This window comes from Coptis chinensis, chromosome 8 (assembly GCF_015680905.1).
Source record: "Coptis chinensis isolate HL-2020 chromosome 8, ASM1568090v1, whole genome shotgun sequence".
Lineage (NCBI taxonomy): Eukaryota > Viridiplantae > Streptophyta > Magnoliopsida > Ranunculales > Ranunculaceae > Coptis > Coptis chinensis.
This window is the reverse complement of record NC_141463.1, coordinates 83,441,695-83,513,166: the sequence shown is the minus strand read 5'-3', so window position 1 is coordinate 83,513,166 and position 71,472 is coordinate 83,441,695. Positions and strand designations below refer to the sequence as shown.

General features: G+C 36.0%; 3 protein-coding genes, 5 long non-coding RNA genes and 1 pseudogene across 32 annotated transcripts in view; 8 read left to right on the top strand and 1 right to left on the bottom strand.

Moving 5' to 3' along the window:
- The first annotated feature begins 13,420 nt into the window (after positions 1-13,420).
- On the top strand, positions 13,421-20,632 carry LOC147483602 (vesicle transport v-SNARE 11-like). Of its 6 annotated transcripts, none has more exons than XR_015205171.1 (11): positions 13,421-13,812; positions 13,911-14,088; positions 14,605-14,775; positions 14,852-14,938; positions 16,270-16,339; positions 16,426-16,550; positions 16,625-16,746; positions 16,936-17,086; positions 17,169-17,301; positions 17,393-17,574; positions 20,304-20,632. XR_015205171.1 is itself a non-coding variant. In XM_086578187.1 (5 exons), exons 2-4 carry the CDS (start codon positions 13,920-13,922, stop codon positions 14,897-14,899), a joined length of 399 nt encoding a protein of 132 aa, XP_086434313.1. In that variant the 5' UTR covers positions 13,652-13,812; positions 13,911-13,919; the 3' UTR covers positions 14,900-14,941; positions 16,238-16,330. The 6 variants fall into 6 exon arrangements, 1 of the variants encoding a protein (XP_086434313.1); XR_015205168.1 differs by having other exon boundaries at positions 13,652-13,812; positions 13,911-14,099; positions 16,287-16,339; XR_015205169.1 differs by having other exon boundaries at positions 13,652-13,812; positions 13,911-14,099; positions 17,440-17,574.
- Positions 16,301-19,202, top strand: LOC147483603 (ETO1-like protein 1; annotated as a pseudogene).
- Positions 20,633-27,542: 6,910 nt separating the features above from the next.
- On the bottom strand, positions 27,543-28,172 carry LOC147483601 (uncharacterized). The gene is made up of 2 exons (XR_015204602.1): positions 28,035-28,172; positions 27,543-27,934 (listed from the first exon to the last, which is right to left on the bottom strand). It is a non-coding gene; the product is annotated as an uncharacterized LOC147483601 (long non-coding RNA).
- Positions 28,173-33,329: 5,157 nt separating this feature from the next.
- LOC147483600 (ribosome biogenesis protein NOP53-like) lies at positions 33,330-40,359 on the top strand. The gene is made up of 12 exons (XM_086578060.1): positions 33,330-33,610; positions 33,708-33,871; positions 33,947-33,986; positions 34,096-34,124; positions 34,402-34,482; positions 34,588-34,698; positions 35,469-35,548; positions 38,913-39,032; positions 39,113-39,235; positions 39,593-39,659; positions 39,762-39,841; positions 40,070-40,359. Exons 1-12 carry the CDS (start codon positions 33,439-33,441, stop codon positions 40,074-40,076), a joined length of 1,074 nt encoding a protein of 357 aa, XP_086434186.1. The 5' UTR covers positions 33,330-33,438; the 3' UTR covers positions 40,077-40,359.
- An 896-nt stretch (positions 40,360-41,255) lies between these two features.
- LOC147483599 (uncharacterized) lies at positions 41,256-42,162 on the top strand. The gene is made up of 4 exons (XR_015205070.1): positions 41,256-41,462; positions 41,559-41,603; positions 41,702-41,780; positions 42,055-42,162. It is a non-coding gene; the product is annotated as an uncharacterized LOC147483599 (long non-coding RNA).
- A 616-nt stretch (positions 42,163-42,778) lies between these two features.
- Positions 42,779-43,478, top strand: LOC147483598 (uncharacterized). Of its 2 annotated transcripts, none has more exons than XR_015205735.1 (3): positions 42,779-43,001; positions 43,082-43,208; positions 43,313-43,478. It is a non-coding gene; the product is annotated as an uncharacterized LOC147483598 (long non-coding RNA). The 2 variants fall into 2 exon arrangements; XR_015205734.1 differs by having other exon boundaries at positions 43,279-43,478.
- Positions 43,479-44,635: 1,157 nt separating this feature from the next.
- On the top strand, positions 44,636-45,476 carry LOC147483597 (uncharacterized). The gene is made up of 4 exons (XR_015206077.1): positions 44,636-44,776; positions 44,893-44,931; positions 45,054-45,137; positions 45,223-45,476. It is a non-coding gene; the product is annotated as an uncharacterized LOC147483597 (long non-coding RNA).
- Positions 45,477-49,175: 3,699 nt separating this feature from the next.
- LOC147483596 (uncharacterized) lies at positions 49,176-53,053 on the top strand. 2 transcript variants are annotated; one of them, XM_086580731.1, is made up of 3 exons: positions 49,176-49,852; positions 51,161-52,250; positions 52,595-52,732. In XM_086580731.1, the coding sequence occupies exons 1-3, from the start codon at positions 49,767-49,769 to the stop codon at positions 52,724-52,726; spliced, it is 1,308 nt and encodes a 435-aa protein (XP_086436857.1). In that variant the 5' UTR covers positions 49,176-49,766; the 3' UTR covers positions 52,727-52,732. The 2 variants fall into 2 exon arrangements, with proteins under 2 accessions (XP_086436857.1, XP_086436856.1); XM_086580730.1 differs by having other exon boundaries at positions 49,188-49,852; positions 52,518-53,053.
- A 13,273-nt stretch (positions 53,054-66,326) lies between these two features.
- Positions 66,327-71,472, top strand: part of LOC147483595 (uncharacterized) — a 6,853-nt gene continuing 1,707 nt past the window's right edge. Inside the window, exons 1-10 of one of the 18 annotated variants that reach the window (XR_015204434.1) lie at positions 66,327-66,757; positions 66,850-66,930; positions 67,681-67,699; positions 67,835-67,885; positions 68,118-68,239; positions 69,378-69,432; positions 70,135-70,254; positions 70,369-70,501; positions 70,632-70,778; positions 70,984-71,472. The exon at positions 70,984-71,472 is cut by the window's right edge and continues 1,707 nt beyond it. This is a non-coding gene — a long non-coding RNA (uncharacterized LOC147483595). Of the gene's footprint in view, positions 66,758-66,849; positions 66,931-67,680; positions 67,700-67,834; positions 67,886-68,117; positions 68,240-69,350; positions 69,433-70,134; positions 70,255-70,368; positions 70,502-70,631; positions 70,886-70,983 lie in introns of those variants that run through there. The other 17 variants (XR_015204431.1, XR_015204430.1, XR_015204436.1 and 14 more) reach the window with 17 other exon arrangements.

Genomic DNA, 71,472 nt, shown 5'->3' with positions numbered 1-71,472 from the left:
TATCAAGTTGGACGATCTTTACTAAACTATTTAAAACTAATAACTATATGCTATAATAAAACTAAAAAAAAAAATAACCTAATATGCAATGTTAAAGGAAATAAAAGAGAAAAGAAAGATGTCACCTTGTTTGGAATGTTGCCTCATACTGATTGTATTGATTGATTGATTGATGATAAACTTGATCTTGAATTGACAACCGCGATTTTTGATTGAAACAGGTGATTTGAGGAAAAAAAACAACTTTTGGTGAAAAGAAGTTTCTACTCAAGATCGACAAGAAGAAAAGAAGGCTAAAATGAAGAACTAGAAGAAAAAAATGAAGAACATCAAGAAAAGGAGGCTATTAGCTCAATAACTAGGGGTCCGTTATTAACTCCGAATTCCTAGCTCTAGCTTGCTCTAGATTATTTTTTATGAGTGAATGAGACCCATATTTATAGCTTTTTGGGATGGATTCAAATATGGTAATGAGTTTGATCCAATGGCTGAGTATTGATGAAGGAAAATCCAATGGCTTGATATCTTTTTGGTTGCACCTCCTAAATCTGGCCCTTGATTCAAGAGGTGGGATAAGGGGTGCGATCTTGGCCCTTGATCTTTGGATATTTTAGATGGATTAGGGCAAATAATCAAACCCTACACGTCCTTAATGAGCCCATAATCCAGGGTTTCCAAACTTGGCTCCAAAATGGCATATTCTCTAGAATATTCTTGATTTTAGGGATCAAATCAAATCAAACAATAAGAAAGGTTCTCTAGGTTTTTGGAGGCTTGAAAATGGGCTAGAAACCCTAATGAAAAGGTCCAACTCGAGCTGGATCCACAGCCCACGAGCACGGGTCCAAAATCCACAAAAAGGCCCATTTTGACCATATTCTCAATGCTGCAAATTCCCTTTGACCGGGTCAAAATTAGGCAAACTATTCTTCATAAAAATTGTTAATTAATCCATTAGGAAGGTCCATGAACTCTTAAAAATACCCTTGGGTCGAAATCTTACTCCAAAAAATCGTTGCACCCAATAGTGCGCACAACGGGCTGAAACGGGATAAGGCAAGATTAGGGTTTCTAAAATCCAAAAAGAACCTAGGCAAGCTTGTACTCATCTCGAAGGATTTTTCAAGGGGAAATCAAATATTAAATAATCTCATCCAAAGAAAGAGTGGAAAAAACGAGATCTGGGCTCCAAAGGGTTACAGGGGCATTTTGGTCATTTTCAGCTCAAAACTCGTAAAAGCAACGAAACTTCAGCCATAGCTAGAACATGATGAGGAGAGTCTAAAGACGCTAAAAGAAGATGAAAAGAAAGAAGTTTGATATAAAAATGAAGACTCTAGAAAGCAAATCACCTTATATGATCATATTTAATTTAAGGCAAAATCGTGAATGAATTATGCTTGGGGTGCAAAAATGGGGTGTCTATAATTTGCTCATCTTCTTTTTTAAGCTGCTCTGTACTTTTGGGTAGTGTTACACTCTTTCCTCTACTGATCGCTTCAGGTACGTGTTTTTGGTTCTTGGTTATTTGTTTGATCTAAAACACTTTGTGCGTGTAGCAACTCACTCACGAAATGGGCTGTGTTTGTAGGCTATAATCCGTTTAATTTCCTATTAGATACTTCAACTTGGCCACTAGTTTGGGGATGGTAAAAGGTAGCAAGTTTATGAGTAATAGAGTACTTTTTCATTAAAGATTCAAACGCACGATTTGTAAAATGAGTACCATTATCACTTATAATTGCACGAGGAGTACCAAACGAGAAAATATATTATATTTCAAAAAGTTAACTACAACCTTGTGATCATTCGTTTTACATGGCACCGCCTCAACCCACTTAGAAACATAATCTACCGCGACGAGGATATAAAGATAACCAAAGGAAGGTGGAAAAGGACCCATGAAGTCTATACCCCACACATCAAAAAGTTCAACAACCAAAATAGGGGAAAGAGGCATCATGTTCCTATGGGAAATATTACCCGTACGCTGACATCGATCACATCCTAAACAAAACTCATGTGCATCTCTAAAGAGAGTAGGCCAATAAAAACCACACTGCAAAACCTTAGCAGCCGTCTTCTTAGGACCAAAGTGACCACCACATGCATGGTCATGGCAAAAGGAGAGAATACTACGAAACTCACTCTCCGGAACACATCTCCTAATAATATTATCAGGGCATGATTTAAACAAGTATGGGTCATCCCAGAAAAAATACTTAACCTCAGCAAGAAACTTAGATTTATCTTGTTTTCTCCAATGAGAAGGAAACTGACCTATAACAAGATAATTAACAATATCTGCATACCAAGGCAACTGGGAGACATCAAAAAGTTGCTCATCAGGGAAGGACTCATTCAAAGGCAAAAGACTAGTAGAAGACTCTACTATAAGCCTAGACAAGTGGTGTGACCCGTTCTCTGTACCACTTTTTATCCCTAATCTCAATGTCAAACTCTTGTAATAAGAGGACCCAACGAATAAGGCAGCTTTAGCATCCTTTTTTAGAAAGAAGATACTTCAAAGCGAATGATCAATAAAACGACAACCTTAGACCCTATGAGATAAGACCTAAACTTGTCTAAAGCAAACCACTGACTAACAACTCCTTTTCGGGTTGTAGTGTAATTCATTTGGGCATCATTAAGAGTTCGACTTTCATAATAAATTACATGGGGCAATTTATCAAACCGTTGACCTAAAACAGCCCTAATAATAGCATAATCCGACGATCACACATTAACTCAAAAGGCACACTCCAATCAGGTGGTTGTATGATAGGAGCGGTAGTCAATAAATGCTTAAGCTTCTCAAAAGCTTTCAAACAATCGTCATCAAAGACAAAATCGACGTCCTTACCAAGTAAATTGCATAAAGGGACGAGAAATCTTGCTAAAGTCCTTAATGAATGCGCCTATAAAATCCAAAGCATGACCTAAAAAGACCTAATATCTTTCACAGTCTTAGGTGGTGGAAGACTAGAAATGACATCAATTTTGCCTTATCAACCTCAATGCCTTTACTAGAAACGATATGACCAAGAACAATACTGTTGAACCATAAAATGACATTTCTCCCAATTCAACACCAGATTCTTCTCCTTGCACCTAATTAATACTAATTCCAAATGGTGCAAACCCTCATCAAAAGAATCACCAAATACGGAGAAGTCATCCATAAACACCTCAAGAAACCTCTACCATGTCGGAAAAATGCTAAGCATGCATCTGGAAGGTACCGGTGCATTACATAACCCAAATGGCATACGACGGTAGGCAAAAGTTCCAAAAGGACAAGTAAAAGTAGTCTTTTCTTGATCCCGGTGTAATACATATTTGGTAATAACCGAATAACCATCGAGAAAAAATAATATCGATGATGATTTAACCGTTCGAAACATCGGGTCAATAAAAGGAAAGAGGAAAGTGATCTTTCCTAGTGGCTAGATTCAACTTACGATAGTCAATACAAAAGCGCCACCCGGTAGTCATACGGGTAGGAACTAACTTCGCCATTCACATTCTTAACTACCGTAATACCCGGACTTAGGTACACAACCGAACCCGGACTCACCCATTGACTATCGGAGATGGGATAAATGATACCGCATCTAACAACTTAAGAACCTCGGCTCTCACTACCTCTCTCATGTTAGGATTAAGCCGTCTCTGGAACTCACGGGTTGGTTTAGCATTATCCTCTAGATGAATATGATGCATACAATCAGTGGGGCTGATCCCGTTAATATCAGCAATAGTCCACCCTAGAGGCTGTTTTATGGTCTCTAAGAACCCTAATCAACTTACCCTCTTGTTCACTATCGAGATTAGACGCAATAATAACAGGCAAGGTCTCAACAGGCCCCAAAAAGACATATTTAAGAGTATCTCGTAATGGTTTCAACTCAAGCTTAGGAGGACTATCTATGGAAGAAACTGGGTTTAGACTTCGGAGGAAAGAGGTTCTACCTTGGTTTTCCACTTATTAGTATCTAAGATCGGGGTAGCATCAAGCAAAGCATTAACTTCACAAATAGAACTATCCACATCAAAATTACCACCAAAATGAGCTAAACAAGACTCAAGAGGGTCATCGGAATAACTCTCTAAGAAAGTCTTATGGACCACCGGACTCAATAAGATTAACTTCCCCAAAAAATCAGGGCTCGGGGAGTTGTTGACCCACATTAAACACGTTAAGCTCGGTAGTCATATTACCAAAAGAAAGTTTCAACACTCCATTCGGTGAGTTAATGATAGCATTAGATGTGGCCAAGAATGGGCGACTAAGATAACAGGAATGTGGTGCTTAGGGTCCCGACGCCGTATGTATCTAGAACAATAAAATCAACAGGAAATAAAACTTGTCAACCTGAATCAAAACATCCTCAATAATACCCGTGGAACTCTCACGACCTATCCGCTAATTGAAGAGTAATGGTGGTGGGTTTTAACTTACCAAGACCAAGCTGTATAAATAAACCGAGTAGGCAACAAATTAACACTAGCCCCTAAATCTAGCAATGCCTTCTCAATCATATGATCACCAATTACGCAAGAAATAGTAGGGCATCCGGGATCTCTAAACTTAAGGGGTTTGGTTTTGGATAATGGAGCTCACTTGCTCGTAAGGAAGGCTTTCTTGTGCACATTCAACTTACGTTTCTGTGTGCACAAATCCTTAAGAAACTTGGCATAAGAAGGAACTTGTTTTATGGCATCAAGTAATGGAATGTTGATTTGAACTTGTTTAAACAGCTCCATCATCTCACTCAAATTAGAACCTTTCTTAGCCTGATCTAACCGTTGGGGAAAAGGAGCTTTTGGTATATAAGAAGGTATAGGACTAGTCTGCACAGGAGTAGGAGGTTCTAAGCTCTCCTTGGAAGTATTACGACTAGTAGTCCCACTTACGTCATTCTCCTCCCTTACAATCTCTATAGGATCAGGTCCAACCTCACCATCCTTAGGTACCTCAACCCTATTATCAACCTGTTTACCACTCCTAAGAATAGTAATAGACTTGGCTTGCTCCTGGTGGTTCCCTTGGTTCAAGTTAGAACCTATTTCAAATTGTCCCCTAGGATTAGCTACTGGTTGACTAGGAAACTTACCCTTGTCCCTCTCATTCAAAGTATTAGCAATTTGACCAATTTGAACTTCCAACTTCCTAAGGGCTCGAGCATTCTCACGAGTAGCCGTTTGGTGGCTTTGCATAAACTGTTGGGTTGTTTCACGGAATTTCATGGTGGTGCCGTTGCTAATTGAGCCATAGTTTCTTCTAAAGGTGATGAGCTTAGGTGGTTGGGGTGTATATTGTTGCACGGGTTTGTATTACTAACTGGACCACCACGATGTATACCCTTGGACCAAGATAGGTTGGGGTGGTTACGCCACCCAGGGTTATGTGTGATTAGAAAACGGATTATTGCCCGGCTTTTTGGTGTGAATTAAAAGCATTAACTTGGCGATTGGCTTGAGGGCAATTATCAATCACGTGATCAAGACTATCGTGACAACAAACAACCAGGGTCTCAACATTATTAACTTGAAATGGAGATTTTGTCTCCTTTTCTACCTCAAGAGCCTCAACTCTTCTAACTAAGGCAGCTATTTTGGCATTCGAAGTCAAAATCTTTATCAACGTGAAACATAACATTCTTTGTAGTACTACTAGCCACCTTCTTAGGCTCACGACTAGTTTCCCATTGTTGGACCTTTTCAAAGAACGCGTCTTAAAAGCGACCATGCATCATCCACAGTCTTATCACAGAAATCTCCAGTACTCATGGTCTCAATCATAGCCTTAGAGCTAAAATCAAGACCCTCATAGAGAATCTGTATAAGTCTACCCTTCTCTAGGCCATGGTTAGGACACTGCAAGAGCAGGTCCTTGAACCTCTCCATACACTTCCATAATGACTCTCCATCAGCTTGGCAAAAAGATGATAAATTTTTTCTAAAAGCAGTTGCCTTATGATTAGGGAAAAAATTCTTTAAGAACACAATGCATAATCTTTCCCATGTAGTTATGGAATTAGATGGAAGGGTGTGAAACCAACTTTTCGCTTTCTCCTTAAGGGAAAAAGGGAATAACTTCAGCTTTATAGCCTCATCGCTAAACTGTTGAAGTTTCACAGTCCCACAAATATCTTCAAACTCCCTTACATGAAGATATGGATCTTCCTCGTCACCCTAAACTTAGGAAGAAGCCCAAGTAGATTGGGCTTTAACTTCGAAATTATTAGCAGCATTGGTTGGTGGAGGAACGATGCAAGAGGCGGTCGAAGTTGTCCTAGTAGGATATATGAATTCCTTAATGGACCTAGGTACTTGGACAACAATGTCATTATTATTGTCGGTCATGTCGTAAAAATTGGTGTATTACCGACAAAGGTTATAGGTATCTCTAACTCCTACGAGATTTCTAATCCTCCTATGGAGTGTCCGTTCAATTTCTGAATCAAATAGTGCTAACTCTGGATTATTGGATCGAGTCTCGATCATAAACCACTTCTAAAACCTAAGACTCTAATAAATGATGCAAACGATGCTCACACAAACAATATCAAACAAATATTTCAACCCAGATTGAATTTTTAAATATTCTTTAATATATTTGCTCCTAAACCCAAATAACACGATTCCCAGTTCTTGTGCAAAAGCACCGTCACTCGATCCACGTGTCAAAAGAGCTTTCCTAATGAGCGGGCTAAAACCTGTCCTAATGCAAGATGCCTAAGGCTGGTCAAAGGTGACTTAACCTTCCTAAATGCAAGAAACAATAAAACAAACAAAACACACGAAACAAACAAAATTCAACCCACAAAGGAAAGAGATTACCTCCGTGAGCCTTCTCGAGGGCTACTTAGCGACGCCGGGTGACGACAAGCAAGAAACTTCACAAAGTCCACAACAAAATCACGACTATCAACCTTGTAAGAAGAAATCTTTGCTTAACTATCTGCAAAAATAACTAAAATTAAACACGTAAACTACGAATTAATATAACTACGACTAAACTTAAACTACGAATCACGATAAATAAGACTTTAAAACTCAATTGTGCCACTACAATCCCGCAACGCATGCCAAAAACTTGATAGAAAATTAGTGGTCTAAATTAATAGACTAATCTAACCCTAATTAAAACGCATGGTTTAATACTATCGTTGAAAATAGTTAGCGACAAGCGAATTCGATCCCACAGGGATTGCTACTCAGGACAATTGAATACTAAAATATTACCTAACCTAATTCGAACAATATTTGTTTTATGGAAGTTTGAATTACTATTAACTAAAATTAACTAATTACTACTGAAAGCAATAAATTAAATGGATTAACTATTAACGAAGAAAACACTAAGGCATTGAATCCACCCTAGACCGTTGTAGATTATCCTAGTTTAATTAATTTTAAAGTTCTCTTTTAATCTGAGTAGCATGAGGGGAAAGGTAACCTTGCTTGCTTTCGAAGATGTGAGCGTGTAATTCTTAAACAATTCTAACAAATCGTATTAATCAATTTCAAAGAAGCAGGATATAAACCCCTAGCAAAAAATTGTCTTTTTACAAGACAACTTCACACGGTTTAAATAAACTTTAGAACAGGAAGCTTCGATATCAATGTAAACTTAATCCAACAATTGACTAGTCTAGACATGGATTAAACATGCGAGGATATAATCAATGATAGAATTTCTACGTAAATCAGATAATTCAATTAATTATTTCTCGTAAGCTTAAGTCGAGAACAATAACCCAATTAAACTTAGAAAATCCTCGCCAAATCTAGGGCTTCATCGAAGCCCTAGCTTTGAATTTAGCTAGACATGATAAGTAGAACAGTAAAACAGAAAAGAATAAACCCATTGATAAATCCAATAGAGTCTTGCGGCTGGTTTATCTTCTTACGCTTCTTCGTTCCAGCTCAAAGTCGGCCTCTGCCCCAATCAATGGCCACTTGCTGTCTTGTTTTTCAAATGGGCCTCGACTGTATTTCTGTGTTGTCCGGCCCCCTCTACTGTTTCTCTCTTGTTTATATAATGGATTGGTTATGACGGTGTTTGACTTGAATGGGATTCGAAGTCGGTATGAAGGTTCGGGTTTGGATCAGTTTTAGTCGAAGTCGGTCTTTGTTTTGTGAGAAAGATAGATGGTAGTGATCCCGTGGCAGCTAGGTACTAATGTGGGATTTAATGATTGGTTATGGGCTGATTTTGGAAGGTCGATTCGATTAAGAGATGATGTCTTTGGTTCAAATTGGAAATCCCATTTTACGTTATTGAATCGAGTTCGAGAGGAAACTAGAGCTTTGATCGGGTGGTCCGGTAAGGCTGATTTGGTGAGTGCGGTAGCGTGTTCAATTTGGTCGGCGAAATTTGAGGGATCGGTTTCTCGTTGTCGCGAATTCAGTTTGGAGAATGAAACCAAAGTTTTCGTTCGTGGAGAAGGGTGGAGAAACATAAAGGTTCGATTCGGTGCTCTCATGTGGACATGAACGGTATGGCCATTAGTTGTTAAGCGGTTCGGTCCAACCTTTTAACTCTCTATTGGGGGCTTTGGTCACTTGGGCTTAGTCAAGCGCTAGGAAATAGAGGCCCTCTCTATAGCACAATCGATTCAACTTCCAAAGACTTTTCAACTGTTTCGCGATTCATACCATTTCGCAAAAACCAAGGAAACACGATAATCAATACGAAATTATATAAAATAACTGGACTAACTCATATAAAATTGGGCGTGAATATGTAATAATTCTGCACTTATCAGCAGATTTTAACATCCAACTGCTCAAGATACAAATCTTCATTGCAACAATACTCAACAACGACCGAATAGTATTCGGTTTCACCACTGGGAGAATATCTCGTGAAGTCGCGCCTTTGCTTTCTGCTGAAAACCCTTGACTACTAGCCTCGCTTTGTATCTCGGGAACCATCATGTTCCTCTTTGACTCTAAACACCCATTTGTTCGTAGAGCCTTCTTGCCCATGGGTAGTTTGGCTAACTCCCCATGCCACAAGAGATGAGGGACTTCATCTCATCTTGCATAGCAAGCTCCCACTTGCTTGCATCACTCACCTCAATGCTTCATCATAGCATTGAGGCTCGCCACCATCGATGAAGTAGCAAGTAATTCACATAGGTGGAGGGCGGATATCTCGAACTTCGGTACATGTGGCTGGATGTCTTCCTTGGGGCCGCGAGGTGGAGATGGACTTCGGTGGTGTAGTATCCTCATTATTCTCGAGTCACTACTCTTTGTCATCCTCCTCGTGGGGCTCCCACTATACCACAACTTACATCGAAGTCTTCCAACTCAACATACGTGCAGCTCTCGTACCCGATTCCTTGGTTTGTGCTTCATCTCGGCCCTTATACATCACCTTCTCATTAAACACAACATCTCTACTACGAATGATTTTCCGATTTTGATCATCCCAGAAGCGATACCCAAAATCATCACCGCCATAGCCAATGAAGGTGCACTTTAGTGACTTAGCATCAAGCTTGCTTCTAGCTTGGTCACTAATGTGGACATAGGACACACAACCAAACACCTTCAAATGGGAAAGGTTCACATCTTTCCCGCTCCACACTTCCTCTGGAATCTTAAAATCCAAAGGCACTAATGGTCCTCTATTGATCGGGTAAGCTGGCTTTGTGCTAACACTTTTACGCCCGGAACCGGCGCTTGCATGAGCTTCGCTAGTGTAATGCGATACACCTAGCTCTCTCGTCGGTGTTCTATTCATCCGCTCTGCAACCCCATTCTGGCGAGGTGTCCCCTGGCAAAGTCTTTTCCATCTTGATGCCATTGTCGACCCAAGCTTCTTAAAAACCGAATCTTCATACTCTCCACCGTTGTCGGATCTCGGCTTCTTTACTTTCAAGCTTGTCTCATTCTCAACCATGGCCTTCCAAGTCTTGAATACTTCAAATACCGACTTGTGTCTCAAGAAATAGACCCACACCTTCCTAGTATGGTCATCAATGAAAGTCACAAAATATGACTTTCCGCCAAGTGAAGAGACATTAGGCGGCCCCCGGACATATCTGTATGAATCAACTCAAGTCTTCTTTTGCTTTTTGAGTCGACCCATTCTTCGAAAACTCACCCTTACGCTTTCCAAATACACGGTTCTCCACAGAAGTCAATTTCGGTCCGATTTGTAACTTTGGGAGTTTACGGAAGAGTGAAGGATTTTCATTCCTTTCTCACTCATGTGACCAAGTCTGCGGTGCCAAACATTCGGATCCTCTTTGCCATGTGCCCGCGCAATCGACTCACAAACCATGCGGTCATGTAGAGTACCATCTTTCTTACCATTTGCAACAATCAATGAACCTTCGAGACCTTCCAAGTATCACCGGTAAAGACTGAACAAATCCTTCACTTGCCAATTGCCCCACGAAATCAAATTCTTCCTCAAATCCGGGCGTGTCGGCGTCCTCAATAACCATGACGAGCCATTCATCTTGACATGCCGCGTCACCACCTTTGCCGACAATGTCACAAGGTTGGTCATCACCTAGAAAGACCGTTCCAAAGGTCACCCGGTGTAGTTCTCAAGGAACTCTCGATGTGAGGTAGCATGGAATGATGCGCCGGAATCAAGTACCCAAGACTCCTTCTTGTGCTCCAACGAACATATCAAAGCGTCATCTACCATCTCAACAACATTAGCTTCTTGATTCTTTTTCTTGTTCTTATTAATGTTGTTGTTGTTTCTTGGTGCCGGGCAATTGGGGCTATAGTGGCGGGCCTACCACAATTATAGCACACCACTTCACTTATGTCTCGAGGTTTGTGTTCAACGCTTTGCAATTGGGAGGCTTGAGATTTCGATCTCCCCCTCCACTTTTTCTTACTACGACTCCTGTTTGACTTTCTTCCCCTACTTTCAGTGCTCAATGCCGACCCTGAAGTTGATCCCGAAGATGACGGACAATCTGTCTCGGATTTCCTCGGTTAGTACCATACTAACAACGTGCTCAAACTTCAACTTGGTCATCATTTGAGCCACTAATAGCCGCCATAGTAGCCTTCCAACTTGGAGGTAATTGTCCAAGTATCGCCAAAGCTAGCACCTCATCACTAAATGTAATCTCAACCGACTCAATTGGTCCTTAGTTTGGTTGAATTCATTTAGGTGATCCTGAAGGAGGTTCCTCCAACATTTTCATACTAAATAGCTTGGTGATCAAATAGACTTTGTTCGGCGCCGGGTTGTTCATACATCGTAGTAAGTGTGCCTCCATGAGAGACTTCGCCGTCTTCTCGGTTTTAATATTGAAGGCTACCGACTTCGAAAGACTCAATCGGATTGTGGCCAAGGCCTTTCTATCTTGCAAATCCCATTTATCTTGCGGAATCTCCTCAGGCTTCTCACTTATCAACGTTTCCATCAAATCCTTTTGATAGAGAACATCCTCAATTTGCATCTTCCAATAGCCGAAGTTTGTGCCGTCAAACTTCTCTATCTTGTAGCTTTCTTTGTCGGTCATCATGACTTTACTGAATCAAAAAACCACGGTGGAGAACCTCTCAGAGGAATTTCCTCAAACACCACCGTAGCTCGACCTGATCCACGATGCTCGATACCACTTGTTGGGAGATTTCACTAGAAGGTCACACCTCAATCTAGCTACTTTCTATCCCAAATGATTTCAACTTGGAGATCACACCAAGAAAATCACCCACCCAAGACTTTGGTAGTTATCACAACAACCTCAACAAAGCAAAACCACTACTGTATCGTCATAATTCATAGCAACAATAATAATGGAAGTAAATATGCAAAGAGACACAAGGATTTAAGGTGGTTCGGTAAATGTTACCTACATCCACACAAGAGCCGAGTTTCCTTTATAACAAAGATTGGAGAGTTTACAAGAGATATCAAGAATCAATAAGAAGAGGCCTCACTCAAACCCTAGCTCAACAGAGCTCCCACAATACCCTAGAAATGAATCTCTCAAAGTTCTATCTCAAAACCCTAATCTATTACCTTTATATAGGTGTACATAGACAAAGGGGAGGAAAAAATGGGCTTGGCAATTTGGAGCATGGCATGGGCCTTCATAGGTGAGCTCGGCCCTCTTCATTAGATCATGGAGCGGCTATATAGGTGAGGTGGCCCTCTTCATCGAGCATGGTAGCGAGTCGCGCTATGGATGGAGCGAGCGCCCTCTTCATCGGTTTAAGTCGAGAGTGGCATACGGACACCGGAGCAAAGCTCGACGGTTCCAACTACCCAACAGGAAGCGCACGCATTACTCTTCTGACATGCATCACTCCTCGCCCGTCGACATGCATTCTTCGACACACACTTTGCATCGGGACCCAATAACCAAGCTTTCAACAACTCACCGAGATGTTAAGAGCAAACAAATCCCTCTAACCGAGTGTCTTTGTCTCCATTTTCCTTAATCTCTTAACATCAAATTCTGTTTTACTTGGAAGAAAATGTCGGTGAAGAGGGTGTACCGGCTAAAGGCATTTGCTCCGGTTCTAGGTGAGCCAATGGATATTATGACCGCTCTGCAGCCTAGTGTTGAAGAAATCAGCGGCCTACGATGGGCTTGCTTGAGGAATCCATGAAGGTGCCAAGGTAATTGAGAAACATGCACTTAGCTATGTGTAGTTCAGAGGACTGCAAACCAACCATACTATGTTAACTTAGTCGGAAGACATTTATTAGGTCACGGGGAGGAGTTAAGGTGTTGATTGACTTGATCTTTGGCGGAGCTGTTTTTAGGTCGTGGGTTTGTTGAGTCCATGTGAGTCGATAAGTTTAGGTCCGTGGTGGTGGTTCAATGTCTTTTTGGTGGTGGTGTTGGTTGTTGTTGTAATTTTTCTTTCTTGTTAGAATGTTTATGTTTTTTCCGGTTTTCTTTGTTTTTTTTTGGAGTGGACTTAAGACATTAGCTTCTGGCTAATCTTTATAAGTCTTGATTTACCTTTGCCTTGATTAATCATATAGTATCTCTTACCTATTAATGAGAGATATAAAGAGAATCTGATACAACTATGCTACTAGTTACAGTTAGATAGTGCACAGAACTACAGTATTAAGACAATTATCTAATTGCCAGTTTCACAGTGAAGATAACACATAGCTTATAACTATTGTTTTCTTCGCATATAACTTAACTGCCCACTTTTCCTTATCTCTATTAGTAGAGTATACTATAATTAACATGGACATTTAAATTGAACCAACCTTTTTTCTACCATCAAATACCCTTAATAAAATATTTAAATCAATTATTCAATGCCTTTAAGAAGGACTACTTTGTCATTTCAAAATTTAATACCTTCTATACCCTTAAGATTACATAGTGACTTAAGGATGTATGTGTAAATTCAGGTTGAAAATCAAATATACACCCTTATTCAATTGTTCGCCGCTTCCCTTCAGTAATTGCCCCAAATAAATACCTTTTATTCCGAAATTAAATTCAAGAAACCAACCGGCTATTTTCTTCTTCTCTTCTTTTTCTCTCTCCCAAATCTCCATAATTTGCTCTCCCTCAAACTGAAATCCACAAAAAAAAAAAAAAAAAAAACCTGATTGTCTCTCTACTGCCGGCTATACGCGGACAAAAACAAATTCGGTTTCAAAAGTTAATTTCTCATGCGAATTGAGTATGATTGTCTTAAGCTTTACGTGTTACGAAAGTGCATAATAAATTAACTTCTGCTTGCTGAGGATCGCCATTCTGCATTTCTGAAATTTCAGAGCAGAGGAAACAAAAGATTGCTGAAATAAAGGCTGGATTGAAAGATGCTGAGGCTTTGGTATAATACTGATGATCTTACCCTTTTTGTTTTGTTGTTAATATTTTTCTCTTTCTTCCTGTCTCGATAGATTCTAAGCTTTGTGAAATTGTTGACAGATTTGCAAAATGGACCTTGAAGCTAGGAGTTTGCAGCAAAATGTGAAGGTTATGCCACTAGCAAAGTTAAGGGAATATAAATCTGATCTAAACAATTTGAAAATTGAAGTTAAAAGGATGACATCAGCTAATTTCAATCAAGCTGCAAGAAATGACTTCCTCGAAGCCGGACTGGCTGGTAAGAAGATGGTATGTCTAGACCAACATCTCGCTCACTGATTATATTCTTATTGCTTCTATATTTGGGAATACTTACGTCCTAGACAGGAGGTCTATAAATACAAGTGTTAGCATTGATATTTTCCCAATATTATCCTGGTTTTATGAGAAGGTTGGCCTGCAGTTAGTCTTAATTTCAAAATCTTTTACTTATATTCATATCATATTTTGTGGCTTTCTGTTTCTCGGTTCTTTGCTCTTCTCATCAGTGGTTTATTAAGCTGGTTATAAGCAATTGAATAATTGGAGTAGTATGTGCTTTTTGTTAGCTTTGATGCATTTATTGTGATTCACTTCATGGAAGGCTTGGACAGAGAACTTTAGTTACCCCGATCTTGGGGAGCGTTTATCTTAGCATCTCTCTCACACCCAAAAATGAAAAAATGAATCGATTGGTAGAGATTGAGTTAACAAAGTGGGACACCTAGACTGGTTTTTTTTTTACTACTAATGATATTGTAGATGTTTTCTACAGGCGGTTGCAGCCCAGAGAGGAGATTTGGTGGTGCCTGCAGCAAAATTAAAGCAATCCAGTGAAAGAATCAAGGAGAGTAGGCAAACCATGTTGGACACTGTAGTACGTGCTGTTTCAGTCCTTCAAGATCTGCGAAGACAGCGCCAATCTCTTCTAAATACCCAGGAAGTTGTATGTATTTTCTTGCCACTTTGTTGTCCATGATCGTTGAAATTTCAGTCCCAGTTATGTGTTTTTCTTTTGGCAGAAATTGGTGGGTGTAGTGAGAAGTTCATTACTTGGAAGTCAGGCTTGAATTACAACAAGGAAGGTGAAGTTGGCTTTGAATCTAATGGTAATTTGTTTTATAACTCAAAGTTGATTCATTTTTAGTCTCATTTATTGGAAATGTTATTCTATCTTGAAAAAGAAACTTATTCATAAAAAAAACGAGGCCTTATGTTCCCGGAGGTTTACAGTGCACGCCATTCAATTCAAACTTTCACTAATTGTATGGTAGTTATAGGCTGGCTAGGTTGCAATTTGATAATATTGTTTGGTTCGGATAAATCATTTTGTTTACACATATTATAATTTCGTCTAATCAAAGCTGCGAGTCCTCCAAGAGTTCACATATGCAAATTAGGAGGTGATAATTATTCGAATGTTATTAGTTACTAGAGTTCACCATTGGTTCACATGGAAACTCAAAAACTTAGATCTTAACGTCTGTTTAAAAGCCGAAAGAACAAGACCCCTATAGTTAACATTGTCAAAATTACCTCCATCATCATCATTTAAACATTTGATATTTTCGAATTTCAGAATATTTCATATATCTAATTGCAATTTTACTCCAAATCCCTTATTACTGTAAACTTGAAATCTAATAATCTTCAATGATTGCAAAACAAGATAACTCTATAAAGGTGTTCATCATATTGGTTCTTTTATTCGAGGATTAATCCATCCATTTTACGTTAATCGAACAAGCGGTGCTACTCTGACTATTGAACTAAAATGCCCCAGAAACACATACAAATTGGTCAATGCACTATCTAAGATAATGAAGGAAACAACAACATAAGATTGAGATTTGGTATAAAAAGCCAAGCTATCTCAACCTGTAACTTCTATATGCAAGATGACAATCTTCAAGCGAATGCTAAAATGCTAACTATGATCATCGCATGCTAACTGCAACCTAAAGGATGAAGTGGGCTACTCCAAAGAGAGGAGTTTGGATGGCCTCTAATGCTCTATAAGAGGACGATCTTAAGAGAGTTAGAGCTGATGGTACTGCTGAGTTCATTCCTAACTAATCTTTAGTTTGAAGTTTTCCATGCAGTTTTCGTGTTTAGTTGTAGGATTTAAGTAACTCTAACAGTCTAAAATAGTTCAATAGGATTGATAGGTTTGTCGGTATATCTTAGATCAAATTTTAAAAGGATTATGACATGTAATCAGAATATACCTTGGAGTACTCATAAATTGGATGAACTTTAGTGACAGATTAGATGTGGACATGTTTTAAGCCCCTCTTTCTTCATATCTCTGTTTATATAAAACTAAATAAGATCTTCCTCAATCTAATTTTGTTTTTAAATTTAGTTCGTTGGCTTTAAGTTTATTTCTTTCGGACTGCATGCCGGTACCTCAATTTATAAATAATATTGTGAGTTGTAGGGATCTCTTCTCTTCAGGTAAATTGAGTCAAATGGACGAAGCAGCATCCAGCGCTGCAACTGCTAGGAAGGTTTGTTTCATTTTCGCAACTTCTGAATTTCATTACAAAGCAAATGCAAAGGAAATGACACATTTCTGTTTGCTTCAAATGCAAAGGTCAAAGCGTGGGAAGTTTATACTTCAGATAGAAGACACATATTTGGATAGATCTACAAAGGAATCTAAGAATGCTGTCCTACAACATCTTTCATGGCTTGGCCTTGATTGGGATTGGGATGAAGGTCGATTTTTTAATCAAATTTTCCTAATTTATTGTTGAGTGTGGTAGATCATCAAATTTACCCTGGCTATGCAGGTCCTGGTATTGGTGGAGATTATGGTCCATATCGACAGTTTGGTCGCAACTCTTTATACAACCATTATGCCAAGAAGCTTTTGGATTCTGGTCATGTTTATCGCTGTTTTTGTTCAAATGAGGTATTTCATCTTTCTATCTATTTCTATTTCTATCCTGCTTTATCCCCAAATCTCTCTGCTTCCGATGACCTTTCAAATAATAGACTTATTCCATATGTATCTATATAAAGCAGGTGATAGCCAATTTCTTTTCTTCCACATAAAGAAATATATATTCAATGATAGCTAAATTGGAGTGTTTGTGCCCAGATCAACATTGATCCTGAATCTTTGAAGCCCAAGTTACCAAGTAAGAAAGATCTAAAGCCTTATCCTTCCACATGCTATCTTGAATATAAAGGTCATAAGGGCACTGTCATGTCAATTTCCGTTCAAGTGTCAGGCCAATGGCTAGCCTATGGTAAGGAAAGCTATACTTTAGTTTTTCTCTTCATTTGGTTTTTCATGTCATAAATTACACATTCGTCTCCAATCTGATTAAGGTTCGAGTGATGGAACTGTTCGCGTATGGGAGGTTGAAACTGGTCGATGTGTTAGAATTTGGAAAGTTGGTGAAGCTGTCCACTATGTTGCCTGGAACCCAATATCGGAGCTAAGAATCTTGGCAGCCTCTATGTGAGTCTGTTTGCTGTTTCTACTTTTAGCTTACCAACTGTATTTGCAGCTACTTGAGGAACATCACTCTTAGCTTATCTTAACTTTTTAGGGGGCACGATGTGCTTATTCTGAACTTTGGACTTGGTAATGATGAAGAATAGGAACAGATTAAAAACTTTTACATATTGAGGCTCCTCAACCACTTGATGAATCCGGGTTGAGTGCACAGTCATGGCTTCAAGTTGAGAGAGGAAAGCTTACTAAATCCCCTATATTTCCCCCTTTTTCGATGTAAGTACTTATTTTATTATTTAGCTTGGTTTCCTTTTCATGATATTGAGTTCATTTGTATGTTCTTAGAGAATCTCTCATCAAGGTCCCTGAACCGCCTATTCTCCCATTTTATAAGCCTGTCGATTATGTAGAAGTTCTAGCTCAAATTCATGAAGAACTTGAGTCTTACCCTCACGAGAGGTCGAACCTTTACTTGCTACAGTTCCAAGTCTTTAGAGGGCTTGAAGAAGTCAAACTGTTACAGAGGAGTCTCCTTCTAGCTTGGCAGAAAGCAAGCACAATTCATGAGAAAATTGTTTTTGGGGCGTGGTTAAAGTACGAGAAGCTAGGTGAGGAGCTAATATCTGAGTAGCTTGCTTCTTGTGGTAAATGTGCTCAGGAGTTTGGGCCAATAGGCACTGCCTCATAGCTTCCCACTGGTATGGATTTTAATTCCCTGAAATATATGGGATAAATGAGAAGCGAAAGTGTCTCGAACTGTCTTCTTTCAAATTGAAGATGAGAGAATAACCTGTGACCGACATAAGATTAAGCCCTGTCAGCTGCATTTAATTCATTGCTTAATGGGGATTTTACTGAATCACTTCAAGAAGACAGATATTTCCAAAATGGCATTTCTCCATCGGGTATGAGGGCAATCAGGGATTTTAGTGAATTTAGAGTCTAAATGAAATTTGTCCTGATCTTTTTGGAATTATTGATATTTTCCAATAAATTTTGCTGTTAAAGGCTCAAAGATGCCTGTGACAGGACACTTTCATCTTTTGTTACTTCAAGAGAAGAAGTAGTGGACCTTATGGAATATGCTCTTGCAGAAAACTCCAATGCTGCTTCATGTCTGCAAGTGTTCCTTCATGATCTTCCCAATTGTTTGAGTGATGATCGGGTAGTTAGGATATTCAGAGACGCTAATAGACAACATAGAGCAATCATGGTTGGGTTTGCTTCATTCTCGTTATACTGTTTGCTAAGTGAGGTTGTGGCCCGAGATCCCTGTTCAGATATTACAGCTTACTTCTTGGAACAGTTAGTTGAATCTTCAGTCAGTGGTAGGCAGAGGCAGTTGTCTTTTCATCAGCTAGGATGCGCCCAGCTTCTGAGGAAACAATATGACGAAGCTGAATGATTATTTGAGGCTGTTGTGTCAGCAGGCCATGTTTATTCTGTTGCTAGCTTGGCTAGACTGGATTTCATCAAGGGATGGAAACAACGGTCTTGTGACAAACTCAGCTCTGTGATTTCCTCCTTTAACCCTCTTGGATGGATGTATCAGGAGAGAGCACTATACTGTGAAGGCGAGAAGAAGTGTGATAATCTTGACAAGGCAACAGAATTGGATCCAACATTTAACTACCTGTACATGTATCGGGCTGCATGCCTAATGAGGAAGCAAAGTGTTGAAGCTGCTCTGGCAGAAATAAACCGTGCTCTTGGTTTCAAGCTTGCATTGGAATGCTTGGAACTCCGGTTTTGTTTCTATCTGGCACTAGAGGACTACCGAGCTGCCTTATGCGATGTTCAGGCAATTCTTGCATTGTAAGTATAGGATGTTTGAAGGACGAGTGGCTGCTACCCAACTATGTACACTTATGCATGAATACCAAGTTGTATGTAGGCTATCATAGGGGAGACTTTGTTGGATAACAAGGTATTAAAATATTGGTTTCGAGCCAAGGAACGAACAACTGCAGCTTGAATTCGATCGAATCTGGTCAAGTTTGGGTTGTAAAAGGGTGATTGTGGAGAGTCAATGTGGAAAATGCGTGCTGAGAAACCAGTTGATATAGATGTGGCAACTAAAAAGGATGAAAAACAAGAAATAGAGATCAGTGAAATGAGAACAAGACGAAGCGATTGACCAGAAGACATTGCCACAGACAGTAGTAGTAGGAACCCAAAATAGTGTACTTATAAAGTATTAGGAAATGTTTTCGCAAATCTTGGTTTTAAAGATGTTACTTCATTTGGATTGAGGACAGATAATATTTAAAGTTCTATTGTAATTATAATTTTATTACATGTCACTTTAATTATTATTATGTTATAACTTTAAAGTTCTATTATAATTGTCATAATGTTATGTCATAATTTTACGAGTCCTGTTACATTTATAATAACCTTCAAAATGTAACTTAATAGAACTCATAAATTGTCCTGTTAACATAATTAACCTGGATAACTCAAGTGAATAAGGTTATTTTTGATGTCATAATTCCTATTGTCTTAGCTGCTTCCTGTTGTATACGGTGCATTTTGAAGATGAATTTAAATGGTTAGTTTTACTGTTATCTTGACCGTTTAGACCTCACACTTCCATCAGAATTTGAATTATATGATAGCAAATATCATATACCTCATTGCTTAGATATTACTGTTTGGCTGAGAATTCATATTTAAATTGATTGACATCTGATATAAATGGTTAGACATGTATTGCTTTTGAGTTACTCTTTTTATGAGAGCATGTAAGACATAACCATCAAAAAAAAAAAAAAAAAAGACCATGTATATTTAATGCTAATGTTTCTTCTATATACACTTATACTTTTAAATGTATTAACACTCTTGGTAGCTTATACTCTTTGTTCTGGGCACTATTATAATCTATTATAAGCTATTGTGTTATTTTGGACCTTTAATTTAGACAAAATCAGCAAAAGCAAATATTGAAATAGTAGAATACTGCAAAAAGATGATTTCTAATACAACCTTCGCATGTTTTGCAGGTTCTTTAAAGTTATGTACAAAGTTATGCAGTTGCTCTAAAGGATCGGCTACTCCTTTAGGACTGATTATCTTTTAGTTATTATATTTTCTCATTCCCTAATGATAATGGTGGGAGTAGTTACTGTATCTTTCTTATTCAAATTCAAATAAAGCAATTATTCTAGCTTAGACACAAATTTACAATAAATAATTGCATTTTTTTTTTGTCTCTCCTGTTTAATACTTTCCACTATTCAAATTCTGTAAAATTATTGTAGTTCTCACTTTGTAAACAAGTGATCATACATTCATACAATTTTATATAATTATGTTCACATACTCTTGAATATGCTATATTTGTCATCCACGTGCAGGCACATGCTTTTTGGCTAGTTAGAATAAATGTCTTCTGCTGCATCATACTGTCATTTGAGGCACAATTTAATAAAATTATGCATATAAATATCCATAAGTCATGCTGTTTTGGTACCAACCAGCATAACATATAGGATCAAGTGGCTTTAATCTACTCTCAGCATAAAGGAAATAAAGTTGCAATTACCATTGCACCAATTGCAATTACACTAAAATACGAAATCTTGAGCAAACTACAATTGCAATTACACCAAAATACGATTACATAGCAACAGAAAACATGAGCAACTAATTTCGTTTAAGAAACAACCATAAAACGATAATAATGATAAAAATCAAGAGTTTCCTACATGCTTTCCTACAAGCTAAATACTTCTTCTCCATTTCATCAAATTTTTCCTGCAACTCCACCTTGCGCCTTTTCTCAGCATCCATGGAATCTCTTAATAAATTGTTCAAATTCTTCGGTTCCACGTTCACGTCACTCAAAGCTTCATATCTTTGCTTCAATGTTTCACGTCTCATACACAAATCCTGATATTTTTGCCATGAATTCACCCTTGGATCACTCAAAGCTTCATGCATATGCTTCAGTGCTTCATGCCTCATATACAACTTCGTATATTTTCCCCCTGGATTCATCTTTTTGTCAACCCATACGAAAAACTCACAATGCCCATTTGGAAATTAATTGCATCTAGCAAACTTCCTTCTTGGATTTTTGTCTGTGAAAGAAACTTGAATGGGTGCACGCTCTCCACAAAAACAAGAATAATCCGAAGTGACTGAGCTCAAACTTATTACCTGTAATTGATTAAAACAAATAAAATTGAAAAAAGAAATACTCAAATTGAATCAAATAAAAAAGATGCAGTAAAATAAGAACGATGGTATGTAGACCAACTCCAGAGATTATCCCACCCCATAATCCCTTCGTAGAAAAACAATCAATAAACATTTAGATAAAAATTAAACTTGACTAACATTTTCTGAAGCAGAACCAATTGATACACAACATGAAAAATTAGAGTTGGAAAACACTGCAAGGGAGAGGTAGTAAACATAATTTACCAATGCAAGCAAATAGTTGGAAATATTTTACTAATTTAGGTTGTCGCATACACTTTCTAATCTAACTTTGTGTCACTTTTTTCAATCTCCAAGTGTATCAGCCATCTAACCATAAGTTGGGAACCACCATGAGAAACTCTAGACAGGATCATTCTAAACAGAGTAAGAGTTGTATAGGTGCAACTCCAAGTGTATTTAGGTTTTTGCTGTTTTTTTTTTTATGAGAACGTTTTTGCTTTATCAAGTTGTCTTAGAATAAATGTTGGGTTCTAGGCCTTTTCTTTCATCGATGTTGACTCCCCATATTTTTCCAAACTCTAACAACTCGTCAGCCTATTTAATGTTGGTGTTGATGAGAATTGAGCATGTGTCTTAAAATTTCATCAATGGCTCTCTATCCCTTTAAAAGTAGTGTTAAAGTCGATAAAGTTTAAAATTTAAAGTAGATAAAGTAGCTCTAAAAATGAAGCAGTAAAAGTAAATTTAACATCGATTTCAAATTTAAAATCTCATATTTTACTCTCTATTTTTTTAGAGAAAAAAATTTAGATAGAGAAAATAAAATATGTCGACTTTAAATTTAATTTTATCGACTTTAGCTTCTACTTTAGCCTATTTTAGAGCCTACTTTATCGACTTTAGCTCTACTTTATTGACTTTTAACACTACTTTTAAAGGGATAGAGAGCCATTGGACAAATTTCAAGAGAAAGGTTACCATAAAAGGACCTCCAGTCAAAGAATGTGTTTCATAAATTTCACATACACAAGGAAGCCCAACAGAACAACCAAATTCACCAATGTGTTGCAGATCGAAATACTCACAAACACCATTAATACATAGAATACCAAGTTTTCATGAACGAATAAAACGAATTAATTGTATTTGCAGAAATTAAACAATATATTTTGAATATAATTAATAAAAAAAAAATATTATGATTTCAGTAGGATTTATGTTAAGAGATGGAGATTTGTTTATATTTGAGAGAGCAAATCGTTGTTAGGTTGCTGAAATCGTTGTTGGGTTTGAATTCTATGTGGTGAGGGTAGCGAGAGAGAAAGTGAGAAAGAAGAAGTCGACGGGGTTTTGAGAAAATAATGTAGCTGAGAGAGAGAGAGAGTTCCAGCTCTCATTGGATTAGGTTGAGAGAGTGAGTGAGTGAGGATCGGAGAAGAAGATGGTCGTGGATTAGGTTGAGAGAGTGAGGAGAAGAAGATGGTCGTGGATTCCTAATTTGTGAAAGAAAATAACAATTATACCCCCACTTGTTTTCTATTTGGGCCAAATCATTTTAGCTGTTAGATCAGGATGAGATCTAAGGGACCAGGAGGGGTGTGAGATTAGAGTGGCAGAATAAAAGTGTCGATATAGCCAAACCGTTAAATAAAACTATATATTTAAAGTTGTAAACTATATTTTTATATTATTTATAATAATAAATACCACGAAAACCATATATTACACTAATAAATATAATTTAGTAAGGTGTTTGTTACTGTCATACCCCATATTGTGTTGGGCAGACTCCAAAAATAAAAACAATTATTACAAATGTGTCATTGGCCCCAAAAGTTGTTTTGTGTTGGGCACCTCCCAAACCAACGTGAATTTGACTTGTTGCAACCTTTTCAGCCTTTTTCTTCTATTATTTTCTCTTCCACCATCAAAAACCTTAAATCATTAAACCCTAAAGAAAACCATATTCTAACACTAACACTAAACACTAATGGAAGAGCCCAACCCCATTTTAGAACATGAAGATGAAGAAGAAAATATAATGCATCATTACCCCATTCAAGAAGAAAATATAATGCATCATTACCCCATTCAAGAATAAAATGTAGAACAAGTTTCAAGTTATCTCATTCAAGAAGAAAATGTACAACAAGTTCCAAGTGACCCCATTCAAAAAGAAAATGTAGAACAAGTTCAAAGTGAAAAAAATAGAAGAATGGATGATGATGCATTTAATAAAAATAAGGTAAATCTAAATTAAACGTAATTATACATATAGTAATTATTCATGTGTACAGTGATATATAGGACTGAAAGAGAAAATTCGAACACCCGAGGCTTAAACAACCCGGGTAGGTCGTTCGTATTGCACACCAAACGGTCTAGTCACACCGTCTGGACTGAATCCGAAATGATGTGGCCATGTCGTTTGGGATTTAGACTTAGAAAAAAAAAAAAAAAAAAAAAAATACCGGTGTGGTCCCAAACGGTGTGGCCATGTCGTTTGAGATTTGAACTTTGAAAAAATATGAAATTCTTTGAGATTTGCCATTCGGTTATGGTCCATTTTTTTGGTTTAAAAAATCATTCGGTTTTGGTTCTATATAGTCTAGGTTTTTTAGTACCCATTCCTAAATGGTTCAAAAAAGTAAAGTAGGAACCGTAACTATGATTTTTTTTGCGGTTCCGGTTAAACAGGTACCCATTGACACCTTTAATTGTATCGGTGTATGCCATGTTGTACGCCACTGTTTAAAATTTAGCCCGATATAAAAAGCCCAACCCATGGTGTAAATGGGCTCAACATAAAAAGCCCATTACACTGTTTTAAAGTTAACCCGCTATAAGAACCCCGACCCACGGTGTAAAGGGCCTGACGTAAAAAACCCACCCCATGCAGCCTTTGTTGACCAATGATCCACTACTCATGTGTTTGCACACACCCCATTTGCACTCGGATCCTCCGCCGTCACAACTTAAATCCAAGGGTGAGGAGATGGTGTGGTCGGCCCCACGTCTAAATTAGTTAGATTATTTACAAAACTATTTTTAATTTTTAATTTTTTTTACATATATAATTATATATAATTTAATTTTACTTTTTAACTAGAAATATGCCCATGTGTCAAAAAAAAAAACACTTTTATCAATAAATCAAAGATTTTCTTTACATAATCGATCCTACCGGTCATTGGTCCTGCATGAGTGTCCCGTTTTAATTGATGAAAATTTTCATGTTAATTAATGATATGAGAATGATTAGTTGTGTTTGATTTAGCTTTGTCAAGTTGCTTTTAGAAATCTCATGTTGTCTTTGATTTAGAATTTTGAGTTGTTAAGTACTCGTACTGATTCACATATAAACACTTTGATTTGTACACAACTTTTTGTCTTGATCCTATAAATCTATAATAAGCTGAGTTAATGGAATAAGTGTGCTCGCACTAGAAAACAAAAAATTGTCCATCAAATCCCATATTTGAGTGACAATACACGAGGGATATTATACATGAGCATCAAACTTGAGTCCTAATTAATGATTTTATTTTACACATCTCAACTCTATGCTACTATATATTGAATATTGACGAACAAGTCGCCCTGTAGATACTCGCACAACATCCCCCCATTCTGAGTGTGAATTGCAAATGTTCGGAACTGACCCAACTCTACACTATTAGACTAGCCATTTGGCCCGGCCTATGGCCGGACTTGCTACATAAATAGCTAATGACTCAAAAACCTAAAGTCCACTTGAATAAATAATATATGTATATTGATAGCTAATGATTCAACGCTTATATATATATATATATATATATATATATATATATATATATATACTTTGTTTGATGGGTTTATGTTTTTCTAATTTTTTTAAAGTATTATTGTCCTAAATACATCTCTATAAATACTCCAAGATGATTTGGCATGATCTGTCATGAAGATAGTACGACTAATATATTTATTTGTTTGCTAATGTAGAAAAAGTAACAACAAAAATTGTTTATTCAAGTATTAATGGTTGTATGAATACCTCCACGCCATGATACTCGTATCTTTGCCATTTATGATTTTTGGCACATAAACAGCTCATTGTCCTAATGATCCAGGAAAATGATAACATCGATAAGAACATTAGTCATTTGATACATGTTTATGATATTACCATACCCTAGGCATGCACCACCAATTCTGATAAGGTATAGGCTTTCTGTAGTCTAAACTCGAAACTGTAATTATTTATCTTTTGCAGCCTTACTGCAACTGCAGCTCACTTTATTGTTGGTGAAGATATTGGTTTGCATAGAAGATTCTGGTTTGTTGCTTGGATGTTCTGAGACATCTCTTAAACTCACCCTGGCCTTGATTTTAGGTACGATATTATATTTGCTACTCTCTTCAGATGATTGGGTTAATACTTAATATTGGTTCAGCCACTCTAGCTACTTTTTTTTTTTTTAATCTTTGGGTCTCATTTCCTTTGGCAGTTCAGCACTTCAGCTTGTAGCGAAAATGGTATCCAATTTCACGTATTAAGAAACTTGTTCATATGCCTCTTTGTTGTCTAGAGTCCAGAATTACCAACTGGTGAACTGAGGCTAATGGTTGAGAGATAGGGAGCATATTATGTCAAGTACATAATTTTTACATGATCTTTCAAAGTATAAGTATCAGTTTCCTACATCTACAGAATATCTTAAAATCAAATGAGAATATAAAACAGTATATTTTGGTTTGGAAAGTTACATACCAGTGCGACTTTGATAGGCTAATGGTTGAGAGATAGGGAGCATATTATGTCAAGTACATAATTTTTACATGATCTTTCAAAGTATAAGTATCAGTTTCCTACATCTACAGAATATCTTAAAATCAAATGAGAATATAAAACAGTATATTTTGATTTGGAAAGTTACATACCAGTGCGACTTTGATATTCCATTAGCTGTGGATGTCTTCTTCTATGCTCTTTTAGCACTTATTCTCTATGGTCTTTGTGTGTACTTGCGGACATCATAATTCTTCTATGACGCTTTAAGATTAGACCCTTCAATATATTCTCATAAGGTTAGACCCTTTAATATTTTATTTTGTTAGAATATTTATCAAGTGTGTATAATAAAAATTAAAACTTAGTACTATTATTGTTTTTCAGTGCAAGAATACATCGTCTATTGAACCGAGCAATTCTAGAGGTATATCTTTTTTCGTCATCCATAAGGTAAACCTGAACAACTCTTCCTCTCTTTGGCTAAAGCTTTAACTCCTCTTATAGCTGTTGCTTATCTCTGATGAACAGGAATCATCCACCATGCCTGTGGAATGGTGTATTTGCAGCTGATAATGATTTAGAAATTGTCTTCTTGGACAAAGACTTACTTGATCAGACAAAGAACTTTGGGGCGATAGGAGTGCATTTGCAGTGAGTTGGGAACAATGCGTGGTTCGGAGCGTGACCGATACATTGAGAGTTCTTTGGTAATCGACCCAGATGAATTACCTTGTGACGCCAGAGTGATTGCTTGTTGTGTTGCTTTGCCGATTTTGACGCTTGATTTGTTTTACGTTTAGGTTGGCTTCCAGTGCCCTTCTTACTGATGGGGTTTATGGTGTTAGTGTAAATATTATACTGGAAGCCATAGAATATAATTAGTGCAATGATCAAGTCGCAGGTGTTTGGGGGAATTATTTCTATTGCCAGCTGTGCTTGGGGTGTTACAACTCTTGGAGGTGTTAAGGGCGTTGGGGAGTCTACTACTTCGGCAGTTTGTTTACCGTAAGATATGTGACACTGAAGAGGATCTTGAGCGACAGAAAAAACAGTTTGCTTACAGCTTTTGTTGAGAGATTTTGTTTGGTATGAACTGATGAAGAGAAGATTTATAAACACTCAGATATTTAATTGTATAAGATTTGTAACTACATCTGATGTACCGGAGACACCGGGGCTTTGCATCATGATACGTATATAATAACTACATCTCGGCCAAAATTTTCTTTAATAACATAACATAATAACAAACACAAAAATATATTGATACTAATTGAACTGATACCAAATAAAGACAAAATTTGATCAAAATTTGATCGTAATAACATATCTTTATTCAAATTGAAAAGTAACATAATAGTGAATAAACTAAAATATCAGTGATGAACCGTGAACGAATGTTCTGTATAGAAGACATGAAACTTACATGGAGAACTTCAGGAAAATATGACTTCTCCATGGCCATTTCCTCCACTGCTATCTCCTACTGATCTCATAGTAATGGAGAGAAGGGACAGCTAGTTTTCTGTCCTAGTGAAAAACTTACATCCTACACCTTAACTGAACATGTTCATGCTAGTAAGGCCGGGTTCACTTATCACAATCTCCATGTTGAACATCGTTAAAAACTTCTTTCAATTATGCATGCGTCAATTCATTAGCGTACATATCCATAAATCCGGCCTAGTATGCCTACAAAAACAAATATAAAGTTAACTGGTCGGATTCAAGAATACATGAGATTGAAGTGGGACGTAGTTATGTATAATGAATTTGACATGATCTAACTCACCATTTCACAATATACCTCTGATGTGGGCATGTGACATCTAATTATTAAAAGATTGGACTCCACATCTAATGCGGTTTGAAGTTTCACTTGCTGACTTTTCTATTGAGTTGTGTCGATGATGTACCACTGGAGAACATTTATTTATTTATTTTGCTATAGAAGTGCACACCATCTAGCATGTTGAAACAGTTGAAACATGTTTATTTAGATTTATCTTGAGTCTTATTTAGTTTCATTTAACGACTCAAGTCCGTCCAAAGTCTTTGTTAGTTCATGAACAATTCTTGAGTTTATAATGGTGTCTTCTCGTTATGTGTTTATCTCAAATGTTTCCCATTATCCTTAAACTGTTGTTTTACCTTTTCTCTCTCCATGGAGCATTTGAGCTAGGCTGCACAGTATGCCCAATTGCAATTAAGTACAACAAAAAATTTGTGGATGCTTTCTGGAACAGCAGGCAGTAAGTACCTACTTTAAGGGCACCATCTCAAAATAATATGTTGTTTGTATGGTTCCACTCCTATGAACTGAATTCCCATCAAAGTTCATTTCATCACCATCTTCGTCATCAGAAATATCTTTTGTATACAATTTCATATTTCCTATAGACAAAAACCCTGAGTTCTTCTTTGGTGGGGAGTTTTGCAGAATGAAATCTTCATTCTCTATCGATCTCTTAATTGGTTGAGTTGGCTGCTCCAAGCTAAACAGAGTATGCCCTCACATAACTTCTATATAGGACAATACAAAGACGCAAAACAAAATTCAGCACCAACTTTTCTGAGATTGAACATCACCCAGCAGTCAGGTCAGTTCAAAAAGTGAAGAATGATCCAAGAACGCAAACCTGCCAAAGAAATAAAGCTTACTCTTTGGCTGACTTGATAAAGCAAAAAAACATCTTCCATTAACTTCATCTACTATATATACATCTGTTTGCAAAGCTGTTTTTGGACAACTTCTTTCATGATGCCTATAGCTTTGTAGTTTCCTAGTGGCACTTTCAATGTCGATACATGGAATATAATTGTGCTTGCTTCTTACTCTACACATTTTCCAACTATAATGAGCTTGTGTATCAAACACAGGTCCCAACTTTTTCTTCCCCACCGTGGTTTTCAACCCAGCATTCTCATCTTCCGTGTACTCTGCAGCACTCTCTTCATTTATGGGATCTACATCCAAATCTTCTTATATATCTCCATTAGTAACCCCATCATGATCATCCACTACTTCTGTATCTTCTTTTAACTCATCTTCTCCTTCGTTTTCCCTTTCCAAATCCTCGTCTACTTCTTCTTCCTGCCCCAGTTGAGTAGCATTGGAAGCTAATACCTGGGGTTGTTTTAAATTAACTCCCTCTCCTTTTGGATTCCTCACTTTTTTTCTTGTCATTCTTGTGGTTGTTAACATGTACAGCCCCTTCGCCCTTTGTCTTATCCTTCTCTCTCAAATGAGATTCTACCTTCTTTTCTTTAGGCAATTGTTTCACAACTGTCTTGCCCTTCTCTCTTTTCTCATTTGCCGCAACAGGCTCCGTAATGTCACTAAAGCTACTTCTTTGAGAATTCAAAGACAACCAAGATGGAAAAAATGTCGACAACATGAAAATTAAACAAAGACCCAAAATAGTAACTGCTAACATTTTGACACAAAGCCCATACGGACGTTTCACTTGACGACTAAACTGCGCTATTCTACTCGTTATAGCCATTTCTAATTAACTACAATAAATATAGGTGGTAAAAAGCTGATCAAACTAACCTTACAAAAGATCTATACCCAGATTTGAAAAAGGCCATCATAAGCCAAATGGGACAAAACCCATCAAGAATGAGGTACATGATTCAAGATTATTTTTCAATAAATAACAATACTTTGAAGACCCATCGTGATTTCCATCTAAACCAAATGCAGAAAAGTGGTGTAAGCTGCTACAATAACTTTATTTTAATTAGTTACTTTTTGAGAAAATATTACTTCGAAAGAATACAACCCACCTGCTCAGTTGAAAGCAGGTGTTAAACATGGTTACCCAAGCAAAAAAAAGACTTTCTTCTCGAGACCATAAGTCCATAACCTTACGTACCTTTCAAGCTGTTTGAGTTCTTTGCACTGTATTGATTGACAGAGATTGAAGTCTTCGTAGTCTATATGTGTACATATATGTGATGTTGATATACAATTTGCAATGATGTACATATATGTGGCCAGTAATAAGATACGACTTTCTAATTGATGTTTGTCGAAAAAATAAAAAAGAAGATAATAGAGAGATGGGTAAGAAAGCGATGAAGAAATTACCAAGGCTGAAGATATTGATAGGTACCCAGAGGACGAACTGTCGCAAATCCAGCAGATTGTAGCCAACTTGAGAACAATATGAGACGTCCTCCGTGCTTGTAGTAGAGTTTTTGCACTATAGGGCCTCCTATGAAGCCAACTGCAAGAAACGTGGTGTATGTCAGAAGGGTAATCCACCATTTCAAGTTTTTTGTTGCAAACACATTGGCAATCGCCTCAATTAACAGCCTCAATTTTCTCATGACTATAGTCGTTAATATGGAGTGAATGAAACAGGGCTAATGGTTTTATACATAATCACAGAACTGAGATAACAAAAAAGGTTTTGATTAAAGTGTGAAGTCCATGACTTACCTTTGCTAGCTACTGCTGTAGCTGTATTGCATGTTCCATCCATATCTCCACAAGAAAAAAATTCAACCAGGGATTGGATATCAAAGTGAAAAAGGGTTCATAATTAGGCCCTTAACAAATTAATTTGGATCTCTGATTTATTGCTGGCATTAGACAATGCATTTTTGTCTCACAATCGCCATAGTCAATAAAGATATATATATTGGCGGCAAAGAATTACAATGAACAAAGTATATTTCAAAATACGTACGGTTTTTATACAGAAAACTGAACAACAGTTTGACTGCAACAATTTTTCACTTTGGGTGGTGAATCTTGGAGAGAGTTGGAGCATGTTCCATATCCTCCTCGCCTTGGGCCTGTTTACTGTAATGGAGTTTTATATTGGTCAGCGGGACTCAAAACTGGACCGTATTTTGTTCTTTCCTTCGACCTTGAGACTGAAGAATTCCAAAAAAGGAGGGTTTTTCCTACTGGTACCACCTATGATAGAATTGTGGGGGTTAAGTATCTCGTTGTACTCGGAGAGAATGTATCTTTGGTGCGAGATCTCCCACCAGATTATCTGGAAGTGTGGACACTGATGGATGAAAAGAATAACATTTGGGTCAAGAAATATCATCTTCGTAGAACTCGGTTTCAAGTTATCTGGGCTTTGGATGAATGGGGATCTATATGGGATGAGAACAATCAAGAAGAAAGATGGCACCATCGTGAAGAGACTTTATTCGTACAACGCAGAGTCTGAGAAATACACTGCCATTAAGCTTCCCTTCATGAAGAACAGGAATGCAGAAAACATTTTACCTTCCCTAGTTCTGAATCATGTTGGAAGTCTAATAGACCCTGTTCCTCTTGTATGGTTTTTGTCATGGTTGCTTTCATTCTTAAGGTCGGACTCACAGCATCGTGTTTAAGGTTTCTTTTTGTTTAAGAATGGAGAAGGAAGAGATAAGTTTTACTACTTAGTTCTCACTTTTTCAGGATTCCTTTTTTTTTAAGAAAAGAGATAAGATTTAAGAAAGAAGTTTTTATCTATTTTAGGTTATCCCCGAACAATTGAAATCACCAAAATAGAGCGTAGAATTGATTTTTAAGGTAAAATCTGATGTGTCGTATATGAGAGAAAAAAGGGGGGCTGACGTGGGTCACTGGGAGCATTCTCAACTACTCAGTATTAATGGTCTTTGATTGCTGGACTTTTCAGAATCCTATCTAACCAGTGAACACATTTTTTTCTCTCGTGTTTCTCGTTATATAGAAATACTTACCGGACATGAATGTAAGCACCTCGTTCATAGTTCATTATTTAGTAATACATCCTCAAACTATTGTAAGCCATTTCATTCTTATTTATTCTCATCTTTATTTGCAAAAAAATAACAAATTGACTGAAATAAACGTCAAATGTAGTTTTTTTATTTTTATGATTATTGACCGTTATTGATGATGATGCATCAAGTTTCAAATAATTTAGAGCATCTTCAATCTAGACACCGGCTGAAATATCAACACCAAATATTTGAAAATTTGATAAAAATCTTGGTTCACCCATCATTCATCAACATCAGATATATATTCAAGTGAGCGGAGCGAACGATTTTGGGCCGGATGGGGTAGGTGGCCCAAAACGTTGCTTGGTTGGTTTATGTCTGTCCTCAACTTCTCTCTCATTTCTCATTTCTACGCGATAATAACACTCTCATCTCTTTCTCCTCAGTCAATCACTCCTCTATTATTCCTCCTCCACTCAATCAATCGTGATAATTCTCCCTAATGACACGTCTCTCCATAATTTCAACCAAATAAACTGAACACGGCATCGATGTGTGGAAATAAGAAATTGGAGAAGAACAAAATAATGATTGATTTTTGAATCCCATCTCAAATCTCTCTAATACCCATTGAGCTCAAAAACAGCTTACCATCTTCCACTCTTTGTAGATGAAAAAGTGTTTGGTCAAACTAAAGGTACGCTTTTTTTTTTTCCAATGTCGGTTTCTTGAGTTGGACAAATGAAGCTTCATTTGAAATGGTGTTGTTCGAATATATAATTTTGTTGTTTTTTAATCAAAGTTAATGATTGGAATAATTCGTTATTGGGCAGTTGTTGTCGTTGTGCTTTTTTGTCTCGTTGGAGTGTTGGACGCAAGTGCTGGTGACTCAGTGAGTATTCTTTAATATTTAGCTTGTGTTTGTCAATTGTAATATTGAGTTGGAGTAACATTGACCAATTAATGCACTTAGAGACGGTAGAAGGAATAAATCTTGTAGTAGACACATCTGCTAGTTGATGAGGGAATCAGCTTTGCACTCAAAGATTGATGAGATTTCGAAGTTTCGATAATGTTTAAAATTTTTAATGTTGGAATTAAGGTTTTGTGAAGGTTTATGTTGAATGATTAATTTGATTAGCAAGTTTGAGAATGTCAATTGTTTGGTGTTCGTGAGTCTCTCTCGTTTTTTCTTCCTCCTAGTACCCTTTCTCCTTCACCCAACTCTCTCTCTAGCTCCGCTCACTCCCTACTGCCACACAGTATACTAGTAATACCAAATGGGCCATAATTTTCATGATTTATTAATTTTTCTGAATATCCAAATATATATTATATGGCCACGTCATCATAATGTGTGCGAACTCACAGCCTAAAGCCCTAACACAACACAGAACTATAAGCCCCCTCCTCAAAACTCTGTTTTCGTTCACAGCAGCAGCAGCTTCGTGTTGTGTGGAATAATAATAAAAATGGGGAAGTCGTCGAAGAAGAGTTCGCGAAAGGGAAAGAAAGCATGGAGAGCAAACATAAGCACTGCTGACGTGGAAGACTACTTCGAGAAATCAACTAAAGATGCATTGACTGGTGGTTCTCTTGCTTCTGCACCCGACGACTCTCTTTTCTTCCTCGACAAATCCACTGGTATTATCTTTTTACTTTGTTTAGTGTTACATAAATTGTGGAAAGAATGAATCTTTATTATGGGCAACTTGTTTTTTATATTGTATTTTCTCGGTAGATTTATCGGTGAAGAGAAAAATCGACAAGAATAGGGACAAGATTCTCCATTGCGATAGATCGTTGCAGAAAAATCCATTTGTTGTACCTGTACCATCTTCAATCCTCAAGAAATCCAAGAAAGCACCGAAAGTGGTTGTTGAAACAACCAAAGATGTTTCTAAGGTAAGAGAGTAATTATTTACTTAGAGGAGGTTGTTGATTTATGTTCTAAAGCAGCCGTTTCTTGACATTCAACAGGATCAAGTATCTGGAATGGTTGACTTGTGGGATACTAAAGGTATCATCTTAATAACCATTTTTTCATTTTATCTTATACGTGGTCCTAGTTTTTCGCATGTTTGTTTCTCTGTGATTACAAGGTCTGAGTGAGATTCTTTTTCTTGCAGATGAAGAAAATGATGTCAAGGCCGTAAAGGTATGATGTCATCATTTTTGTCAAGTTCTAATGGTTTAGTTACTCTCTCGCTGCCACACGGTGTGTGTGTGTGTGAAGAGATCAGAAAAATTTAAACTATTTTGAAACATGTTACTCAAAGGGCAATGTGTATTTTTATTTCTCTTGGGTGGTAGTTTAGTGCTGTAGTTGTAGGGTTTCTCTATTTTTAAAATATTGAAGAGATTTTGAGAATCTGTGGAGTATTATCTATGTTGATTGAAGTTTGTTTATTTACTAATTGAGAAATTTTGTACAGAAGTCCAAGCCATCCCTTATTCCGGCAGTTGAAGTCGAACCACCTGGATGCTCATTCAACCCTTCTTTTGAAGATCATCAGGTTTTTTTTTTCTATTTATTTATGGTCATAATTAGTCTTACTGTTTCTTAAGAAGAGTTAGTTTTACTATTTCCTATTTTAAAATCCAACTCTGAGTTTATTCAGGATTCACTGGCTTCTGCTGTTGCCGAGGAAATGCAAAAAGTCTACAAAAGTGAGTTGGGCCCACTACCAGTACCTCTAACCGTTCCTGGTGAAGTTGTGGACGAAGAAAGTGTAAGTCGGGGTTGTTCCGTCTTGATGATCAATTAAAACTTTCGTAAGGTTGAGAGAGTCGAGCAAAGGCTGATCTTGTCTTTGGTACACTTGAACTGGTTATTAAAAAGGTTTTAGCAAATGCACCAAGGCTTAAGCCTTAAGGTGTGCCTTAATGCTTTTATGGTTTTTAGGCCTATTGTGTTTCAATATTCGTTCTACTTTCCCCCCCCCTGTTCTGTTCCGTTTCTTTGACGACGCAGCCCATATTGGCATCTTTAAAGATTAAAAATTCCCTACTATATTGGCATCTTTAAAGATTAAAAATTCCCTACTAGTTTATGTTTTGAGCATCAAATTACCTCATTCTATTAGAAATGGCATAATTACATCATCAAAATCCATTTTTCCGCATTCTCTTTGTTATTATTTTAATTGAGGCTTGCCTCAAGCCTCACTGAGGCAGAGCGCCTTGAGACTTTGATGTGTGTTTTTTTCCCCCAATAACTGGTTAGTAATGCTAGATTTGTCTCTTCTACTTAAAGCTTCTTAACTTAAATGTTTTTTCAGTTTGAGTAGTTGGGGTTTATTGATATTAATGTATGGTGTCCTGATATTTATCAACTGGAAAATAAAACTTGCCCGATGCCTGCATGGATTCACCTAGTCAACGTATTTGGCACTCACTAGTGGACATTAACACTAGTTTATGTGTTAGTGTTACAGTGATGTTATGTTTTTCTAGGTAGTATTTTATGCGCACAGATATTCATACGTGGCATTTCTTCCAGATGTACTTACTTGATGTGGATGACGAAAATGATGATGATTTGGATGAGAATTTGGAGAACACTGACACCGGAACTGAGAGGTTTGCTTTCTTCTTCTTTCCATTGTTTTTTGGCGTGGTCTTTGTTTAGTATTATAATATGAAAGTCCTTTGAGTTCTTGCTACTTTAATCTAAGGCATTATGAATGAATATATGATATATCCAGGGAGTACTTTTAAGGTATCTCCTTACTCTGAAGGTAATTTGAAATACCATTCTCTAAAAAGTAAATAGGGCCAATTCCCTTTAACACATGTCCTCCAACGTTTTAGGTCACAATATCCCTTCATATCTAATTAAATGACAAAGCTGACCTCATTTTACAATCTTCCTAAGTTTTGAGTGACAAAATGGCTGCCCATTTTCTCTTAAAAAGCTCTGTCAGTAACAAATGGTTGAGTAAACCTCCACCTGAAGGGGTGACCTTTGACCCTACTGGTTGATCAAAGAGGTGGTATCTTAGATTGCCTTCAAAGTATGGAGTGCTAACCAAAAGTTACTATATTGTAATTTACACATGAAAACACAAGGAACATACAAAATGAAGCTGTTATTGTAAAGAGTATACTCTTTACATAATCTAGATGAGAGTTAGATTATGAAATGGCTGCACTTCTAAGGAGAAGTTGCCTACATATCTAAAGTTAAGAAGATTGGAATCAAACCCCATTGTAGGTCATCTCCTGATGTAGGACAAGGTACTATTCCATATCAAGTGGATAGTGCAACTGTAGGGATAATGAAGACCATGTTGGCTATATATTGGAATGCTTGACTGTTATGAGCTTTGCTTTAATTCATTATTACATTTATTGCTAGCGTCTTTGGACGTCTTCTAGGTCCCTTGACAACAAGTCCTTAGTGTGTAGGACAGTAGGTCGCCTGAGTACAAGTCGTTAGTGTGTAGGTTGCATAAGTGTGTTAGGTGAGATTTGGAGATAGCATGTATTGTGTTTGGATTGGTGATTAGTATAATCTCCTTAAACAGCTCCTTTTCATTAGGTTGTTTGATTGAAAACGGCCTGACGAGAAATGGTTAATCGAGCTTGATGAAACAGGCAAACTCCTAGTTTAGTTATCAAGTTTAGACAAATTAGAGCATGTCTAGAGGAACAGATCCTTGTGTTTATGATCAGAGCATTGAATTTACCAATTCTTGTGATCATTATGGAGGTACAAACAGTTGGTGCTATGTAGGAATATTGGAGGTTTCAATCATTGTATGTTGTAGAAATGAACTTTAAAAGAGTTTCAATTCTGTTATCCATTATAGAGGTGTGAGTCAATTCATATCCCTTTATATGAACTAGATGTGAGTTTGAGAAAGAATTGGCTGCACTTCTTGGAAGGAATTGCCTACTTAACCGAGTCTGAGCAGACCAAAATCAAGTCAGGGTGTGGTTCATTGTCTTCATTTATAGAGATTCCATAGATGACTCTTGGTGCTTTGTATGGAAAGATTTTGTAACCACATGTATTGAGCCCGCCTCTTTGATGGGTTCGGTGCCCATTCCCTGAAAGACAACATGTATGGATTGGTTAACCTTTAGTCCAAAGAATAAAAAGGAAAAAGAAAAAGAGAATGAGAAAACCGAAGAGTCTGTCTCGGAAATCTCTCCATCATCACGATTTAGAAGGTTAAAGGGTTTTGAATCATAAAAGTAATGGCTGTGTGTTGTTGGCTTCAATCGATAAAGACGAAAACTACTACTCTCTCGTGTCTGATTGAAATCTTGCTTTATAATACCCCTCAGTCCTTCAATAAATTTGATTGTGTTAATTGATGGTAGTGATGGGGTTGGTGGGGTGGTAGTGAATGATAAAGGGACCTTTTGATAAAGAAAACAGAAAAGTGACTATAGAGGGAAATGAAGAACACTTGTTATTGAGCAGATAGAGGTAATTTCAGTAACGGGATTTTAATCTAGTTGCACAATATCATGAACACTGGATAATGTCATTAACAAGTTTGTCTTAACATTGTCTTTCTCTTTCCCCATTCATCTGAAAAGGATAATAAAGATGTAGTTGCAATGTTGACAAAGGTTTACAAATAAAAGTGATGAACCAAAAGAAAGAAGTAATGAACCAGCACAAAAAGGACTTGCGTAAAAGTAAAATGAGAGAAAATTAGACTATAATAGTGCACCCTATGTTGTTATTTCTCATCAGAATATGTTGTCGCTAGTATTCTTTAAGAAATAAAGGATCTTTTGAAAGGAATAGCATTAGATTATACGTAGCAGTAATGGTAGTTAAAGGCTTTTTAAAGTTGGAACCTAAGCAACAAAACTGAATTAGTTCTTCCTTTAGTTCAGGTCTTAAACGATTCAAGTTGCATAGATTAGCAACCAGCAGGAAGGTTTCAATGGTTCAAATGCACCAAGGACTACATCTGACTGGAGTCACGGAAGTTCTCAATTTCATAGTTTATCCTATGAATTGATATGTAAGAATTTACGCCTGATATTGTAAGAGCAAGTGATAAACTAGGCATATAACCTTTACAAAAGAAAATTACCCAATAACAAAAGCAACACGAAAAACTTATCTGATGATAGGATTTCAGCACGTAGTTTCGTGTCGGTACTTCTCCGTGCTGCTAAGTATCGTGTAACATGAATTGCAGAGTGTAACTGTAGGAATATTGAATACCAGGTTGGCTATATATTGGAATGCTCGACTGTTATGATCTTTGATTTAATTGATTAGAACATTTACTTTTATTTCTTTTCATCGTTTCATTTATTGCTGGTGTCTTTTTGGACATCTTGGACATACGTCTTCTAGGTCCCTTGACTATAGGTCCTTAGTGTGAAGGAGAGTAGGTCGCCTGAGTACAAGTCGTTGGTGTGTAGGTTGCATACGCATGTTAGGGGAGATTTGTGGATGATGACACATGTTGTTTGGGATTGGTAATTGGTATTATCTCCTTGCAATTGTGAAATCAATATTATTAAGCAATTTAAATTTGTATTAGAATTTTAGTTCATTACTAATGTGACCTATGGATAGTGTGGACATTGGAATCCATGATTCAAATATGTCCTAAAATCAGTTGCATAGTAACAAAATAACAGTCTAGTTAGGGTACACTGACGCCCCTCTTGGACGATGCCGGACTTGACCTTGCTTTGAACTGAACAGTTGGCCCAAGCACTTATGAACAGTTGTGATACAGCTTCGTTTTAGTACTTAGAGGACAAAAAAGGACATTTTAGCTAATTGTGTCGTGCTTTAAACACACTAGACATATCATTCCTTTTTCTGTTGCAAAAATATGGTGATGTCTGAGTTTATCCAGCTGATCATTGTGTTAAATCTTGAGAGTTTTGGTACTACTGTGGTTCCCTGTATAAGAATATATACCACATGTTGACCAAGAAAATGTGTGTCATTCTACAGGCCTTCTAAAAGAAAGAGAGTTACTCGAGTAGAGCTAAACAAGAGAATCAGACGCAAAGAAAAGCTGAAGACAGAAACAGAAGCAAAGAAGATAGAAAAACTATCTAAAGAGATTGACAGGTATAACATTGTTCGAATCTCGAAAGGTAATACTTTGTTTGAAAATTGTACTTACGTTTCTTATGGTGTTATTCTTATAGCTTACCAGATATATTAGAAGAAATAGCCAAGGATGACGAGGAGAAGCAAAAAAGACATGTCAGGCGTGCTACAACTAAGCAAGAAAGACTTAAATCCGGCCCACCTCGATTGGGGAGACAAAAGTAATTAGCATTTAACTTTTAAAATTCCCTATACTTTGGTCATCTTATAGTTTTGCTTGTATTGACTGAAAGGGAGTAGATGGTCTCACCCAAAGTGCTGTGATACAGAATTGGCTCGCCCACCATAAGGGGTGTAATTGAAGAGTCTAGTCAATATCAGAAAATTTTGTTGAGCACAGTTCTTTTCGTTTCTTTCTATTTCCAATGGAACTCGTCATACCTTTGTAATGTAGTTAGTTTTGTAATCTAAATGACTAAGAAACTAATTTACTGTTTGATGTATAGGTAGTAAGTAGTATCTCACTTCGTCATATTCCTTCAAACAATAAATTAACTGCGTCAAGTTCTCCTTTTCAGATTCGTACCTGCGCCTTCTCAGGTCCTATTATCTGAAGAAATAACTGGATCTCTCCGTAAGCTAAAGGTTTGTTCATCTTTTTCATTACCACACTTGTACATGGTCATATCAGTCATTGATTTATAGTTTATGCATAAAACCTGAAATATATCCTATTTTTTGTGTTAGGGTTGTTGCACTCTAACAAGAGATCGATTCAAGAGCCTTCAGAAACGAGGATTAATTGTTCCTGGAACAAAGCGCAAAAGGTATGTGGAGTCCTCTTTCTTCTTTTGACGATTCTTGTTAATCGTCCAGTAAATCCACTTATTAGTAGTTGACGGGCTTGTCTTTTGGTCCAGTCTTTGGGTAGTTCACCCTTGAATGATATGGAATCAGTCATTCACCCAGTAAATACACTTAGTGCACAGGTGCCCGTCTAGTTATTATGTGCATATGTACTATGTAATAACATCCTTGTTTTGGAGCTTGCACAGGAGATAGTTTGTGTATTTGCTTCTGTGACGGAGCTTGTGGACTGGGTTTGGGCAGCTGACACAGGAAGAAAGCTATACAGGTGTCACCGAAGAGCTGAAAGGCTTGATCCCCATGGCCCAGTAGATTTTGGTCGTATTTTCTCATTTAACCAGTTATCGTTATTAGGACAAGTTGCGGTTCTGTATTTATTCTGAAACTTCCCAATTAGTTTGTAGCCCTTATGAATCAATGGAGTATTGATGGAATCTACTTATCTACTGAATCATATATGACATTAATGTTCGCAGTTTGCACTTATTTTTTACAACTGGTATGCGTGAACTATGTATGAGTAGACAATTGTAGATTGGAGAAAAGGAATTGATTGGAATTGGTAAAAGGAATTGATTGGAGAAAATCTGAGTGAAAAGTGTAGAACTGTAGATGCTCCTTCATACTTGCTAAGTGCTAACAGAAATTTATTGGAGAAACTGAGTGAAAAGTCCATATCTTGCCTTGTGCTCAATTGCGAGTCTTGGGAAATATCTGTAATTTAAATTGAAGTGTTTTCACGTCCTACCAATTTGCTCTCTAGGGGAACTCTGGGTCGGTTTCCAAATCCCTCACGAAACTCAATTATCGTGCACTGTTATCTGCATGAAAACTATTTTGAAGTGGCTTTGCTTAGTGGGCGAAAAAAATTATTGACATGGTACATTGGTACTGAACTATAGTGGAACTGTATTATTTTTTCAAATATTGATAATATGGGTATTTATTATCAGAAAATTAGTTTAAGAGTCTTTTAAGAATATTTTGGACTCCTAAGATAGGCATAATATTTTTAGTTTTTATATCCAAATTTGACACATGTTTAACTATTTTTTGAAGCAATTGACAAAAATACCCTATTTAATTATTTGCAACTACTTCTACAATATGTGAAACAACGAGATTTCATCTCTTAAAAAATTCATAAATTTTAAATGTATTTAAGTTATTTTGAAACTCAACTTTTTAAAATATCTTATCTTATATATAAAGCTGATACCAGATTTCCCAATTAGTTCTCGTATTCCCGGTTTTAACACAAAGTTTTTAATGAGAAGGGTACCGGAAAGTTAGACAGCCACTTTATTTTTGCTCTTCGCTGAAAGGGTAAATTGGTAAACATGCTTCACCCTATAAACCCCTTAAATTACAACCGCGAAAAAAAACCGAACAGACATACTCTTTCATTCGCTCCTTAAATCAACGGAAACAAATAACTGCTAACCACGATTTATTTTCAACGTTTTCTCATCATCGACCCAACTCTCCTCTCCTCATCATTTGGTTTTGTTTGTTTGATTTCAGGGAAGAGTTTAGGAAGACATATAAAGAGAAGTTTCCACTAACAAATCTGTTGCTGTTGTAAGATCTACAACTTCTCTACGCTAATTTTCAAGTTTTGAAACATGAAATAAGTTTGATTCGTTTTTTTTTCTTTTTGTGTTGAAATTTGTAAAGGTTGGTAAAGCTGGTGGTTAGAAATGGAAGTCTTTGTCTGATGCTGTAAGTTATTTCATCTAAAAAACGTTGTAAGATTCAGTTGTTGTTAAAATTAGGTTGAAACTGATTATTGTATACTTTTGTGTTTGGTATATTTGAAGGAGAAGGGTCCTTATGTGGCAAAAGCAACGAAAAGGAAGACATTATACCAAGATTCTTCAGGCTTATAATGACAAACTGGTATTTTAACTTCTCTGTCAAGTGTTTTTGTTGAATGTGAAGTAAAATTTATTGATGAGTCATACTGTTTTATGGAAATCTATATTGCAATTCTTATGATAGTCAATTTGATCATGTTTTTGAATTGCTGTTACTATTCATGTACTTTTGGAGTCAAATTGATTAAATTGTTGTCAAGTGTTAGTGAGATTTGACAATGATTTGTTTCTGGTCAAGGGTTTGAGAACTGTGAACTCTTATACTGATTCATGTGTTTTTGTTGGGGGGTAATTAGGCAAATGGTGGTGATGAGGAAGATGACTGTGATAAGTCAATGATGATGATCATGAGGAAGCAAGTGGAGAGGTTAGTTTTTTCTGTGAGACCTTAAAGTAGTTTGATTTAACTTTGATTGACTGATCTGTTTATGCAATTTTTCTGTTTTGCAGGAAGGAGATAAAGAATAAAGAGTTATATATACAACTAAAGTCAGAAAGTTAGATTGGAAATATCTCTGTAGACTCGTAGTCTATTATGAAATATTAGGCGGGGTAGAAGTTTTCATTTTATTGAACAGATTTGTTTTGTTAATGGATAGTAGTTGTTTATGTTCCTAATTTTTTCAAATCATTGTATCACTGTTTTCACCGTCAATAAGTTTTGCCACACACTACCCTGTTTTTTAATTGTATGAATTTTCTGGAGCACTTATACCCTTTATTTCATTTGTCTTCGTGCCAAAAGTTTGATTGGATCGGGCGCTGAACACGTTGAACTTCGCCATAGAATCGAGAAGATTAATGAACTCGCCATAGTCTATAGTTTTGCATTCAATTTGAATTTTTTGTTTTCAGACACGCCATATATATTGTTTTGTGGTTCCTACTATCAGGGTGTTGGCCACATTTACGAAGTTTGAAGAGTTGCAGCCATTGGATGAGTTCTCTACGCCTCCTTTAAGTCCTCGTCTTGCTTGTGCAATGAAAGCCCTAAGTGATGATGCAGCCACGTGAGTTCATCATGGCTGTAATGGATAAAAGCCCCTATGAATTGTTGAAGTTTGTTCAATTTGGAAGCCTCAATCTATGAATTGTTGATTTAGTTTATAGAATTAATTGTTTAGTGTAGTTATTGGTTGTTATCTATTAGTTTGCTTAATAATATGATTGCATTTTCTTCCAGCAGGATCTCTATATCAGTATTGGTTGGCCTCTATACTGAAAAGATGGACATGCATATGAGGTAATTTCTTAGACCATGCTCACCTTAAAGTCACGTTGTTGACTGAATTGCAATTTGTTTAAGCGTTATTGTTTAACCAGGCATTCAGGTTAATCGTGAATGATCCTGACTCCATTTTAAACTCACTTACACGCGAGATTAAGGCAGTTGATCCAGATGGGAAGGAGGTAACTACAATTCGCACCGCTCATTATTTGGTAGTAGAAGGTATTCTGTTTGTGTTTAACTTATCAATTGCTCACTATACAAGTGACTAAGTTGGTACCCGCTGTGTCAGATGAGATTAAAGATGCTCTTTTAATCTACATTAGGAGGCGCATGACCCTATAGCCGCTGAAAATACAAGCAGACATTGAAATGAAATGTTTTCAGATGGATGGGGTTCTTCACATCAAGGTCATGATCTCATACTGTTGTCTTTAATTCGTTTCATTTCTTTTGCTAATATGATTTGGTTAGCTTATTTGCCCAAATTTAAGTTGTTGTAGCCGTAATCGTCCATTCTTCTCCATTTTGTTTGCCATGCGGAAAATTTGAATCTATTTGGAAATGAGGATTGTCTGTCAAGATGAAATTTGTGGCTCCCAATCGTATGCCCCTTACAACACGGACTCTTGACAAGGTATGCACTACTATTGGCCTTGATTTTTTTTATGTGAATGCCATATACTGTTTACCAGTTTCCTTTATGAGGTGTTTCATACTTTCATGTACGGTTGGACATGTAAGCAATGTATATTTTGATCAAATGAGAATTGTTACTTATAGTGTTTTTGTAATTGAAAATTTGGTATTAAGTAACTAAAAACTAATATTAGTTGTACTAATAAAAGTCATTTATATATTAGACCTCCTTAACAAATTTGATGTTATCCTTTCATTTTTTTAATTTAGTTAATTATTTGTGACTTTGTGTGTTATATGGTTGATTGGTTAAGGGTTTCAAACATTTGGCCTTGAAAGCCTGTGGGTAGTGGTTTACTAATTAATAATTTGGTTTTTCCTCATTTAGTGTTGGGGGTTCTAATTGTCCATTCTGTCCCTATCGTTAAACATATGCATTTCCAAGCGAGACCAATCCGAAAGAAGTAGCTAGCAAAGGACAAACTGTATAACATTCTCTTAAGGCAGGTACGTCTCCCATCAGTGCATGTATTATGCTAACATCACAGTTGACGATTTCTTAACTTGGGTTTTTGTTGGGTATGTGGATGTAGCTAAGAGTAACATTTCTAAATGGAAATGCTATGAAAGGATGGGCAGGATCTTTGGTTAAACCTGCATTGTTTGATGTTGTTGTTGCTGTCATTGTTGTGACTAGCTCCAGCTCCTTTTGAATTGGCTAAATTGAGTAGTGTATTTATTTGTTTGCGAGCCATGCCATACCGTTGTAGCTGACCTCTGTGCTAAGCATTTTGTGCATGTCCTTAGCCAGTCTATGTAGTTTTAAGAATTTCAGAGAAGTTGTTGTATCTTTATTGCTTTTTAACTATTATAAGAAAGCAAGTCAAAAGAAAAAAATGGTGTCTGTCACTACTTACTGAACAATGTGCAAGTGTTGGATATTCTAAATTGTTAACTCTTCTCTTGGTCATGCTTCCTTCTCTGTTTTCTTCTGTTGGACTATATTATCTGTCATAGGTTTTAGGAGATCTATTAGCCCACCTATTAGCTGGATTTACAAATCTTTGGTCAATGGCTAAAGTATAAAGTTTAATCATGTGGGCAAATAATGGAATTGCGATCAGTCATTCTTAACTTTCACTCAGTAATAGGTATTGACACATTTTACTAAGTGATTTTCAATTTATCTTCTATGTTTTTTTTGTTCATTTTTATGGATTTAAAGCAATTATTTGCTCTTTAACTTTGATCTTTTCTGTTCCATCAGTAACTTGCTGGAGAGCTATTTCACAACAAAAAATAAGTTGTAAGATACTATTTCCCTTACTGTGATTTTGGGCGTGGTGATTATTTACTATTTGTTTTTATAGATACTTAATTCTTTAAAACTAACACGGGAAATAAAATGCCCTTATTATGTTGGCACAGGAAATTTATTCATACAACTTAAATGATACCGTGCAAACTTCAGACAAGACTGTCGCATCTAAGAGAATCCGCAAACTTTACAAGGTTAGAAACTTTTGATTAGTTACACTTACATCTATTGTGATTTTTAGTTTTAATAAAAGTTTGAACAAAAAATATATGGTTATAGGACTGAAGGTTGGAGATGGACTAGAGCATGCAGCAATTAGTAGGTATAGGTTCTTTTGCCTTTATCAATCTCTGAGCAGACCTCGAAGGAGTTATCCAGTAATGAGGACCCTAGCAGAAGCCCCTACCATTATGTAATTTTTAGTTCTTTCAAACTATGGTGAATTCTGTATTATTAATGATAGTGATGTAAGATACTCATTTGGACTTTAAGTTTATGATTATATTTGGTTAATAGATATTTTTTCAGTGGCAGAACTGTTAGAGCAGTATTTGAGTTCACTTTAAATATTTTCAAATTTGTTTCGACTGTTTTTATTAGTGCCGCCAACCCAGTACCATGCTACTGCCTTGATATTGCATTGAGTTCTTGCAATATAATAGATTGGATTTTACCTTATCCTGAATAAGTAGCCACTGTATCAAATTCCTGGTACCTCACTCCCACCATAAACACAACTTGAATTCCCAACAGCCCCATTAGCATTGAGCATTGAGTTGGTTAATTTGTCACAAACACGTTCGCCCTTACTGCTGGATATTAGGTCAGTGTCTCTATCCCATTAGTTAGCAGATCGAGGCAATCATTGTATTGAGAAGAAAGCAGTATGACTTCAAATGTGGACACTTTGGGGCCTTCTCTAAAAATCTTATAAATCTTTAGTCATGCTTTGAACAAGCTAAACCAACTAATTTAGCTCTTATAAATTAGTCAGACCTAATTTATAAGAGCTCTTTGTCTTAAAAAGTTGGTTTAGCTTGAAGAACCGTTGTTGTGGCTGTCGAAGACTCCCCTATTTGGCATCACATGATACCGTATTATCACTTGCATTTGCCACCTAGCGCCACTTCAAGAGGAGTTCAGCGAGTGGGTGCAGTCATTGAAGCATGATGGGGTACGGATGCCAACCCACAAATAATTACTGGGATTTTGTTTATTAATTTGCAACTGTTAACACCTCGGGAAACATATGGCTGTGGCAGAGCGCGAGCTTAATAGGGAAGAAGTTGAGAGAATCAAGGCGAGGCTCTCGGAACTAGAGGCTTCTAGGCAGGCAAAGGGGAAAACCTTAAGGCTGTGAGATCGGTAGAGATGAACAAGAAAAACAGGGTCGAAAACATCAAGATTAATGCCTCTGAAAAGAAGCCAGTTAACACAAGTTTTAAGTGAAAAAGGATATGATCAATTCCCCAAAAGATGCCCAAAGTCAATAAATTCTTTTGTATAAAACCCTCTCACATAAGATTTCCAAAAATGGGCATTTTGTTCTTGGATCGTTAGAGTCAGGTGGAGGCAATGGGGTAGCAGGAGTAGCAGGGACAACTAATGTGCCAGTGTTGCATACTGACCTTCATCTCCAAGTTAGTGCATTTCGTCTAATTTTATTTTATTTCATTTTTGTGTTTGTTCATGTGTTTCGACGAACAACAGAGTCGGCCAATCAGGTGTACACAACGAATGACTAATACTCGAAGAAGACATCTGCGTAGTAGGTTCCAGTCTTAGTATTTCCTTCTTGCATGTGTAAGTGTGATGTAGTTTTTAAAAATTTTGCATTGCTATAAATAAACTAATTTTTTGTACTACTTTTTTTCCTAGCTTGAAAGTTTCTTCAGAATCAAATGATGGGAAATTATATCTATGCCGAAAAAGATAAAGCATGATACAGAAGACAGAATAAGCAGTTTACCTAATAACATTCTTCACAAACTTTCACCTTTGTAGATTCAAAATACTCTGTGCAAATGAGCATTTTTGGTTTGGGCTTAGTGTGCACAATGGATCACACTTTTAATGCCTCTGAACTCTTTCATTATGCACTCTGTCAAAGTACTACATGTGGAGTTGGGTGATAATATCATTTTCAGAATGGGAACCAATAACCAATGCAAGAATTGATCAAAGGATTGTGCTTAATTAACTAATGTGGTGAAACAGGATGTAATTTAGCGATGCGACTAGCATCCATAATTTCTTCTTTCTTTCGCCTCTATACAAATGATTTGAAAAAATCACCACTCCGTCATTTGAATCATTCAATCTCCATACATACGAAATGAGATCCATAATATATTGAAAGTTTTTAAATGGTAATCTTGCCACATAGACATCTTCCAGAAAGTTTTTATTTACACATTCAATTCACTCTACATATTATATCCGACTTAATAGCTCTATAAAACAATTATCAATAGAGGCCAATGTATTTTTTCTAATTGTTTCTCAATGTGATCATTTCTAAATAATAATTAAATTAAAAAAAAAAACTCGACTAGATAATTACACAACCAACAACAATATTCTTATATCTTACATATAGTATACTCATATGAATCCAACAGTATTCCTCAATCACATATAAACGCTCGACAAGATAATTACACAACCAACAGCACAAATGTTAACTTCATCAACATAATACCTATTTTTTTGGTAAATTAGTTTGTGGCACTTAAATATTGACTAAATTACAGGCACTTAAATACCTCTTCGAATATATTTATTCGCACCATGGACAGAGCAGCAAAAAGCAAATCGGACAAAAAACACAACTAGCGTATTGAAGTGTTTTTTTTCTTATTGAAGTTTTTTGTCAGACCTCGACCTGTATTAATCTAAAACGTATTACATAATATATCCATTAAAAAAAATGTAATATGTTACTATTCTAATTTACATGCGTTCATTCCTTTAATTTTCTCCACCCCAATTTCTTTACCTAGAACGTGCAACGCACGTACCCGTTTACTAGTATATTTTAAAACATATATTTAAATTATTTACTCTAGGCTTCTAGGCCTTTGGACAGTACTTTGTGGAGCAATACACCAATATCTTTTGCTGTTATGAGTGGCCTAGATTCAATACACCAGTGGAATTATCAAATAACAATATATAAGAATTGAACTACTACAACTAAAATGGCATTGACAGTTTTGCAAATTTAAAGAAAGAAACATAGAATATTCGAATAATAAATAAAAGAATAGTACATTTTGATCAATAAAATGGATATACAAAAGTAAACACTGTTCATCTTTTTCATCGGTATCAAATTCTCAAAAATTATAATCAAATAAAAAAAAGAACAAATTTTTTCCGTAACTAGGAGGAGAAGCTGGAATTGAGATAAGCACTGTCAACATCTTCAGCAGTTCTTGGGTCTCTTATTTACTTTGTGGAGCAATCCACATATTTTCTTCTAAATTCTATTAAAACCCAAAATCTACTCTTTTTGTTATGGTAGTTATCTTATCTACATGTAGTTATATTATTCAATCTTATTCTCGTAGTTATATTATTCAATCTTATTATGGTAGTTATCTTGGAAGGGTGAAAAAGAGAACAAATTATATTAAAAAACAACAAGTGGCGGCCTGGTCTCCAGTCAAAAGCTTAGATTCTAAAGATTTTCTATAAAAAAACACTTACGGGGAATAAAAACAATGCAGGGGTATTAAAACCCAAAAATATTATGGGTAGGGCTTGTTTTTTTTAAAAATGAGACTCTCTAGCCCAATTTCTTGTATTTATTGTGTACTATGTTAACTTTTTATACATATTTGATGATTTGGCAAACTGAGAACTAATTTTGCAATGGTCAAAATTTGTTTACTTCATAATTGTACAACGGTCAAATCATCAAATACGTATAAATATTTAACAACGTACATAACGAGTACTCATATTAGTATTATTTGAAATATATGGTATCCTATTTTGCAAAAAAAATAATACATTATCCATAATGTAAAATCCACTATAGTTCAGTATCCATATAATTTTTTTTCGCTTAGTGCCTTCACAATATGATAATTTGGGCGGTGGTATATACACCCCAATTTTTTGGATTGGCACCCTTTTGCCAAAAAGGTAGTAGAATAAAGGTTATTCTACCTATGTCCCAACACCCCAAGAATAAACAAAATCAACTTTTGAATTTTCGGCGCAAGATAGCACCCTGAACAACAAGAACTCACATAATTTGATTGCCACTTTGATACTTTGATGGGAAAAGTTGATGGTAGGTGACGGTAAGTAAGGGTGGAATTTGAGCCAAGTGGTTCGGGCTCAGCTCATTTAGCTTGGCTCAAACTCGTTCATTTAATCGATAAACTCAAATAGCAACACTTAAGTGTTCAATAACCGACCTACTAAGGCTAGGCTCGGACTTGTTCATATATTATATGAGTCAAGCTTGAGTTTTTTTTCAAAGCCTCACTTAATAAACAAACGAGCCGAGCTTGAGCACAGTAAAATTCGACTTGATTACCTCAAATTCCACATTTAGTTGTGAAGACCAATAAGTTACGGAGATTTGTTGCTATGATAGAACATGAAGAAGAAACAAAGTTTTGAGAAGGGTGTATTGCTGTAAAATAGAGTGATTTAGTTGTTTCTTTGTATCAAAATATCTCCACAACGATGAAGCGAAAGTCACCGGAATGAGAATGGGGAAGAAAGAGAGAAGAAGTAAGAGGGAAGAGGAAAAAAGTCATCTAATATAGTGAAGCTGAGGTTGGGTGACTTTGCAAAACATTTAGATGTTGAATAAACTTCTGTTGGTTATCCTGAAGCAATTAATGGTTCGAGTCCTCGACATGCCGATAGTTTCGAAAAGATTGATAAGGTTAGTGCTCCTACCCTTCATGTTTGTGTTTGTTTTCATCTAATTTGATCTGTACAAAACTACAAATAGTTGAAGTGGGAAAGTGTGGCTAGGTGGCCACAATAGGTGATGTTCGACATGAGGAGGAGAGGCAGCGAGAGAAGAGCTCGTTTGTCTATTTTGTTGGTAAAGGTGGGTACAATGGGGGTACTTGCAGTTGAGAATATTAGAGGGGTGCTTTTACTATGGATTTTATTAAAGGGGCGCTAATCCCATAAGTTGGGCTAAATATACCGCTGGCCTAATTTGATCTCATTCATGTCAACTTAACTTTGCAAAACTAGCAACATATAAACCACTGGATTGTTCATCCTATGTTCGTCAGTGCAATAGTGGGAATTTATATGTTTCGTCTATCAACATAATAACTTAATCTGCACAACGTTTCGTCTATCAACAATGAAATTTTTGGTGTTGTGGTTGTGTATGTGACCTCATTGTCATCCAATTCTAACACCTTTTTGATACCTGCAATGTGTAGCAGCAAAGTAAGGGATACAAAGTTTACTTTGAGTCAAATGCAACACAAAAGATGTTAGATAACACTGAATAACAAAATCAGAGTTGGTGTAAACGTACTTCTAGAATGGGTCTAAACAACAATAATCCCAATAGGGGTATTAAATCTTGTCATTTCACATTTACAGAGAATTACACACATCACAATTTTCAAAGCTGTTATATATTAAAAGCTGTACCTTCTTGCTAATTGTATTGATTTTCGAGCAGCTGTTATATACTTATATTAGTAGACATGACATAACAACTGCTTAAGCAGTTGATAATATACTTAAACAATAACAAGTTAACAGTGCCATCATTCCATCCCCCTATCTTTGAAATCTAGATTAGTTCTGCTAGGAGTCTATGCTTTGATAAGCAACCACCTTGCACGTCTAAGAGTTTACTAACATTAAAACTAAAAAACCCATAGCTGACTTTAGTTGAGATATCGAGACCAAACTTCACCGTCCCTCATGGATCTCATTGACTTTCTTGTGTACGAATTTACGATTGAAACTTCACAAATGTAACAAGAGAGACCTTTGACTAAAGCCCTATCATTATAATTGGCATCAAAAGACACCAGTCTAACACTTGAAGATCCTTGAGTTCATTCACATTAACCTTCATAACACTAGCACCCCATCCTTGTCCAAAATTTCTCAGATCCTGTAAGTAATTAAGAGTGTTGCATTATTGTCTTTTTATTGTCTTTTCAAGCGGTCAAGCCTAAAAACTCAAACTCCTACATATCTTGTGCTTCAGCCTTCACTTCAAACACAACTTCACAAGAGAAATGGAGAGAAGTCCTGAAGATTTTCTCAAACCAAAGACTTGCTGCATTTGTAGCTACTCAACAAAACTTGCACTGTTTTTCATAGTCACTTTTGTCGGTTTTTTCACTCTTTTCGATATTCAGGCTTTAAGAATCCTACCAATTTCTTCTCCCTTATCTTCCTCCACTTCGTGGTCTACCTTGCAACATTTGAAGACTTTCTTTACCAAAACTTACCATTTCAACTGCTCGAGGGAGCTCGAGGCAATGGCCTCTAAGCTCCAACATTCCGTCACGTTCCTCCCACTTAAGGACCTCAGATTCGCCCACACAGCTATGGACGGGAATACATGGTTTATGAGCTCTATATGCGACGACGCAGGTGAAGAAGGTGAAACAGAGCATCTATACTTCCCCTCAGAGGCATCAAAGGGAAGGTTGCTCTGTGTGGCTGGAAACGATTCACATTATGGAGAAAAGAATCTATATGGCTTCGCGTGGAAGGACAGTCTTCCAGCCAACTCAACCTTAATGGAGGGCCTGACATTCGTGTCTGACACATACTATGACTATACAAACCTCTGGCATGGGTTGACGGCAATGGCACCCTTTGTAAGTTGGTACAAGAGGAACGGGTGTGAAAGTCCGTCAAGATGGGTGTTGTACCACTGGGGGGAACTCCGCACTGGAATGGGATCATGGCATGAGAACCTCATGAAAGCCACCTTTGGAGAATTAAAAGTGGAAGGATTTGGAAAAAGTAATGGATCTTCTTGCTTTGAAAAGGCTGTTGTCATGAGGCACAACATAGGGAAGATGGGGAAAGAGAGAAGGCTTGAGGTGTTTGATATGTTGAGGTGTAAGGCAAGAGCATTCTGTAATGTGAGCTTTGAGAGTAGTAATGCAGAGAATAATAAAAAAGAGGACACTGCTGTAAGGCTAACGTTGCTGATGAGGAAAGGAGCAAGGTCGTTCAAGAACGAATCATTGGTGGTTAAAATATTTAGTAACGAGTGTGCAAGGGTTAAAGGATGCAAATTAACTGTTACTCAATCAGAAAATCTCAGCTTTTGCGATCAGGTTGGTACTTTCCCAGTTTCCCTTCTTGGTTTGCCATATACCAGTGTAATACGTATCAATTTGCTTTCAATACGAGCATATTGTATCGTACAATATTGATAACTATGTTGAGAACTATCACATGTCAGAAAATAGTTCATACATATTGCTGCAAACATATAATCCCAACATATAAATCCCTAACACAGAAAACAGATTGCTGGCAAACAAACAATATTTAATGATTCTACAAACACATTGCTAAACAACATTTTGGTATATATTCAGGTAAGGGCGATGAGTTTTACTGACATTGTAGCATCACCACACGGGGCCCAACTGACGAACATGCTCTTCATGGATAGGAACAGCAGTGTTATGGAGTTTTTCCCCAACGGATGGTGGGAGTATGCAGGCATAGGCAAGTATGCTCACCATTGGATGGCAGATTATTCGGGAATGAAACACCTGGGAGCATGGTGGGATCCACAAGTTGAGAAGGAATGCCCCCATCCTGAAAAAGAATCAGAATGCTTCGGTATCTACAAAAATGGTCAAGTTGGCCACAATGAAACTTTCTTCACCGAGTGGGCCAGAAATGCCATCAATCAAGTGAAGGTAATGAAGCAGGATGAGTTCTCAACCCAGCAACCAAAATCAAGTTGTGTGTGTGCACGAGTAGTTGAATGAATAATTCATATACATTCAAACAATTCCTGAAACCAAGAATGCATAAACTACAATTACGATTTCAGTTCTGTTTTTAATCTGTAAAGTATGCGTTTAAGAATGTCAGTTAATGACCTCAATATAGATTTCCCAGATCTGTCAGACTCTCACACAGACACTCCTCCCCCTCCCCTATCCTTTCACTTGTTTTCGGGTCTAGAATTCATGTCCGTAAAATTCATATGAGAAGAAAGCTGAAGGAAAATAAATACGTATGAAGCAATTCTTTGATGCATTATATATGAACACCAGTTTGGTTGTAAATGAGGTATACTAGACAAACTTTTTAAGAGCATAACACTCGAGGCTAAAATTTGTAAGACTTTACAACGAAAACTGAAACCTACTGGTCATGCAATGATCCACAGAGATCCCTAGCTTGTAAATTCTCATCTTCGAGACCCTTTGGCCAACAAGTAGACCACGAAAAAGCAAAATAGAGCAAACAGAACAACAGGCAATACATGATTTGACCCCTGCTGAATGATGCTCCAATTCAGCCTCCTCATGTTGTTCTTCACTCCTGCTTGAGCTTTAATCAGTGTCATTTGCTGTTTTCAAAAATCAGATGCAACAAAACTGTCAAAGAGTATTTATAGTTTTCAAAGGAAAAACTTTAGAAAAAAATATCTCAAAGCTATATCCTGTAAAGACACAGTTATCATATTCAACAATTAGAACAAAGGGCATCAGTAAGTCAAGAATGTTAAACCAATTTTAAGTTCCATTTGTACACTTTGTCGGAGAACAAAAAATAAAGTTTAAAGTTCAAACAGTTCAATTATTTGAACTTACGTAAATTGGCAACAGAAGATCTTTTATTTGACAATTTTCAAAGTTGTTATATACTTATAAGTTAGAAGACGGTACGGATGCTCTAATGAATTTGAAATGCTATATTCTGTTGTAAAATATATTATCATTTTATCAATCTATCATTTTATCAATCCGCTCGGTCTCAATAGTGTAAAGGTAATAATTGGGCGTATCTTAAATGTGTAGGAAATTTAGGGAGAATGATGTTGTGACTGAGTTCAAATGATCGAACTGCCTACGTATCCAATTCTCCGGAGAACTGGAATCAAGTCAGTTCGTAGTTCATATTAGGATTTGGTGATCGAATGATCGATGGCGAATGGAGAAGATGGAGAGTGGAGAAGAAACATAGAATTCTCCTTCCAAGTGTTAGAGAGTGGAGATGAAATATATAGAATTCTCTCCCCCCTTTGGTGCTCCCTTCATATCAATTGAATGATATTCACTTTTGGTGCTCCATTCATTGATGATATTTAGTATTGCATTGATAGCTATGCATGTATTCATGTTCATTTTGTAACCATTTGGTAACTTATGACTTTTGAGATGACCAATTGAAATGATCAAATAAGTTAGTCTCAAGATATGATTAATGGCGATGACACGTGTCGCAAATATATTGATGACAATATATGTCCTTCACACAGCCCCTTCTCGTTAGGTCGTGCTTTCGTAAGAACGATCTGACGAGAGAAATAATTTGACACGTGTCCAAGTGGAACAATGAGCGTGTTGGAGCTCGTGTGAGTGTAGGTCTAGGACCCTTACTGCTTAAGTAAGCGTTCTGCTCGAGTGAGTGTAGGTCAAGGGACCATTTAGCGTTTATGTAAGTGTTATGCTCCAATAGGTCAAAGGACCTTTTAGCGTTTATGGAAGTGTTCTGCTCGAGTGAGCGTAGGTCGAGGGACCCTTAGTGCTTAAGTAAGCGTTCTGTTCCCGTGAGCGTAGGTCAAGGGACCTTTTAGCACTTATGTAAGCATTCTGTTCAAGTGAGCGTAGGTCAAGGGACCATTGGTGCTTAAGTAAGCGTTCTACACTGAGTTGATTCTAGAAATATAGGTCCTCAACTAGTGAGTAGTATTAGGGCTATGTAGCCTTTGAGCTCTAGTAAGCGTTTTGCTGTAGAGAACGTTAAGTTTTAGCTCTAGAGAGCGTTTGAGTTCGAGAGTTCGAGTGAGTGTTTCTGATTTGGAGGTCGCAGCTGATAGGTAGCCTTGAATTGGCATGATATAGCTAGCCCCAGTTTTAGAGCTTGATTGACCTGTACAAAATGCGAGCTAGCATCAAAGAGTTAGTATGAACTAACAGTAGTAATTCTGGATATGCATAAAGCATTGAGCTCAAATAATAACTAAATTGAACATGATTAGATGACGATAACTAGCCCCAGCTCGTAGATGGTTTTGGCTAGCCCCCAGTTTGAATTGTAACTTAAGTTACCGATATACGCACTTGATGGCAACAATTTTCAGTCAATCAAGTTTGACTGTAATAAATTTCACAAGTCGATCATTTGCAACTGTGAAAGCGGCCTGCAATGGGTAGAGAACGGAACGACCTGTGACAGATTCAGCTACACCATAAAGCAACAGTAGATATCAAGTGTTGTGAGCTCGCAATATGTGAGGATTAAAATGATTTATGCCCTTCTTGATTGCATATAAACTTAGTGGCCACATGAATTGAGTTGGTAAAGCGGTAGCAATCACGAACTAGAATGCTCATTCCTGAACACAAAAATGGTAGACTCCCAACTAGCTAGTGTGAGTTACTTGCAATCACATTTTAGTTGGATGCCTGAACCAATGGTACGTTGGTATGCAATGGCTACTCAAAGCGTAGAGCTTGCCGATTCCATGAACAGACAGTGCCAAAGCTTGCTCCAAAGCGACTACCTCGTGCATGTTGCGACCTGGGAATTGAATCATCGATCTCATCGATGGTTCTTCTACCTGTTCTAGTGTACATTTTGCAATACAATATGTGTATAGATCGAGCTACAATAGAAATGTTAGTTCTAAAATTTGAAATGAAAATTTAAATTTCATAGTTGTATGCTTGATATCAGCTGTGCTAAAGACTTTTTGGCATTGCAGAGATTCAATAAATGAGAAGTCGGTGCTTTGAGCTTTGCATGTGTGGCTGTAGTCTCCACTTGCATATGTAAGTGACCTGTTGATTGGTTGAGCCAGAGTTTTGCAGCTATAATGCTTTTGGCGATCTATAGAATCAATTTTTCCTGTTGCAAATTTAGACAAAAGACATAGATAATAGCTAATGAATTTTCATAGAACAATTCATCAACAGATCATCCGGTTCAAGCAATCATCTCCAGTATTAGATTCGGGTTTTCGTGAAAGTAAAAAATTAATTCATTGAAGTCGACATGAGGTCGGCATGTTAATCAAGTTCATAGTAGGGTCATCTCTAGCACAAGGCACAAAGAGGACTAACATTGGCATCTTCAACTGCCTATATACATCAAAAGGTATTGGATGCAAATATGTAGATACAAATGGATATATGATATTGGCAATCATATGGAGACAAAGCCATATAAAAGATAATTGTTAATAAGAAGCTAGCATCGTGATTTCAAGATCAAAGGTAGCTAAGAAGGATTATATATTATTTTATAACCAAAAGAATAAAATGAAGATATGGAGAAAGCAGTGAGGTCGCTCAACTGCTTAAGGCCTTGAGACTTGAGGAGGTCGTTGACCTGATTACATTGGAATGCAAAGGTTCTCAACCTTGGAAGTGTATAGGTGTACTGACGTTTCATGAATTTAGAAGTGTTCCCTAGCGACTAAGGGGCCTATAAGGTATAAGGGCGAGCTATATGTATAAATTCCGTGAGCAGCGATTTCACTTAACGGTCCAAGTGCATCCAGCAGGAATCGAACCTACAATTCTATGAGCGACTAAATATGACTTTTGACTAGAAATCCATGTGATCTTTTGGTCAGGCCAATTCAATCAGAAATATGTCGTGATAATGGAAAAGCTTATCTTTTGTGTAATGATTCTATGAGCGAGCTTTTGTTTGATTGACTGATCATAATTGATTTCGTCGGAACGACCATCCCCACGCTTCATGGGCCTTATTGCACTATGATTTATTGACGTTGCAATCATATGAATTTTGGTAAATTTTCGCTTCGATGACACGCTTCTTGAGCTTGGAAATTCAAATTTTTAGAAAGATTGATAAAGTAGAGTAGATGAATTCTAAGAAATTCGATCCACAGACGGCACCAATGTAAAAGTAATAATTTGGTGTATCATATATGTGTAGGAAATTTAGGGAGAATGATGTTGTCACTGAGTTCAAATGATCGAACTGCCTACGTATCCAGTTCTCCAGAGAAATGGAATCAAGTCAGTTCGTAGTTCATATTAAGATTTGGTGATCGAATGATCAATAGCGAATGGAGAAGATGGAGAGTGGAGAAGAAGCATAGAATTCTCCTCCCCTGTGTTAGAGAGTGGAGAGGAAATATATAGAATTCTCTCCCCCCTTTGGTGCTCCCTTCATATCAATTGAATGAGATCCACTTTTGGTGCTCCATTCATTGATGATATTTAGTATTGCATTGATAGCTATGCATGTATTCATGTTCATTTTGTAACAATTTGGTAACTCATGACTCTTGAGATGACTAATTGAAATGATCTAATAAGTTAGTCTCAAGATATGATTAATGGCGATGACACGTGACAAATATATTGATGACAATATATGTCCCTCAAATAGTATCATTTTTAATATAAATAGATATTTAATTATCCTCACCGCACAAAATTTAGATGTCTCTATGATGCAAATTGAACTATATGCAAACATTATCTTCTCACTTCAGCTCTTGTGCATGTGGTGTAGCCAATATGAGTAACAAGAAGGAATACATTAGTATGTGTAATATGGGAGGCTCCCGATTCAAGATGTTGATATCTATATCATAGATATCTTCTTGATTAGTACTCACCTGTAGATTTTATACTCAGATTGACCTACATGATAACCGCAAATAAACATGTATACGCTCCGAGTAGCATAGTGAGAATTGTGTTGATTGCTTTTGGTCTTGCAAATAATCACAAAGAGAAAAGGCATCCAAATAGAAATAAGAGGGAGTGACTCTCAAGGACAAAAATGCCGAAAAAGTAACTCTCAAGGACACCTTTTTATTTTTGTAACTCACAAGGACCGGGCAGATGAAAGGTCAAGTATACCCTTGACGCGAAATAAAAAACGGATCGGGTAGATGAAATGTCAAGTATACCCCTGACACAAAATAATTAACGTCTCGGCCAAGACGAAACAACCCGGTGTATTTAGGATGAACATTGAATGTTCATAGTCCTTAGGTATGAACATTCAATGTCCATACATAAACATTTAATATTTATAGTCCTTGGGTATGAACATTGATTGGGTATGAATATTCAATGTTCATAGTCCTTTGGGTATGAACATTGAATGTTCATACATGAACATTCGATGTTCATAGTCCTTGGATATGAATATTCGATGTTCATAGTCCTTTGGGTATGAACATTCAATGTTCATTGTTCTTTGGGTATGAACATTCGATGTTCATAGTCCTTGGTCTTTTGGGTATGAACATTCAATGTTCATAGTCTTTGGGTATGAACATTGATTGAATATAAACATTGAATGTTCATAGTCTTTTTGGTATGAACATTCAATATTCATATATTAATATATTGTATAAGGTACATTCACCTATTTGGATATGAACAATCATTGTTCATACACTAGCAGCAAAAGGTATGAACACTCATTGTTTATTTTAAAATGACAGAAAGGGTAAAATCGAAAAATATTTATTTTAAATCCGGGTCATTTGTCCTTGAGGGTTATTTTCACGGAAGGGTATAATTGACATTTTAAAAAATGTAAAAAGGCGGGGCCAACTTATTTTGTCCTTAATGGTTACTAATTTTGAAATAGTGGGTTCGTGAGTTACTTTTTTCCAAAATTTGTCCTTGTGAGTTACTCATAAAAAACCGTATTCTCTAGACTTCATTTTCCCTAAAATTGGGCCTTGGGACCAATTTCTTGTAGAAATAAAACTAAAAATAAACTTGTCTTTTCCAAATAGGCCTTTTAGGAAACCATAGTGTCTTCAGACCAAACATTAATATATGCCCTCCACATTTTTCATCATTTTCTCACTAGAAAAGATAGCTCCTACGTGGTTAATTAGGAACAAAAAGTCTCCTTATAAGCATATCCCCACCACATAGCCATCATCTTTTCAAACAGTTGATTATCAAAATCTAACTTAAGATTTATCGCATTCTTTCTCAACATCATTCAATTTTTTTCTTTAAAAATCTTTCAAATTTTTTTTTTCAAATATTATATTTTTATTTCTTTCCACAAAAAACAAAAAAAAACCACAAAGAAATTTGTTACTTTCCCTCCTATGTATTCACTTCCGCCCCTTTCATCTTCTTTCAACTTGCCAACATTAATATCTATCAAGAGGAAACACTCTTTAATTTTTATTATAACTTTTATATAGTTTATAAACGTAAACTCAATTACAAATTGCATCTTTATTACAAACCAAAATCCTAATAATAAATAGCCAATGAAACTATAATTTGTAACTTTTAATAAATGTTAGTGAAGAATTTGTCTTTTTTGTGTTGTAATCATGTAATGTCCAACTTCATCCCACTCCAATTTTCTTGTGATTATATCAATTATTCATAGTTGGAGAACTTTGTCAGATCTTAGTGAGCCGTGAGCTAAAATCACCTTATTAATACAAAGACATGAAATCTCCAAATTGTTGTCTAAGCTCTTTCATAGCCCCCAAAGGAAACCGAAACCAAGGGCCTTATTTTGAGCCCACTATGGTGTTAAAAAACCAGTAAAAAAAAACTCGTTGACACTCAGAACCAGTACAAAAGCAAAGAAGAAGAAGAAAACAAAAGGAGCTCTCACTAGGTCTAGAGTGGGCAAAGTTGCCTCTTAAAAATAGTTAATGAGTACTAATCACATAAATTTTGTGCTAGGATTGAATTGTGTGAAAACCACATATAAGGATCTACAGGCCCGATTTTGAAAGTGAGGATTATGCTGCATGTTCTGTCGGAAAAAATCTCTAGCTCATTCAGCTAGTTCCTCAATTGTGGGTCATGTTGTTGCAAACTGACCATAACATAAAAATGTCTTCACCAATTTGGTCATATTTGGGGCGGTAGGGCTCTGTTGACTCGAATGTACCCTCCATCGTCCACTTTGAATCAGTACAACAACAAATTCCTTCTGCATGTTTCATCGCAACAATGATAGTTTTCGATTCTATAGTAAAATGAGATTGACGAATCGAAAATAAAGATGGATGGATACAGTAAGAAAGTTGGTGAAATCGAGATTCAGAAGACAACGGGAGAGTGAAGATCGATCTACTGACTCCGCTTGGTAATGTGCAAATGTGTAAAGTTTAGATGACCGCGAGACAAGAGAGAGAAAAGGAGGATAAAATAGTAAATGTGTATTGAACTATTGATGTTTGGTCTAGAGTTTTCTTTTTTTGTTTGTTGTGAGCTTCTCTAATTTTAATTTTGTCTTTTTTTGCCTGCAAGGTCTAACCTCCAATAACATTTTTTTTATAAGTGCACGTGGTACCCATATGGGATCCACATACTTTTTTTATTAAAATTTATAAACTTTAAATTACTATTTTACTTTTCAAAAGTTAAAAAAATAATAAAAATATGAAATGACCAAAATGCCTCTACATCCACGCACATTCACTATTCACTCGACCATTCGTTTTTCTATATCTTTAGATATATATTATAGCTATACCCTCTTGGCTCTATTTTTTGAGCCTTCACAGAGTCTCCAATATTTGCTAAACACTTCGACTAATTCCAAAAAAAATATGAGACTTTTAAAGAAAAATCTGACAAATAAGGAATTGACACTAAGGAAAATCAGACAAATAAGAGATTGACAGCTTCTTTGTTGGACATTTATTATCTTTTTCTTGGATCAGTTTAGCTTTTAGGTTTATGATTCATTGTTTGGTCTTAGTGTGGAACGGAATGACCAAGACATTGATAGAGCAACCAAATTTAGTACATGTCCATGAACGCTACAATATGGGTTGTATAAGAAATTTGTATTTTGTGTTAGCTTTATCTTACAGTTTTTATAGGCTCATCTTGGGCCCAAGCTAGATGTATAGATGGGTTGCTATTGAGTTGACTCCAAATCTAACCCATCACACGGAAGTTTTAACCATCCACCTGAGTTTCATCTCAGCTTTGGATGTAATTTGAGCTAAAAGCCAAAATAAAGCTCGATTTCATCTAACATAGTATGAAGCACATGAATATAACACTTAAACACAAGTTGGTAACTTGATATAGATCGAGAGAAATCAATAACAAAATCCGTCAGCCCAAAACAACCAAGTTATAAAACCTATGTACATAAATTATACAAGCTTTGAGGGCTTCAACTACTTAGTGGATGGTTATACTTAATACTTAATAGATATATATAATAGTTATACCCTCTTGGCTCTATTTTTTAGAGCCTTCACAAAGACTCTAATATTTTCACAACACTTAAACTAATTACAAAATTTAGGAAAAACCTTGTGTCTCAAACTAGAAAGGAAAGTTTCTCCCTATTACCAAGTTCTCTTTAACCTCACCAAAAGAAGTCAATATACTTCTATCATTATTCTCCATATTACCAAGTTCTCTTAAACCTCACCAAGAGGAGTCAATATACTTCCATCATTATTCAATAAAAAAAAAAAAAAAAAAAGCAAGTTTGGTTAAGATATCAGATCAGATCGTATACAGCTCGAGCTTCTTCATGTGTTTGTGTCTTCAGAGAACTTGATAGATGGTGGCTATGATTATTGTTTGTAATTGCAAATTTTGGATGGTTACCTTCTTCTCCGACGTTACGACACTTCAAATCAAACTAAAGACAATGACTTCGCTTCTTACGTGCTTTAAAGTTACAAGTTATTAAAAGAGATAGTGGAACCTGAAATTGTAAATGTGGTGCTAACTCTTAACATGTTTTGATGATGTTTGATAGTTTATACATCAATCTCAATTTTTATTCAATGTCATTTTTGCCAACAACTTTCAATCAACTTGCTTAGAGAGTTGATGCTTAATCACAATTTGGATCGTTACATATTCTTGAACTCTTTTATTAAATGGATAGTTGGATGCATTATAGACCAGTTAGGTAATTATATAGAATCGTAAAAGTACTTAGCAGTAAATAATCACTAGAAAAAACATTGTGGTAGTAAACACTCTCAAAACATATATGTAGGTTTATGTTTTAGGAAATTGGTCTTCAAGGGACACGCATACCACAAATGAGATGTAGGACCAAAAGAAATATAGGCTATGTATAAGTGTATAGGTAGGGTTTGTTAGACGCTAACAGATGACTAATTCTCAATTTCTATTTTCATATGCACTACTATATCTAGAGTGTAGACTCCATATAGTTCAGTTTAATAGGAAATGGAAGGAGGCAAAAAGAAAAAGGAAATCAGTTGACTTGAGGCGAGTTTTAAGTATGGGGGTAAGATGTATGTTGTATACTAATATTAAACTTTTAAACATGATGTAGGTGAATGAAAAATCCAGCAAAATCAGGATAACACAAAGAAGAAGTTATTACTACTTATTTCGTTCACAAGGGATTCATTAAGAAAGATGTCACAGTTACTAAGACTGGCAACAGAGTAAATCTCAATGCAAAATTGCTTGAGAAGGAGGGACACGAAACAATTTTTATCTACATGCACTATGTTAATATATATTGCGCATTCAAAAACCCAAAATGAAATTGGGATTTCCCTTGCTTTAGAATTGACTCCACTATTTTACCGTACCAATATTTGAGTTGCATTCTAACGTAAACTCATGATCCATGTACTCTGTCTCAATTGGTCTAGATTTTACCAAGAGCATTCAAAATTCACCATTGCTATTTGATGGATTTATTATCTACTTTGAGAAAAGATTCAAGTATGTATATTGTAAGAATTATCCCTTTTAACCATTAAATAAAAAATATCTAATGCAGTCAATTCTTAGTTATATTCACAACAATCAATTACAATTGTTTTTTTTAAATAAATGCGGTTAGAATTCTCGATGATCCCGATTGAATCATGTATATATAGCAAACCTCAAAGAATAATTAACGTAAAATCAGAAACTGAATGCAAATGCATCGAACTAATCTCAAAGAATAATTAGCGAAAAATCAGAAACTGGATGCAAATGCATCGAACTAACCACAATGAATAATTAACTGGAAATTGAAAATTAAAAACTGGATGCAAATGAATTGAACTAACCTCAAAGAATAATTAATGAGAAATCGAAAATTGGATGCAACTGCATTGAACTAACCACAAATAATAATTAATAAAAAATTAGAAACTGGATGCAAATGAATCAAACTAATCTCAAAGAATAATTAACGGAAAATCTGAAACTCGATACAACAGCATTGAACTAACCTCAAAGAATAATTAACGGAAAATCAGAAACTGGATGCGAATGTATTAAACTAGCCTAAAAGAATAATAAACGGGAAATCTGAAACTGGATGCAATTGCATGCAAATGCACTGAACTAGCCTCAATTCCCTTAAAAAATAATTAACATGAAATCGAAAACAGTTTGCAACTGCATCATTGAACTATTCCGAAATAATAATTAACAAGAAATCAGAAGTTGTATGCAACTGCATTAAACTAACCTCAAATTATAATTAACGGGAAATCAGAAACTGGATGCAACATCAAACTAACTTTAAAAAAAATTAGCAAAAAATCGAAAACTTGAATAAACTACAATGAACTAACCTCAAAGAATAATTAACGGGACATCGAAAACTAGACTGATGCAACTGCATCGAACTAACCTCAAAGAATAATTAACTAGAAATCAGAAATAGGATGCAAATTTAATGAACTAACCTCAAAAAATAATTAATTGGAAACCGAAAACATGATGCAAATGCATTGAACCAACCTCAAAGAATAATTAATGGGAAATCAGAAACTGCATAGAACTAACCTTAAAGAATAATTAGCAGTAAATCAGAATTTGGACACAAATGCATTGAATCAACCTCAAAGAATCATTAACGAAAAATCGGAAACTAGATGTTAATGCATTTAATTAACCTAAAAAAATATTTAATGGGAAATCGAAAACTGAATGCAAATGCTTTGAACTAACCTAAAAAAATAATTAACATAAAATAAAAAATTGGATGCAACTGCATGGAAGTAACCTCAAAGAATAATTAACAATAAATTGGAAACTAGATGTAAATGCATCAAACTAACTTCAAAAAATGATTAACATGAAATCATAAACTTAACATCGGAGAATAATTAACGAGAAATAAAAAACTAAATACAAATGTATCGAACTAACCTCAAATAATTATTAATTGGAAAAGTAGAAACTGGAGGCAAATGCATTGAACTAACCTTTAAAAAAAAATGACGGGAAATCGGAAATCGGATGCAACTACATTGAAGTAACCCCATAGAATAATTAATAAAAAATTAGAAATTGGATGCAAATACGTTGAACTAACCTCAAAGAATCGGAAATTTGATGCAAATACATCGAACTAACCTCAAAGAATAATTAATGAGAAATTAGCAATTGGAGGCAAATGCATTTAACTAATCTCAAATAATAATTAACAGGAAATCGGAAACGGGATGTAAATGCAAATGCATTGAGCTAACCTCAAAGAATAATGAATGGAAAATCAGAAACTTAATACAAATGCATTAAACTAACCTCAAAGAATAATTAACAAGAAGTTTGAAACTGGATGCAAATGCATGCATTGATCTAATCTCAAAGAATAATTAATGGGAGATCGAAAACTAAATGCAACTACATTGAACTGAGTTTAAAGAAGAATTAACGGAAAATCGAAAATTGGATGCAAATGTATTGAATTAATATAAAGAATAATTAAAAGGAAATCGGCACCGGGATGCAAAAACATTGAACTAGCCTCAAAGAATAATTATCGGAAAATTGGAAACTAGATGCAACTACATTGAACTAAGCTCAAAAAAATAATTAACGGAAAATAGGACACCAGATGCAAATGCATGAAACTAACCTCAAAGAATAATTAACAATAAATTGGAAACTAAATGCAACAACATTAAGCTATCCTCAAAGACTAATTAATGGGAAATAAAAAATTGGATGCAAATGTATTGAACTAAACTCAAAGACTAATTAACGGAAAATCGGAAACTGGATGCAAATGCATTGAAGTAACCTTAAAAAATAGTTAACAGAAAATCGGTAACTAGACGCAACTATATAAAAATAACCTCAACGAATAGTTAACAGGAAATTGGAAACTGAATGCAACTGCATCGAATTAACTTTAAAAAATAATTAACGAGAAATCGTAGGCCTCAAAGAATAATTAACGAGAAATGGGAAACTAGATGTAGCTGCATTGAACTAGCCTAAAAAAATAATTAACTGAAGAAATCGGAAACCGGATGCAACTGCATTGAACTAATCTTATAAAATAATTAATGAAAAATGTTGGATGCAAATGCATTGAAACTAACAACAAAAGAATAATTTGCGAAATCAGAAACTAGAACTAATCTCAAAGAATAATTAATTGGGAAATAAAAACTAGATGCAAATGCATCAAACTAACTTCAAATAATAATTAACGGAAAAATCGTTGGATCTAAATGCATTGAATAACTATTCTTAAAGAATAATTAACTAACGGGAAATCAAAAACTTGATAATCTTTGATGACCCTATATAATGTATCATATATAATTACTTTTATGTCACGTTTGCAAGGACATTACATAATGATCAATAAAAGTTGGTATTACACACAACTTATGGATAATTAATATGAAATCAAAACTAAGCTCAGTATCAAATACGTTCAACTAACCTCAAAAAGAATAATTCACGGAATTCAAAACTGTATGCAATTGTATTGAAATAACCTAAAGAATATTTAATGACAAATCGAAACCTGGATGCAAATCGTTGAATTAACCTCGAGGAATAATTTCGAAAACTAGATCTGTGCGTTGAACTAAACTCATATAATAATTAACGGTAAATTTGAAACTATATGCAAATGCGTCGAACTAGCCTCAAAACATAATTGTATTATATGTAGTGAGAATGTCTCGACAAATATAGTTTTGCAATTAAAGTGGTGTTTATCACCTCTCTTTTTGTATAATGGGAATGTCTTTCTATTTAATATCTTTTTGGCTTTATGTGGGCATTCTCAAAATGTGGGGTTTTTATTGAAGTTGCAAGAAATTTAAATGAGTGATCAATATAATATTCATATCTCATTACTTTGCATAATATTAATATTTTTTAGAATAATTTAATATAACGGTACCCGTTCGTAGGACGGGTTAGAAAGCTAGTATTAAAGATATCTAAACACCTAGATCTAATCTAAACGCACCGAGCTGCCAAGCCTAGCTTTAGCCGCCATCACATAGAGGCGTGGGCGAGCTAGCCTTCCACCGCGCTCTTATCGTAACCCCATTCAACATCTGTCCTTTTTAGCCTTCTAACCCTATCCGGCGTCCGTCCGGGCTTTTCCTCCAACAACAATGAAACACCTGTTTTTCTGAGCTACTCGACTGCAAGCCGTCCTCTACAACTTCCACCGCTTTCTTCACTCCTAGATGCAATGAGAATAATGGAGAATGCACCGTTTCCATAGACCCCCGACCACTCATATTCATTCAATAGTCAATCCTCAGTCCCCAATTGAAGGAGAAAATCCCAAGCGGTTTAATCAACTTTATTGGAGTAAACTGAAGATGGGTACAATGATTGGGTTCTCCAACCCCCAACCTTTTCCACTCCCTCAAACCCCTTCCCCGGTATAATTTGGGCTCATTGATTTTTGCTATATTTCCTCATAGGCTCATACTACTCCATTCATGTAATTGACATGGCTTTTTTCTTTTCTTAGTTGAAGGATGCAGAAATACGGGTTTAAAGTTGTAGGTTCACTTTGGTGGCTTTGGAAACTCCTTATCTCTACATGAATTTGGTATGAATGTTGGGGGCAATTAGATCCATATAATGGTTTTTATTATTTTTTTTTTTTTGCAAGGTTTTTTTCGATCAATCACCAAGTTGCTTGGGGATTTGTCATTCTCAATTAAATTATATATGCTCAGAAATAACTAAGATGGTTGTTTGGCTTTTACTAATACCTACTTGATAAAATCATTTATAGGTTGGAGGACATTAGTTAAAAATTGTTCTACTCTTGGGAATGTAGCATAAAGGATATGATTGTTCTTTTCATTGAAGTAAAATGTTGCAAACTCCTTTTCCACTATGAATCAAAAGCTCAAAAGGTGGGTTTGGAATTTGGTTAAAAAATATTAATTGATAGACCAATCATAAAACTAATTTTCTCATAAAATACATGAGATTCGCATTAGCTGGTTAGTGTTCTGATGGATTTTATATCATATATACAATAATTGTGGCGCTAGACCTTCACAGCTTCTTCTTGGTAAACAATAATTTTTTAGTCAGAACTTATTATTCTCAGCATTGAAAGTTTTGCACTCATTAATAATTACACTTTAATGTGTTTTGGGTATAGTTTGCTATATTGCACCAATTTGAGTCAGCCTGATCTAGCTCCTTTTCGGGGACTATTGTCAATTTTTTTCGTTGCTTTTATCTTCACTATAGAACTATAAGGAATGAACTATAAAAGCCCATCATTTCAAAGGCTGTGGAAGGCCTTCAAATTATGATAGCCACTTCAACGTTTTGTTTGAAGGAGATTTTGTCTACACTGGGTACATAAAGCTGATTCATCTTTTGTTATATACATTGTCCAGTTTACTTTAAGGCATTCTCTTCTTTGGTATGTCTTACTGATCATTATTATCCATTAGCTTCTCATGATTTTGTTTTTTGTTTGTTTGTGCTAGGGAAATTCTTGGAACATTGAAGTTAATGTTGTGATTAACTCCAGTAGTGAGGTTAGGCTGAAATTAATTTCCCCATTAGTATCTTTTTGTTAAGTGCTAGCTCTATTTTGCATTGGACAAAAGATAGATTGTATATCAATATCTTGAGCTAACAAGTTCCTACTGGTAGTTCATTTATTTATAAGTACAAATGGTGAAAATGAATAAATGGATTCTTAGTATGCTTACTATATTAGCTAATATATGAAGTGTTCTAAAGAGTTACGTTATTCTGGTTTGAAAGAACATCTAAAATGGAACTAGCTGGAGAAGCATTTAACAAGCACGAGCGGTAGAGTGATCTCATTGGGGAACTCGATGTTTGTACAGGCAAAGATCAATCAGTGAGGACCACACTCTAGCCACGTAAATTTCTTTTTTCTAATCTTCCATCATAAATGTATATGGTGTGGTGTTAGGCTACTTTATTCTTTGTTCATTCTGCCCTTTACAAATATATGTACCAATTGTTTAGCTAGAATAAAGAACAATAACCATTTGGTTTTCATAACAGATAATGTGGGTAATATGTGTATATAAGCTACTCCAAAGTTGCCCCTTATTGAGTTATTAAGAATCCCTTATCGAGTTACCAAGAGTTCAACGAGGGGGAGCCTGAAAATTTCAACCTATCTATGCACAAGGTGAAACTCCTAATCCATATAGCTTGAAGCTGATGATTGGCTTGAGAAATAAAAGTAGATTAGAACCAAGTGTATCATGGTGATAGAAAGTATATAATATACCAGGAATAAGAGTTTCAAGCAGTTCATTGGTGGTTGCAGTGAAAGAAGGTTAATTCTAAGTGTATAGTGGTTGCCTCTCCAATAGGGTTTTCGGAAAATTTAGAGCACTAGCTCTTTTTATCCTCTCTCATGCATATGAGATGAAACTCATAACCATTTCTAGGGAAACTAAATCTTTGTCGAGTTGGGGTGGTTAGAGAAGTAAATCTATAGAGTAGCCTATGTGGACTTTAAAGATGGATGATATACTGCTTGAATTGGAATTGCAGAAAGGATGTATTTGCCACTGATCGATTTGCCTCTTAACCCAAGAAACATGTGCGAAAGAGTGGGTCAACAGTTTCTCAACAAATTTTCATGTGTCGCCCTCTAACGTTTAGCAGAGTAGTAAGTTTATTTGGATCTTCAGCAGCACTGTACTTTTTAAAAGCAAGGTAGTGCATGCCTTGACATTTTTGTTACACTTATTACATCTAATCCCCATATAAGAGAATATTTTTTATGAAATTCTCTCAATTGTGTTGTGGTTTTCATCTCTTATATCCTTATTCAAGAAATTATGAAATTCAATGATATAGTGAAAAATACGAGATTCTGACTCGATGATTTGCTTCCAACAAATATAAGATTTGTACTTGGTGATTCACGTGTACTTTACATAATGGCATTTTTTATGCTGACTTTGTTGTTGATTTCATTTCAAATTTGTGTCAAATATGTGTCCTATGCAGTAACAAACCAAAATTGGAAATCTGCAGGCACGTGTTGAAAATAATTTTGTGCTACCATTGCTGATCGAGGAAGCAAGATTAGGTAATGTATATGTGTGTTTGTGTCCATTATCATTTTGTATGGTGTTTTGTTCTACTAACCATGCATAACATCCTTATGTTGTGGTACAACCATTGAATATTTGATTAATTTTCATATATTCAAGTGTTCACAGCCAAAATATATGAATGTTAGTTCCCCTCCACTCACACCAAAGAATTGGAGATTACCGTTGAAATGGTCATGGTATTTTATGTTCAAGTGGTGAAATCTATACGTCAACTTTGTTATTTAACTCTTCCAAGTTTCCATACTATGATACTAGCTATATGACTATAGTATAATTCTTAAATAAACTCAAGAATTGAGAATCTCTTTTTGTTACCTGTTTTAATGATTCTAATCATTCTATAATATATTTCATCTATTTCATTTTCATCTGACATCTACTAAGGCATATTAACATGTACTTGGGGTGCTAATTGTTTAGTAGTACCAACCTGTTTTAATCCTGACATCTGAGTTATAAAAAAATATTGTTTAGTTTATGAAGATGTTTTTAGAGTTTTGTCTGACAAATATATCATCATTTGAATTGTAATTTGCATTTTAAGTGTAAGCTCTTAACAAACACTACCAAATCATGTGAATTTTGTTAAAGTATAATAGCATTTTTTCATTATAACATCCCAACACTGATAAAAGCCAAACAATAATAATTTATGTCAAGCTTATCATTTGTAGAGCGTGGGAAGCTTCGCGCTAGATCATGTCGATCGACTCCAATTGGTGCTAAAATGCTGCTACGAAATGATGTAGATTCATCTTCTGAACATGCGGGCTCGCTAATGTCCCATCATTAAGGTATATATGTATAGGGTTTAATATATGCTTGCACTGTTTATTTATTTAAATTATGTGCACTTATTTATTTGTTCCTTGCTTCTATTCACACACATGTCTTGATATGTCTTGCAGTTCAGCGTGTCTCTACTTCCATCAACATTGGGGTTGGCCAAGGTCCTACTCCTGAATCCATTCTTTGTTCACAAAATAATTTGGATTTGTCTTCAGACCATGTTAGCTCACTACCATCCAATCATTCAAGTGTGTATGTACATTTAATACACGCTTGCATTTTCCAATCATATACTATTAATATATTGTTTTCTATACACTTTTTTATTTTTTATCTATTTCTTACTTTTATTCACACACATATATCTCACTATATCTTGCAGATCAGCACGTCTCCACTTCTATCAACAATTCAGATAGGAACTGTTCCATACCTCAGTCTGTTCTTCCTTCACAAATTAGTGACTCTTTTTTACATCATCATTCTTCAGTGGAACTTGGTCATCCAAAGACACCTACCACAGGACTTCGTAATTCCTTTTCTTTATATATTCTTTTACAATTGATATTTTTAATTGTTAGCACTATTTTATGTGTCCTTTTACAGACTTGATTATAAAACCACTAATACCCCTGAATTTTGTGATGATGATTCATCTTACTCACATATATGAGTTATTATTATTATTATTATTATTATTATTATTTTTTTTATTTTATTTACTTTTTTTTTAGACAAACAAACGACCCCAACAGATTTAGACACATCTCAACTTATTGGCATTTTGCAACGACATTTGGAGTCAGAAGTATCTAGGATTGGAGGACCCATTATACTCCTGTTTTGGATATTAGCCAAGGTTCTATAGGTGTTCTGTTTAATAATACAGGTGTGTTAACTCACTGTGCTTTCGGTATACAAAGAAGTGTGCTTTCGGTATACAAAGAAATACTACAAGTATCTTGCTGAAAATCACTACGTTTTTTTTATATATATAAATGGTAATCTCTAAGTCCTACCTATTGCTGTTATTATAAATTTTTTTTACCACCTGATTGATGTCTTATTCTCTGTTCAGCAGCTAACCTTTCTTGAGTAAAATTGCTCATTATACTCAACTATTTCGAGATATCTACTGCATACAAATCTCCTGAACATCAACTACAAAATTGGTAGTCCTTAATTCTCTGACTTCAGCAGGTAAACTCATCTGTATTCTATGT

Coding starts and splice junctions, on each gene's coding strand:
- LOC147483602 (XM_086578187.1), top strand. CDS start 13,920: ATGGACCTTGAAGCTAGGAGTTTGCAGCAAAATGTGAAGGTTATGCCA. Junction 14,100..14,604: donor GACTGGCTGGTAAGAAGATG/GTATGTCTAGAC, acceptor TGTTTTCTACAG/GCGGTTGCAGCCCAGAGAGG. Junction 14,776..14,851: donor TTCTAAATACCCAGGAAGTT/GTATGTATTTTC, acceptor TTCTTTTGGCAG/AAATTGGTGGGTGTAGTGAG.
- LOC147483596 (XM_086580730.1), top strand. CDS start 49,767: ATGTTGAATAAACTTCTGTTGGTTATCCTGAAGCAATTAATGGTTCGA. Junction 49,853..51,160: donor GTTTCGAAAAGATTGATAAG/GTTAGTGCTCCT, acceptor CTTGTGCTTCAG/CCTTCACTTCAAACACAACT. Junction 52,251..52,517: donor ATCTCAGCTTTTGCGATCAG/GTTGGTACTTTC, acceptor GTATATATTCAG/GTAAGGGCGATGAGTTTTAC.
- LOC147483600 (XM_086578060.1), top strand. CDS start 33,439: ATGGGGAAGTCGTCGAAGAAGAGTTCGCGAAAGGGAAAGAAAGCATGG. Junction 34,125..34,401: donor ATGATGTCAAGGCCGTAAAG/GTATGATGTCAT, acceptor AATTTTGTACAG/AAGTCCAAGCCATCCCTTAT. Junction 35,549..38,912: donor ACTGACACCGGAACTGAGAG/GTTTGCTTTCTT, acceptor GTCATTCTACAG/GCCTTCTAAAAGAAAGAGAG.